The 60,948-nt window shown below is 47.5% G+C and overlaps 3 protein-coding genes across 3 annotated transcripts; 1 reads left to right on the top strand and 2 right to left on the bottom strand.

Moving 5' to 3' along the window:
• Window positions 1-4,623: 4,623 nt before the first annotated feature.
• Mtfmt (mitochondrial methionyl-tRNA formyltransferase) lies at window positions 4,624-19,798 on the bottom strand. Its single transcript, XM_051156691.1, has 9 exons — window positions 19,579-19,798; window positions 18,101-18,310; window positions 16,215-16,337; window positions 15,720-15,822; window positions 14,643-14,718; window positions 11,334-11,425; window positions 7,195-7,273; window positions 5,854-5,936; window positions 4,624-5,014 (listed from the first exon to the last, which is right to left on the bottom strand). Exons 1-9 carry the CDS (start codon window positions 19,782-19,784, stop codon window positions 4,814-4,816), a joined length of 1,173 nt encoding a protein of 390 aa, XP_051012648.1. The 5' UTR covers window positions 19,785-19,798; the 3' UTR covers window positions 4,624-4,813.
• A 19,800-nt stretch (window positions 19,799-39,598) lies between these two features.
• On the top strand, window positions 39,599-42,766 carry Slc51b (solute carrier family 51 subunit beta). The gene is made up of 3 exons (XM_051156679.1): window positions 39,599-39,754; window positions 41,203-41,293; window positions 42,297-42,766. Exons 1-3 carry the CDS (start codon window positions 39,664-39,666, stop codon window positions 42,499-42,501), a joined length of 387 nt encoding a protein of 128 aa, XP_051012636.1. The 5' UTR covers window positions 39,599-39,663; the 3' UTR covers window positions 42,502-42,766.
• Window positions 42,767-44,048: 1,282 nt separating this feature from the next.
• Rasl12 (RAS like family 12) lies at window positions 44,049-58,099 on the bottom strand. The gene is made up of 5 exons (XM_051156671.1): window positions 57,923-58,099; window positions 55,470-55,526; window positions 48,262-48,335; window positions 47,394-47,584; window positions 44,049-44,779 (listed from the first exon to the last, which is right to left on the bottom strand). Exons 1-5 carry the CDS (start codon window positions 58,023-58,025, stop codon window positions 44,401-44,403), a joined length of 804 nt encoding a protein of 267 aa, XP_051012628.1. The 5' UTR covers window positions 58,026-58,099; the 3' UTR covers window positions 44,049-44,400.
• Window positions 58,100-60,948: the final 2,849 nt, after the last annotated feature.

Raw genomic sequence — 60,948 nt, 5'->3', positions numbered from 1 at the left:
AGGGAACCTGCTGTTTTGTAAGCTAGTTAAAATGTTTTAAAGTAGCACACCCCCCCCCCGCCCGCCCCAAAACATCTCCATGGCATCAACTCCGCCTCCAGGTTACTGACCTGATGCCTTTGATCATAAACAGTGATGTGAAGGAGCAGGATCTTAAATGCTTTGCTTTCTGTGCTTAGGGACCAAATCCAGGGCCTCCCACACGCTAGGCAAAGTATTCTTCCACTGACTAGACCTCTACCCTGAAATAGTATCTTAACGTTATTTGTGTAACTTAAAAAAAAAAAAAAAAAAAAGTCTTGGGAATAAAGGCCAGATCTCACAGGTGAAAAATAGGTACTCTATGGAGTTACGTGCTGCTGCCCCAGGTTCTATTACTGTATGTTTGTGTGTGCATACACGTAGCTATATCCTGTGCATGCCAGCATGCATGTGGAGCAGAGGTCAAACCCAGGAGTCATTCCTCAGGAGCTATTCACCTTGGTTTGTTTTGCTCTTGTTCTGGTATGTGTGGTGTGTGTGTGTGTGTGTGTGTGTGTGTGTGTGTGTGTGTGTGTGTGTGTGTGTGTGTGTGTGTGTAAGGCCAGATGAAGATGTCAGATATTGTTAGTTTTACATTAAATGGATACAAGCTACAGTCAAGCGAGAGGAAGAAACTTCTGTTGAAAAATCAGTCCAAGCTGGGTGTGGTGGTGCACACCTTTAATCCCAGCACTCGGGAGGCAGAGGCAGGCGGGTCGCTGTGAGTTCGAGGCCAGCCTGGTCTATAAAGCCAGTCCAGGACAGCAAGGCTACACAGAGAAACCCTGTCTCGAAAAAACAAAAACAAAAACAAACAAAAAAAGTCAGCTATAGGTCAAGAGGGAGAGGCAAGCAACTAACTGACAGGAAGCAAACATAAGATTATTAAGAAAAAAACAGAGAAGGTAAGAGGGAGTGAGGAGGATGGACAGAGACACACAGGAAGGGACGTTCAGCTTGAGGAGTCTTGTTTGAGATGGCGTAGGAGGAGGCATTCCTTCTGGGAAGTCAGTTGAGGAAGGTCAGCAGGGCGCCTTCTCTGCCTCTCTGACCTGGCAAGCTCTCACTCTGGCAACTAGTTCCTGAGTCTTCATTGTAAAATTGAACAGTTGAGATTTTGTTAAAAAACAACAGGGTCTCTCACTGAAGCCAGGTTGGCCAGGTGTCCTGGAAGCTCAAGAATCTGGCTGTCTCAGCCACCACAGCACTGGGTCAGACACCCATAGCCCTGCCTGGCTTCTGTGTGGGTGCCAGAGATTAGAACTCAGAAGTCTTCACACATAACACTCTTTCTTATACTTTTTGGAGACAAGGGTTTCACTATGTACCCCTGGATGGCCTGGAACTCACGGAGATCCACCTGCCTTTGTCTCTTGGATGTTGGTTTTAAAGTTGTGCACCACCATACCTGGCTCATGGAAAACACCCTAACCCAAGAGGCCGTTTCTCCAGGCCTTACCTTGTAATTTAAAAGATTTTGTAAGTGTGTGTGTTTGTGTGTGGGTATGTGTATATGACTGCAAGTGCCCTCAGAGGCCTGACATGTCAGATCCCCCTTAAAGCTGGAGTTAAGCCGCCCAATGTGGGTTCTGGAAACAAATGCAGGTCCTTTCTAAGAGCAGGAAGTGCTCTTAACCACTAAGGCACCGCTCCAGTCCCCACTTCCATCCCCACCCTGCCACCCCTGGTCCACCCTACCACCACTTTGGTTTAGGACAGAATCTTTAGGTAGAACCAGGGCTTGCTGACTAGAGGAGGCTGACTCGACAGTGCCTAAGTGACCCACCAGTCTCTGCCTCCCAGCTCGGGGACTGCAGGTGTGCACCACCATGCCTGGCACTTTATAAGGTACAGGGATCACACTCAGATCCTCAGGCTTGTGGAACATGCACTCTACCAGTTGAACCCTCTCCAGCCCTAGCATTACCCTTTTAAAAGATTTATTTCTCTTTATTTTTTCATATAGGGGCTCACTATGTAGCTTACTATGTGGCTGACCTGGAATTTACTGTGTAAACCAGGCTTGTAACCTTTGTATCCTTGTGTTTTCCTCCCATACCCCAGTTCCCAAAATAATGGCTCTGAGACATTTTTATGAATAAATGCCTAGGCCATAAGCTTTGGGTCATTCCCCGACTAACTCATAACTTATTCCACAAGTGCCACACGGCTGGTTACCTCTCCTCAGTTTCAAGTGTCAGTCTTCCTCAGAGGCCAGGAAAATCTCCTGCCTCTGCCATCTCTCTCTGCTGGAACTCCCACCTCCTATTTTCTTCCTCAGCTGACAGGCCACCAGCTTTTTATTGACAGGTGATGCTTCCATACAGTACACAGGAGATCCTCTCTACACAGGCGGTCCTTGAACTCACAGAGGAGAGGGCCACCTCCTTAAAGTTGTCTTCTTGACCTCCGCATGTACAAAGTGACACACACAAACACAAAATAAGCGTGCAATTGTTTCTTGGTTACCTGACGTATGGAATGAAGAAAGCCCACAGAACGGAGCCAGATCACCAGAGCTACTTAACATTCTGGAGAAAAGACGGCTGTGCTTTGTAGGATTACTGAGATGGTAAAACAAAGACTTGAGGCCATTAGACAGTTGGCTGGCACTCAACAAACAGTAAGCTGTACTAAATATATTAAATCATGTAGAAGGCAGGCTCTGTGCTGGATGCATAGTATGTGTATTCTGTGCCTCGTGAGCATCTTTACAAAGTAGGCACAGTTGTCATGAGAAGCTTCTGTCACTCAAAATTATGTTTGCATATGGAAACTGACGTAGAGGAAGAAACACAATGAAAGCATGTTGTATTTTCCCATATACAAAGTACAGAGCAATATATAATCTCTCAACAGCTCTTCTCAAGAACTGGATTTTGTGCTCAGAAACACTGTCTCCCAAACCAAATAAAAAGTCCTTCCTTTAAGCCAGGTGTGATTGTGCATGCCTTTAATCCCAGCATTTGGGAGGCAGAGGCAGGCGGATCGCTGTGACTTTGAGGCCAGCCTGGTCTACAAAGTGAGTCTAGGACATCCAAGGCTACACAGAGAAACCCTGTCTCAAATAAAGAAAAAAAAAAGTCCTTTAAAAAGGACTGGCAAGATAGCTCAATGGATAGACACACCACAAAGCCTGGTAAGCAGGGCCGATAAGGTGAAGGAGAAAACTGACTACCATGTCTCTCCTCTCCCACATAGATAAAGCTCATAAATCCTGGGGTTCTGATTCTTCACAATGTAGTAGGGCCTGAACTCCCACCTTTTTTTTTTTGGTTTTTCAAGATAAGGTTTCTCTGTGTAGCCTTGGCTGTCCTGAACTCCCTTTATAGACCAGGCTGGCCTCGAACTCAGAGATCTGCCTGCCTCTGCCTCCTGAGTGTGGGGATTAAAGGCCTGCGCCACCACTGCCCAGCTCCAGCCTTTTGACTTTAACTACATTAGACAAGCAATTTGTTTTCCCGTTTACCCACTAGAATGTTGTAAATCTCATCCAGAGACACCTTCAGACATACCCAGAGTATTTGACCAAGACAAGGGCACTCTGTGGTCTAGTCAACTTGAGAGGTGACAGCCAAAATTACCAGTCATTAAGTATCCAGTACATGCCAGGTGCTTCCCTGGGCATTTCCTGTGTATGACACCATTCTGCAAGGCAGTTATTTATTTCCCATGTTATTAAACTGAGATATCAGAGCTTTAAATATTTAGGTGAGATGTCCCAAGTCACTCAACTAGAAGCTATAACAGAATTTTCTCCTTTGCTTTTGTGCTTAGGCAGGTTCTTATGCCTCAAACATGCTTTTAGAGATGGCCTTGAACTGATCCTCCTGCCTTCATCTCCCAAGCCCGGGATTACAGGCTTGGGACCCAGCGCTGTGTGCACGACAGGCAAACACTCTACCAACTGAGCTCCCAAGCCTGAGTGCAAGTTTAAGTGTGAGGTAAAGCAAACTTTTTTCCAGCAATGATAGAAATCCAAAGAGGAGTGTCTTGCAGAACTCGCTTATAGCTGAGGATGACCTTCCTGCGTCCACTTCCTGCATGCTGGGACTACAGGTATGCGCCACAGCCTGGATTATGGGGTGCTGAGGATCAAACTCAGAGCTTCACGAAGGCTAAGCAGGCACTCTACCTACTGAGCTAGACCCCCAAGGCCTCAGATGCCCTTTTTTTTTTTTTTTTTTTTTTTTTTTTTGGTTTTTCAAGACAGGCTGGCCACGAACTCACATCGATCCGCCTGCCTCTGCCTCCTGAGTGCTAGGATTAAAGGTGTGCACCACCACACCCAGCTCAGATGCACCATTTTAAAAACAACCTTTTAGAGGGCTGGAGAGGTGGCTCAGAGGTTAAGAGCACTTACTGGCTGCTCTTCCAAAGGTCCTGAGTTCAATTCCCAGCAACCACATGGAGGCTCACAACCATCTGTAATGAGATCTGGTGCCCTCTTCTGGCCTACATGCAGACAAAACATTGTATACATAAATAAAATTTAAAAAACCAACAACCTTTTAGAATATATACATACGACTTAATTGCCTCACTCTTCAAAAGGCACGATCCCCTTTAAGCTGAACATTATAAATACACATTTTATTTTAACTTCTTTTAGTAGTCAAGTAGAAAAGGCTGCTCTTAACTGTTGCACACAATGCAGAGTGTAAGACTTCCATCGTCTTGATAACCATTTTCTCTTTCTCCCACGGTGTCATCTTCTTTCACAGTCACGGCAGCTGCTTGTAAATAAAGCTTTTAATAAATTACAATGTGTAATAGGTCCTTGTCCATCTTCCTAGCTACTTAATGCACTGTTGCATAGCAACAATTTGGTTTTCTGCTGCATCTTTGTTGGAAGTCTGAGAGTCTGAAATCTGCACTGGCTTGGGTGAGCACGGGAATTTTTCTGGTACCACGTATGTAAATACCCATTGTAGAAATCAGTAGCCGTTAGTGTTTTCTTAAGCATTACTGATGGAACCCCAATCCAGCCATCCTAAAGGGCAAAGAACAGACAGTGACTAGACAGTGGGAACAAAACTTGAAAACAAAATAAAATGTACTTTATAAAATGTGTCCGGCATGGTGGTGTAGCACTGGGGAGGCAGGCCAGGCAGATCTCTGAGTTGGAGGTAAGCCAGGGTTACATGGTAAGACCCTGTCTTACAAAGGCAAAACAGGGTGGAGCGTGGTACTGCATGCCTTTAATCCCACCACTCAGGAGGCAGAGGCAGGGGGATCACTGTGAATTGGAGGCCAGCCTGGTCTACAAAGTGAGTCTAGGACAGCCAAGGCTACACAAAGAGACCTTGTCTCAAAGGAAAAAAAAAAAAAAAAAAAAAAAGCAAAACAAAAACCTCCTAAACTGTTATAGAAACAATTGCTGGTACTAAATGTCTAGCTGCGAAGAGCACTGCACTGAGCAAACGCCTGTCTCCAAGAGCCCCCACCCCCACCCAAGGAGGAACAGCAACTGTCCTGACACGGGGTAAAATAAAAAGTCTATCTGCAAAGTGCCTTAGTTTTCCAAAGGTCACATATCTTACTGTGAATCGTTATCCAACCATCACAACCCAAGGCCTGAGTTGCCTCAACAGTGACAAGCACACACTGCTCTTACAGAGGACCAACTCTGATTCTCAGCACCCACTGTCAGACAGCAGAACATACCTGCAATTCCAACACTTAGCAGAAGGGCTATACAGCGAGTTCAAGGCTGGCCTAGGCTATTTAAATGAGACCTCATCACAAAAGAAGGGAAAAGAAATGCAAACTACAAACCCAGGCCCCCCTCTCCCAAAAAATGACAGTAACTTGAAGCTATGGTCAGCATACCTTGCAGTGAACCAGCAGCATTTGCGACTGTCTGTGGTATACCACTGACCCTGGAGTCACAGTTTGTCCTGTTAATTTGGGGTCTAAAAAGGGGGGATGACACAAGAGAAATAATTAGACAACATCATGGCACTTCTTTTTTTGTTTTTTGAGACAGGGTTGCTCTGTGTAGCCTTGGCTGTCCTGGACTCACTTTGTAGACCAGGCTGGCCTCGAACTCACAGCGATCTGCTTGCCTCTGCCTCCCGAGTGCTGGGATTAAAGGCGTGCGCCACCATGCCCGGCTCATCATGGCACTTCTTAAAAATCAAAAACATTTTGGTGCTGGGATGTAGCATGGCATAGTACTTGCCCAGGATACACACACAAGAGCCTGGGCTCCACCATTAAAAAACAAAAAATTTAACAAGAACAAAAAAGAATCTTCAGAGGCAGAACTAATGACAGAAGGGGACACACTTGCTGAAGCCCCAACTCTGTCATCCAAAGCCTCTTGGAGAGCTATATGCTTTATATACGTTATAGGCCCAAAGGAAGTGTTCCTCACACATGAGAAGCTACAGTCCTTTGCTTCTTCCAGGGATCACCTTCAATGCTGCATCTATCAGTTCAGTACCATCATTCTGAGAGATTAATTGCCCAGTGTTGGAGCAACTCACACATGATTAAGACTTACTCTGGAAGGGTGGTGGTGGCGCATGCCTTTAATCCCAGTATCCAGGAGGCAGAGGCAGGTGCGTGTTTGTGAGTTCGAGGCCAACCTGGTGTATAAAACAAGTCCACGGCAGCCAGGGCTACACAGAGAAACCCTGCCTCAAAAAAAAAAAAAAAAAAAAAAAAAAAGACTTGCTCTGGCCCCTCTATTGCCCACTAATGGGTCCTGATTCCTGAGGCCCTCCCTCTGCCTCTGGAACAGAGGAGCCTCGCCTGTAGCTCGTCACATCCAGAGAATGCTGAGGGACCTCAGAAGGAACTGTAGCGTGAAACGGTGCGCTCTCCAGGCATTTTCATTACTATAGTCACCAGTGTAAAGTTAACTAAGCCATTCCACAGCTCCCAACCTTAATGCAAGAAGCCACAAAGTTTAAATGAGGCCAGCAACACTGCCAGCTTCCGGGGTCATATGATGCCTGCATGAGAAAATACACATGAATGGATACTGCGGAGGGTCAGGAGGGCAACTGTGAGGTGTTATCATTATTGGACTGAAAAATAACAAGACACGAATCCTTAAGCTTAGTAAATGAGAGGAAATTAGAAGTATGTGGAGGTAGGGGTCAGGACCCAATACATTTCAAACAGACTGTAGTTTGAACTTGTCAGCTATTCAAAAGTTAGCACCTGTGAGGATGGCATTGTTAACTTCTACGAGATCCAGAAGTTTAATGGTGTTCTCCATCCAGAGTGTCTGCAATGGAACCTGCAATTGGAATGGAAGGATTCATGAAGGAATGCACACGATGCCCAAAGCCCTGTGACACTGCCGTATACTAATCCACTCTGATGTTTCTTCCATGTCCAGAGGAAGTGGGCACTCAGTCACTAAATCTGCTGAAACATAGCCTGAATTTGACCTTCTGTATCATTTCTGCAGTGTAAGACCTTAAGTTTTATGTAAGAGTCAACTAGTAGGGACTGGAGAGGTGGCTCAGAGGTTAAGAGCACTGTCTGCTCTTCCAGAGGACCTGAGTTCAATTCCCAGGAACCACATGGTGGCTCACAACCATGTGTAATGTGATCTGGTGCCCTCTTCTGGCTTGCAGGTGTACATGCAAGTAGAGGGTCTCTCTGTGTAGCCTTGACTGTCCTGGACTTGCTTTGTAGACCAGGCTGGCCAGGAACTCAGTGATCCGCCTGTCTTTGCCTCCCAAGCGCTGGGATTAAAAGAGTGCGCCAGCTTAAATTTGCATACCCTTAATCTCAGCACTGGGTGGTAGAGGCAGGTGGATCCCTAAGAGTTTGAGGCTAGCCTAGTCTACATAGAGAATTATAGGCCAGCCAGGGCTACCATCTCAAATACAAACACACACATACAAAAAACAAAAAGAAAAGCCGAGTTGTATGACTGCTGGCAGAAAAATGTGACTGGCCTGTGCAAAGCCATGGGCTCCATCCATGTCCCTGAAAGGGACAAATCCAGTCACAAGGAGATTCCTCCCAGGTCTGCCAGCTAAGCAGGCATGGGGCTCACACCTAAATCCCATCACAGAAGGGTCTCCACAGGTTTAAGTCTACCCTGGCTACAGAGTAAGGTACTGCCATAAACAACAGCAACAACAAACAAAAACAAAACCCAGGGCTCTTTGTCTCTCATTACCCGTGTGCTGGGATTAAAGGCCTGTGCCACCACGCCTGGCCTGGTTGTGTGTGTGTGTGTGTGTGTGTGTGTGTGTGTGTAAATACTTGACCCATCTTTGGTTTTCTTTTCTTTTCTTTTTTTTAAAGGATTTATTTATTATGTATACAGTGTTTGCCTGCATGTAACACCTGCAGGCCACCTGCAGGCCAGACGAGGGCACCAGATCTCATTGTAGATGGTTGTGAGCCACCATGTAGTTGCTGGGAATTGAACTTAGGTCCTTTGGAAGAACAGTCAGTGCTCTTAACCTTTGAGACATCTCTCCAGCCCCATCTATGGTTTTCTTAAAATAAAAAGCAGATAACATGAATTTTACTTATTAACAAATTTCAGGCATATAATACTGCCAATCATATATTAACCATACGCGTACACATAAGTTTTATTTGTTGTTAGTTGTTTTTATCTTTTTAAGGTTTATTTATTGTTCATACAGTGCTCTGCCTGCATGTGTGCCTAAACGCCAGAAGAGGGCACCAAACCTCACTATAGATGGTTATGAGCCACCATGTGGTTGCTGGGAATTGAACTCAAGAGCACTGGCTGTTGTTCCAAAGGTTGTTGTTTGTTTGTTTGTGACAGGGTTTCTCTATGAAGCCCTCGCTGTCCTGGAACTCACTATGTAGTTCATCCGGCCTTGAACTCAGAGATCTGCCTGCCTCTGCCTCCCGAGTACTGGGATTAAAGCATGTGTCACTACAGGCTTAAGCAGTTTGATTTTTAAAATGTAGAATCAGGGCTGGAGAGATGGCTCAGTGGTTAAGAGCATAGGCTGCTCTTCCAGAGGTCCTGGGTTTGATTCCAGAGTCTACATGGCAACTCGTAACTGTCTGTAACTCCAGTCCCAGGGAGCATTAGAGACATCCATGCAGGCAAAATGCCCATGTACATAAAATGAAACAAAATAAAATAAAGGTAGAGTCTTGTGGCCTCCATCTGAGACTAGAGAGATGGCTCAGTGGTTAAGAGCTTACTGTGTAATCATAGGACAGGAATTCGTACCCCATCCCCCACATAACAAGTATGACATCCAGGAAACAGCTGTACCTACAGCTCTGAAGGATCAGATGGCCTCTCCTGGCCTGTGTGCATGCATGGGCATGTGCACCTGCACATACACGCTCACACACGCAGGCACACAAGCACACAAGCACACACATAAATAATTAAATAAATCTTAAAAAGAAAAAAAGAAAAAGTGGCGGTGGCTTTCACTGGCATTGTCCAGCCAGGTGCCCAGTAGTGCTTTTTACTAGATAATCCACTTCCCCCTGATGTGAAATTCCATCTTTGCTACTTTAACACATTTACAATATATAACAAACACAACAAAAGTTGATTGAAGGTCTAATAAAAATCAACATACCAGAAAGAATTCCTCTCAGTTTCTCTGAGCTTGTTATTTTTAGACTGTACTTTGATGTTGATTTTTCACAATATTTACTTATTTAATGTATATGAGTGCCCTATCTGCATGTACACCTGCACACTAGAAAAGGCATCAGATCCCATTATAGATGGTTGTGAGCCAACACATGGTTGCTGGGAATTGAAGTCAGGACCTCTGAAAGAGCAGACAGTGTTCTTAATCTCTGAGCCATCTCTCCAGCACCCCAACCCCTTTTTTGTTTTTCGAGACAGGGTTTCTCTGTGTAGCCTTGGCTGTCCTGGACTCACTTTGTAGACCAGGCTGGCCTCAAACTCACAGCGATCCACCTGCCTCTGCCTCCAAGGTGCTGGGATTAAAAGCGTGCCTGGCCCCAATGTTGAATTTTTAAGACATGACCTGTGTATGCGTGGAAACAGGGGGATGTAGACGTCAAAACCAGTTTGGGTTACACACTGAGTACCTCAAAAAGACAGAAAGAAGGCAGGTACTGGTATCACCCCAGTTCTTAGAAGGTTGATACAAGAGACCACCTGAATGTGAGCGACAGACAAGCAGCTGAGATGCCTATTAACACATCAGAGCGACCTTGTCTCTAGGTTCTCCGGGCATCCCTTAGTGACACCTGTGACACTTCCCTCGACCCTCAACTTTGCAGCCCAGGGACTGGTATTCCCCTCTCCCAGAGGCCCTTCCCTACCTATATAATCCAGGCATTTTGTTCTCTCCCCCCCCACCCCACATTTTTCTCTTCCTGTGTACATATTCTCTCTCTCCTCCCCTGTCGTCTCCCAGTCTACATGGTGATTTCTCTGGCTCCGTTCCTTGAGACTGGTGTACCTGCCTGAGGACTGCCCCCAATAAACATGCTTTCTACTTTTATTTGGGCTTGAATTGCTTATTTCATCTGCAAAGAAAACCTATTTGTGAGGACAGTATGGGCCACATGGCGGGTTCCAGACTAGCCTGGACCAAAAACTGAGACTTGATCTCCAAACAAACTGAGGGCTGGAGATGACTTAGCAGCTAAGAGCAAGTGCTGTTCTTACAGAAGATACAGGTTCGGCTCCCAGCACCCACACCAAGCGGCTCACGATCGCCTCTAACCCCAGCTTTAGAGGGATGTGATGCCCTTTTCTGGCTTCCATAGGTACAGGGTGGGCACACACACCTTGAACACACACACACACACACACACACACACACTGAACACACATATATACACATAATTAAAAATATAATCTTTTTATAAAGCATAACTGTAAAATACTGACCAGAGACAGAAAGATATATGAGACAGAGTGAGAGGACGCAGACATTGCGTCGTGACTGGCCATATCTCAGCTACTTATCTCCTTTTCATTTTCCTTGTCTATGACACGGGATAATCAAACCTGCTTAGGAGATACTGTAGAGTGTACACTTGAAAGCACTTTGTGAATTCCAAGACCACTATCAAAACTTTAAAGTTTAAGAAAACTTCCAGCTGGCTGTAGTGGCCCATGTCTGTAATCCCAGCAGCCAGGGAGGCAGGGATCTCTGTGAGTTCGAGGCCAGCCTGGTCTACAATGTAAATGTCTCCAAAAAACAAACAAACAAACAAACCAAAACAAAACAAAACAAAAAAGGAAAGAAAAAAAAGAAAAGAAAATTTCCTAGACTTAGTTTATAAGGTTCATTTCTAAACAAATATATCCAGAAAGGAAACCACACGGTGAAAACTTTTCAACTCACTATATCCCCAATGGCGAGGTGAAGTCTGAGCACTTGCTCTGAGGTTTGCTCCTCCCAGTTAACACAGCTGGTGCCAGCAGAAACCTTAGGGGCTGCAAGATGAGACATGAGTAAGAATGAAGAGAGTTACAGACGTAAGGCCTTTAGATGAGCACGCTCAGCTTTTCCACGCGTGTGACCCTGAGTTCAATCCCTGGGACTTCCGCAGCGGGAGAAGCAGCTACTGAAAACCATTCTCTGGCCACTCAGGGCCATGGCTCACACACTTGCCTCTGCATAAATGAAGAAAACAATTTATCAGCCCAGAAAGGATAAGATGATTCTGTTAGACTATATAAAAACATGCTTTTTAGGGCCAGGTGTGGTGGCGCACGCCTTTGATCCCAGCACTCGGGAGGCAGAGGCAGGCGGTTCACTGTGGTTTAAGCCCAGCCTGGTCTACAAAGCGAGTCCAGGACAGCCAAGGCTACACAGGAAACCCTGTCTAGAAAAAAACAAAAACCATGCTTTTTAGCTATTGTGGTGGTGCACACCTTTGAGCCCAGCACTCTGGAGGCAGAGGGAGGCAGGTCTCTGTGAGTTTAAGGCCAGCCTGGTCTACAGAGTGAGTCTCAGGACAGCCAAGGGGTGCATAGCGAGACTCTGTCTCAAAAAATAAACAAACAAATAAAGCAAACATTTTAAAAATGACAAATAAATGACATAAGTTAAAGTTAATAAATGTCAAACTGGCTGGGCCTGGTGGACATGCCTGTAATCTCAGCACTCTGGGAGGCAGAGGCAGGTGAATCTCTGTGAGTTCAAGGCCAGCCTGGTCTACAAAGCGAGTCCAGGACAGCTGGGGCTACACAGAGAAACCCTGTCTCTAAAAACCAAGCCAAACTGAAAGACCATGTAGTTCAATTAGAGGCTGAAGTTCAGTATTATAGAAAATGCTCTAATAAGTAAAAAGGAAAAACCAAAATCCTGATAGAGAAAAACGGACCAACAGTAAGACACCTCCCAGAATGAAGAAACGCAAAGCATAAGAGCACTCCTTAAACACATAAAAACGTTAATGCCACTCACAGGAATAACACACATTAAAACTACTCCAATATTTATTTACTCTTTTTTTTTTTTTTTTTAAACAAAGGGGTTTATTATATAGCCCAGGTTGGCCTTGCACGAGACATCTGTCTGCCTTGCTGTGAGTCAGCTGGGATTACAGGGATGAGCCTCGATGCTCGACTCAGCCTCATCTACTGGGTTAGGAAGCATCAAGTGATAACAGAATTCAGGATTCAGCCTACATGCCTCAGCCAGGCATCCGTTGAATAAACGGGACAGATACACACAAGCGGGAATTCTGCTGATGAAACAAAAGCAAGAAGCAGGGTCTACACAGACAGCTCATGGTTTACAGCATTTGCTCCTTAGTTCCCAGCACCCACAAGGTGCCTCACAGCTGTTTGCAACCCCAGTTCCAGAACACTCTCTTTTGACCCTGTCCACACATGTTGTACAGACACACATGCAGCAAAAAACCCACATACACATAAAATAATTTTTAAAGGGAAAAATATGGGAGCTGGATGACTCAGAGGTTAAGAGCACTGACTGTTCTCCCAAATGTCCTGAGTTCAATTTCCAGCAACCCCATGGTGGCTCATAACCATCTATAAGGAGACATGGTGCCCTCTTCTGGTGGGCAGGTGTACATGCAGATAGACCATTGTATATATAATAAATCTCAGGGAGGCAGAGGCAGGCAGATCTCTGTGAGTTTGACGCCAGCCTAGTCTACAAAGTGAGTCCACGATAGCCAGGGCTAACACAGGGAAACCCTGTCTTGAAAAAAAATTAAAGAAGCAGTGTCAAAGATGTTCTGTTAATTGCAAAAATCAATAGAAACCATATAAATAAATAACAAAGAAAGATAGTAAATATTTTTAATAAAATAAACAAAAGAGGCCAAGTGTGGTGTCACACATCTGTAATCCAGGACTGAGGGGTTGAAGGCAAGATGATCAGGAGTCCAAGGCCATCCTCCACCACATAGCAAGTTTAAGGCTAGCCTGGGCTATATGAGACCATATCTCAAAAAGCCAAAATTCAAAAATCAACAAAGAGCAAGAAGAGAAACAGTAACTGGGCTCTAGCGCAGTCTTTTCTGACTTGAAGGCATTTCTGTTCTGATTTGGTGGGACTGGCACCATGCAAGCAGTCTACTAAAGCTCTGCTATGCTCCAGATATCTTTATGGTTAATTTTTCCCTCCAAACTACATTCCGAGGTGTGCTAGCACATGCCTATAATTCAAGTACTTGGGAAGCTGAGACAGGAGGATTGATGTGATTTCTAGGCTATGGCTGGTCTATTTAGCAAGACCCTGTCTCAAACAAAAAGGAAACTCAAAACATACCAGGACATTTTACATTTTGGGGTGACTAGTATTATACTAGCAAAAACAAAGATTCAAGCACTCTTGAAAATGTGTTCCTTGGATCCTAGCTTTTTTTTGTTTCGTTTTGTTTGTTGTTTGTTTCTCAAGGCAAGGTTTTTCTGTGTAGCCTTGGCTGTCCTGGACTCTCTTTGTAGACCAGGCTGGCCTGCAACACACAGAGATCTGCCTGCCCCTGCCTCCTGAGTGCACCACCACACCTGGCTTTTTTCTTTTCTTTTTTTTAATGGATATAAAATAAAACTTTGGACATTTAGGAAAACCTATATGGACTGGATATCGGATGCTATCACGACATGTTCAATGCCTTTGTGTTTTTTTTGTTTTTGTTTTTTGTTTTTTTTGGTGTGTGTGTGTGTTTTGTTTTTATTGTTTTAGGATTTAAAAAGTGTTACCTTTCATTTTATGTGTATGTTCTGCCTGCATGAATTCTCTGTGTGTATCACATTCATGGATACCCACACAGGACAGAAGAAAGTGTTGGATCTCTTGGGACTAGAGTTACAGATGGTTGTGAGCAACCATGTGGGTGCTGGGAGTCTAATCTCGAGTTGCCAGTGCTCTTAACCACTGAGCTGTCTCTCTAAGAAGTGTGTGCTAATGAAATTGGACATGAACTTTGTCATTTATACTAGCGGATGAGCAATCTGAATTTAAAATATATACACTAAATATACATACAGAAAGATTTGAGGCAAATAGAAGTGATAAATGCTTCTCAAGATAAGCAGCCGAGGGAAACGTTGAGAATGAAGTTGGGAAATTACGGCATATGCACAGATGGCCACGATCAAGTCAGAGCTTCAGCCACCACCACGACAAACAGAACCTTCCCCAGAGGTGAGAGCACCTATGGCCTTCACTCACCATACGTCGCTCCCTCGGCTGGCTGCGGCCTTCCATTGTTCAGGCTTTCGGGCAAATTTCTCAAAACTGAGATAAGCTACAAATACAAAAAAAAAAAAAAAAAAAGGAGAGCACAGAGTATGTCCAGCAGCGATAGTACAGTAAAGTACCCTGTCCCAGCCAAGAGTCATGGTAAACTGGCTTTGCCTGTAAGAATGCACTGATGGGCGGCAGCGGGGCCTCACAGCAGCACGTGCCAATCCTCCTGTAACTGACTAGGGCTCTCATTTTGGAAAAGTTCTTTGACTTGTCTGTAGCCCCCAGTGTTGTGAAATGAGTGGTGGCGGCAGCAATTACCTCAGAGGTTGTTGGGAGGATGCAAAAGAAAATTCATAGAGTATCTAGAAAGGTCTAGACAAATGGCAGCCCCACTGAAAGTCACTGCCAACGGAATGCCGAGAACAGGAAGTGCTGACCACACAGCCGGGAAATGTGTGGGTTCCTAGTGGCTGCTCGCCGAGTGAGAGAAGCAGGGAGGGACGTAGGAGAGATGGGAGGGGGCACCTGAGAAGAATAAACTAAACGCCTCGCTCTGAAATGGAGGGGCCACCGAAGATCGCCTATTTTATTTGAGAGCGTTTATTAAGCACCCACTCTGCACTCCTCAATGGTCACAAATTCTGGGCTAATTTTTAGAAAGCCAGCGACAGGAAGTGCTCTGCTTGGTTGTTAAGGCAGGGTCTCACTAACCCAGGCTGACACGGAGCTCATGATCCTCCTGCCTCAGCCTCCTGAGTGTTGAGATTACAGGCGAATATGACCACGTTTGGTCGCAATCTGTCTTGCTCTCTCTCTCTCATGTTATTATTTTTTAATTATTGTTTATAGTGTGTACATGAACTGATGTGGAGGTCAGAGAACTTGCAGGACTCGGTTCTCTTCTTCCATCGTGCGGGTTCGAGCCTTCTCACCGCCACCTCCAACCCCACCAATGAAGCTTAGAAATTACAAGTCGTAACATTTGTATTGCATTGCTTAAGAAGCCTCCTCAGTAAAGGAAAAGGGGGCGGGGACACGATGAGGACACACACACTGTACCATGTTGGCACCGAGTTTTGACAACACCGCTTCCAATTCCTTTGATGTGCTCCTGGGAGGCACAGGCATGGTTTCCTGCTTGATAATTGGACCTATATCAAATCTAGCAAGGAAAAAAAAGGAGCCAACATTATTATTTGTTAAGACAAATGCATTTGTCTACACAGCAAAAAGACAGTTTTGTAGGCTATTAAAAAATCCAAAACCAACACACAGAAACAAAAAGCCATGCCCCAAATCCATCTGTCATTTATTTTTTTTTATAGATACCCAGGTGTTAATAATCCAGTGACCAATTTACAAGGATTTGAAGACTGTATAACCTCAGAAGACACACGACTTGTGTTAGGAACTAGGGGTACTTAAAGCAACTACAAAAGCAAAGGGCAACACTGGGGAGTTACCCAAGTCAGCACACCCTGCCCGTTCCCCCAACCGCTAAGACCTCAGACAGACAGACAGACGGACACCACAGTTTAAATTAACAAGCTCTACCTTTTGGGTCTGATTTGCATAATCGTTACGCCAGTGACTGTGTCCCCATGGAGCACTGTGTGGATTATTGGAGCAGGACCACGCCACCTCGGGAGGCAACTGGGGTGCACGTTCAATATGCCACTGTGTTAGGAAAGGCAGAAATCAGTACTGCTACCAACTAACATGCACTTTCACCATTAGACTTTCTAAGAGCTGCGTGTGGTGGCGTGTAATAACAGTAACACTGGGAAATCTGTGGCAGGAGAGTAGCTGTGAGTCTCAAAACACTCAATACCCCCCCCCCCCAAACACCTGACAGCTTGTATCACCTAAAATATATGACTTGTAGGGTAGAAAGTACATGACCGTCAGGTTTGTATCACCTAAAACATAAAGTCAGAGGTAAGTCCGCTCTCTTACCATAAGCAACCAATGAAATTTAATTAAAAGCAGAACAAGTAAGTAGAGGCTGGCGAGATGGCTAAGTGGTTAAGAGCACCTGTTAAGAGGACCAGGGTTCAGGCTCCCACCCGTAACTCCAGTTCCAGGGAATCCGACACCCTCTTCCGACCTCCCTGGACACCAGGCACGCAGGTGCTGCGCATACACATTACGCAAGCAACACACTCATACACATAAAATACACAGATCTACACAAAAAACCTTAGTAAAAAAAAATACTAGAAACACTTTATAAGATCCATGTCATTGGGTGATATCTCTAGCCCACCACTGGGCAACACAGTCTGACGGAGCGGCATCAGGCATACCAGCTGCCGTTGATTGAAATGCCATCAAATACATGAAGAGTTTTTCAGATAAAGGGAATAGTGTGGAGATTTTCTTTTTACTGACAGGGCCAGCGACAACAGAGGCCAGCAGGGAGGTGACTGCAGTAACGGGGGTCGGAGGAACCAACGCAGGTGATGGAGCCACCAGAATCTTTTACTTTTGAAGCCATTGGGATTTCATAATGGACTGGACGTGAAACACCAGATAACCAAAGAATGACTTTAGGCCCAAACATCCAACAGGCTGGGGTTGCTATTTCTTGAGATAAAGATCTGCAAAGGTGTTCAAGTCTCTTCAGTGAGAGAAGCCTCTGGGACAGAAGCAGAACTGTGGACAAGGAGGGTGCCTGGAGTTCAGGCAGGGGGCTGGGGTAGTGAGCAGATACATGAAATTTAAATGAGGGCAGGTTTGGGCCAAGGAGTAATAAACAGCTTAACAACACATTTGACATTTTGTGCCTAAAATAAATCTTATTTTAAAAGAAGAAATATTTTAACCTAGGCCTGGTGGCACTTGGGGCAGATGCAGGCAGACCTCTGTGAGGTTGAGGCCAGCTGGATATACATGTTGAATTCCAGGGCAGCCAGAGCTACATCTACTGGGACCCTGTCTGGAAAAATGAAGTAATTAAAATTTAAGAAAAAAGAAAAAGAAAATACAGTTTGCCGGGTGGTGGTAGTGCACATCCTTAATCCCAGCACTTGGGAGGCAGAGGCAGGTGGATCTCTGTGGGTTCCAGGTCAGTCTGGTCTACAAAGCAAGTCCAGGACAGTCAGGGCTGTTACACAGAGAAACCCTGTCTTAAACAAAACAAAACAAAACAAAAACAAGAAAATACAGTTTAAGCCAGGCATGGTGGCACACGCCTTTAATCCCAGTACTCCGGAGGCAGAGGCAGGTGGATCGTTGTGAGTTCGAGGCCAGCCTGGTCTACAGAGTGAGTCCAGGACAGCTAAGGCTACACAGAGAAACCCTATCTCGAAAAAACAAAAAACAAACAAACACCCACAAATGAACAGAAAATACAGTTTAAACAATGGCATTTTAGATACTAGACCCACTCATAAAAGACATGATCTCTATACTGTATTTTTTTTATAAATAAAACTTACTAGGGAAACTTAAGAATAAGAGCCTCACTCAAAAGTCGTCCAAAGGAAACCACTACTCCAACGTCATACTCCCCGGGTCCCACGTCGGGCCACTCGTACACCGGGAGCTGGGACTGTAGAGCATACTGCTTCACGGGGAGTCCTTTGGGGGATGGCGAAGGTAATGTGACCACCTCCAATTTTTCAATTAACTTTTCCTCTTTGTTGTCTCTGCATTAGAAAGATTGGAGAAAAATTTGACAGTGTCCGGGCAACAACTCAAAGCTAAACTACTTCACATACAACAAGTAGATTCTATGATTAAACTCACTGCACACTTAAGGATAAAATAATTAAAATCAGTGCAACCAAAAAATTGGCTTTTTCATTTAATTAAAAAATTTAATTTTTGCTGGGCATGGTGGCACACGCCTGTAATCCCAGCACTAGGGGAGGCAGAGGCAGGTATGAGTTCGAGGCCAGCCTGGTCCACAAAAGCAAGTCCAGGACAGCCAAGGCTAGACAGAGAAACCCTGTGTAGGTTTTTCCTGTCTCGAAAAACCAAAATAAATAAATAAGTGAATAAATAAGCAAATTTTATTTATTATTATATTGTGTTATGTGTTATATTTGTGTGTTAGTGCGGCATGGGCTACAGCATGTGTGGGAGTGAGATGCTAACTTTCAGGAGTCTGTCACAGCACCCACAACGTGTAGTTCAAAACTGCCTGTAACTCCAGCTCCAGGGAATCTGACGCTCTCTCCCGGCCTCCACGGGCACCAGCACGCACATGCTTACAGAGACACACACGTACAAACAAAATTAAAAACTAAATCTTAAAAAAAAAAAATCTTATTTTAAAAGAAAAATAAGGGGCCGGGCAAGGTGGCGCACACCTTTAATTCCAGCAGAGGCAGGCGAATCACTGAGCCTGGTCTAAAAAGCGAGTCCAGAACACAGAGAAACCCTGTCTCAAAAAACCAAACAAAACAAAAACAAAAAGTATATACATATATATGTGTGTGTGTGTATATTATGCCAGGAGATAAGAGAACGATAAATAACTAAATAACCTTAAGCTGGGAGCAAAGTGGGGCGGTAAACAGATGAGACTTTCAGGAAACACTGAATTACAAATAACTTTCTCCCTAGTAGACAAGGTCTGTTAAGAAATCTCACGAATATTACACGTATACGGACTGTTCTTGGAAATGTATTCCCGCCCTAGGAAACACGGGTGTACAGGAGAGCAAGGAACTGGAGGCCACCAACCGGATGGCTGGCCAGCCGCAGCGGTACCGGGAAGGGACCTCTGGAGTGGCAGTCCACTTCAGCCAACCGGCTCTGCGCACGGCCTTGGGCACTGGCGGGGCCTCTCCTGCTCTCGGTGCTGCAGGAGCCACAGTAGCCTCGCAGGTCCGCACCCCACGGCCTTCCCGGGACCCCGGGACCCGCTCGCCGCCCGGCTCGGCGTTGGGCCCCCACCCCAGCCTGGTACCTGGCGGCGTGCAGCGCCCGCAGCGCCTCCCGGGAAAAGAGGTCGGTGCCGAAGAACAGCACCCGCCAGGGCGGCTTCTCCCGGACTCGGGGTCCTCGGCTGTCCTTCTCGTCAGAGGAGCCGCGGAGTCCGGCCGACAACCGACAGGAGCAGCGAGGCCTCTTTCCCGCCAGCCACGGACCCCAACAGCGTCGCACGCAGAGCATCACCTCGGCCCGGAGCGGCCCACCATACGCATGCGCGCCTAGGGGGCGGGGCATATGGCTGAAGGGCCCCAGACGCAAGCAGAGAACGGGGCGGGGCCTGCGCATTGGAGGCGTGGCCCAACTGAGCAAGTGCTCAGGAAGAAATTTGAGGGATTTTTGTTTGTTTGTTTCTTTTGTTTTTCCAGACAAGGTTTCTGTGTGTGGCCTTGGCTGTCCTGGACTCATTTTGTAGACCAGGCTGGTCTAGAGCTAACAGCGATCCGCCTGCCTCAGTCTCCCCGAGTGCTAGAATTACTGGCGTGAGCCACCAGGTCCAAAATTCGAAGGTTCTAGGGAGTTTGATGCCTAACGATTTAGCCAAGTCCCTCAAAGAACACTGCCTACACATACACATAAACAAGATGTTTGCTCGTACACATAAAACAAACTTTAAAAAAAATTTTTTTATTTTGTTTTTCGAGACAGGGTTTCTCTGTGTAGCCTTGGTTGTCCTGGACTCGCTTTGTAGACCAGGCTAGCCTCGAACTCAGTGATCCACCTGCCTCTGCCTCCCGAGTGCTGGGATTAAAGGTGTGCGCCACCACGCCCAGCTACCTAAAACAAACTTTTAAAAGAAATTCTTTGAAAGACTTCACAATTTTTAAATTTTTATTTATTTTTGTTTCATGTACATTGGTGTTTTGCCTGCATGTATGTCTGTGTAAAGGTGTCAGATCACCAAAAACTGGAGTTAGAGACAGTTGTGAGCTGCCATGTGGTCTGGGTCCTCTGAAAGAGAAAAGAGAAATTAGTGGTCTTCACCACTGAGTCATCTCTTCAACCTCACATTTTATTTTTAATCGTGTGTGTGTGTGTGTGTGTGTGTGTGTGTGTGTGTGTGTGTACACTTATCTGATCAGTCCCAGAATCCTAACTTAGGAGAGTGGGATATGATTGTAACACTGAAGCTACTGTCTTTTGAATACTGACGAAAGTGTGATCTATTGGGCCTGGAGAGCTGGCTCAGTGGTTAAGACACTTGTTGCTTGGGCAGAGGACCTGAGTTTGTTACCCAGTACTGTCATCTCCAGCTCCAGGAGGTCCACTGCCCTCTTCTGGCCCCTGCAGGCACTGCATTCATATACACATATACGCATATTATTAAAAACAAATCTTTCAAGTATGGGGCTGGAGAGATAGGTCAGTAGCAAAGAGCTCTTACAAAGGTTCAATTCCTTGCACCCACCTGTAGCTCCAGTCCCAGGGCACCCCCTTCTGGCCTCTGGGGGTACTGCAAGCACATGGTGCACAGACATAGGTACAAGCCTGAGTTATGGTGCTGAAATTCTCCCATGTAGTTGTGCCTCTAATGCTGCCCTCCTGCCATTCACAGCACCCTCTGCCCATCACACACTAGCGTTTGGAGCAAGAGGCTGGTACTAATCTTTTCCCACTGAGCAGCCTCCTGCTACCGATATCTTCCTATCCCCTGTTTGCCTGCTTGTTTGAGGCAGGGCCTGGTCATGCTATGTCTTCCATTCTGGCCAAGACTTTGTGATCCTCCCATAGTAAACTTCTTTTTTAAAAAAACTGAATATGGTTAAGTGTGAAGGCTGGGAGTTTCCCCCAAATATAAAAAATGGAAAAGCTGGGGCACACACTGTTATCCCAGCACTTGGGGAGGCAGAGGCAGGTGGACCTCTGTGAGTTTGAGGCCAGCCTGGTCTACAAAGTGAGTCCAGGTCAGCCAAGGCTACATAGAGAAACCCTGTCTCAAAACAAAACAAAAAATGTTGTTTTATTTTTCAAGACAAGAGTTTTTCTATGCAGCCCTGGCTGTCCTGGAACTCACTCTGTAGACCAGGCTGGCCTTGAACCAAGAGATCCACCCGCCTCTGCCTCCTGAGTGCTGGGATGAAAGGTGTGCTCCACCACTGCCTGGCTCAAAAATGAAAATTTTTATGAAGTTCCTCATGGTGAGCTAGAAGCATGAGGGCACAGCACTTCCAAGTGCAGATAAGTCCTCCATTGGACTTGCCCTAGGCACAGAGATGAGGAGTCTAGCTGTGATGGGCAAGGAGGTTTGCGTAATAAATTGGCATGCAGCTGTGTCTTCCAGGTACTGCAGAGAGCCTTGCTGCCTGAGATCAGAGCGGCTACGATCACCCACTAGAGACCAGGCCCACCAACATTCCATTGTGGAGTCAGGGGAGCACCCACTCCCATCTGAGGATACAGTGGTGAGCAGTGGTTGCTGGGGTGACTCTTCCTCAGTATATAACTGTTGTCTATGTTCCTGCAAGTGACCTAATTAAATTGCTGGTTCGCCAGGACGAAGTGATTTTTTGTCTGTGGTTGGTGCCCTATCTGGGGTAAATAGATATTTGTCTTCCCCAGAAAAAAAAAATTGCACAGCACTGAAACATCCATAAAGCATATCTAAAGTACGGGAGGTCAGACTCAGTGCTTGAGTTTTCAGAAAGTTCTTCTGGAAACTTCTTCAGCTTAGGGCAGAACACTAGAATGTGACTGTGGCCACACGCATTCTTTCTTGTCTCAACCATCTTACACTGCTGCCATGTGTCTGATTTCTGAGGGACAAGGTGACCAGCCACAGGATAAATGTATACGTTTGTGCTGGTGTTGTGTCACAGAGAGGAGCAGCCAAAGCCCTGGGGCAGAAAGTAAGAACACGATCTTTTGCCTCCATCATGGGAAGCAATGCCCCAGGACCAGGGGAAAGACCTGTGCACAGACACCAGCCCAGCATCAGGGACACAAACTGAACCCCAGTGCCCACTTTTGGGATTCCCTTTTAGCTACTACCACGGCCCCTAGATTTGTTGTTGCATGAGAAGTCCACAAGGGGGCGATGTCACCAACCTTTCCCGTTGTTGAGATGATCAATTCCCTGGCTGTCAGCACTGACTGTGGTTCTGCCTGGCTGCTCGCTTTCCTAGTAAGTGGCTCACAGAGGTCACAAATATAAAGGACACTTAACAAAACCCTGTCTCAAGACCAAACAAAAATAATGTCTTGGGAAAACAAAGTGAAGCAAAAAAAGGAAAAGTATGTTCAAATAAAACACCAAAGAATCAGATGGAGTTTGATGGAGCACACCTTTAATCCCAGCACTTGGGAGGCAGAGGCAGGTGGATCTCTGTCAGTTCAAAGCCAGCCTGGGCTACACCGTGAGTTCCAGATTAGCCAGGGCCACCTAGTGAAACCCCATTTAAAAAACAAACCCAAACCACCACCACAATGCTCTTAACCACTGAGCCACCTCTCTGGCCCTCATTCACAACTTTTTAAAGCTAGGGCTGGTAGGATGGTTCAGTAGGAAAAGCATATGTCCAGAAGTGTGAGGGGCTGAGTCCAGGCCCCAGGACGCCTGTGGGTGCCTGGATCCCAGAGACGCCACATGGGATCCCTGGGAGCTTGATGACCAGTCGGCCTGGCCTATATGGTCAAGACAAAAGTGCCTGTGGCCCAGCACCGGAGCATGTCCTTTGCCGTTCATCAGCACCCGCACACGGAAAGCACATACATGCACACTTTAAACCAACACATTAAAAGTTACATTGTTGGGGGCTGGAGAGATGGCTCGCGAAGGCAGGGGTCCTGAGTTCAATTCCTGGCAACCATATGGTGTCTCACAGCCATCTATAATGAGATCTGGCGCCCTCCTCTGGCAGGCAGGCACACATAGAACATTGTATGCATAAAAAATAAATCTTTTGTTTTGTTTTGTTTTTTGTTTTTCGAGGCAGGGTTTCTCTGTGTAGCGTTGTCTGTCCTGGACTCATTTTTTAGACTAGACTGGCCTTGAGCTCACAGAGATCTGCCTGCCTCTGCCTCCCGAGTGCTGGGATTAAAGGTGTATGCCACCACCACCTGGCAAAAAATAAATCTAAAAAGAAAAAGTTACATTGTTGTGTTTGATCAACAAATAGAACTCCATGAAATTGAAGTTAGTTCACTCCTGCTCACGGTGAGGTAACTGGACAATTTGTGTGTGTCTGTCAAGATGAAGTGAGAACCAGCCAGCACTGTGCTCATCTCAGGCACTTCTATTTATCATCTTATGACTTGAGGCTTCAGCGTGGAGTTGTACACTTTGATTAAAAAGAAAAATGGTTAAAAGTTGGATATGGCGACTCAGGTCTGCAACCCTAGCACTTGGAAGCCGAGGCAGAGGTTTGCAGAGAATTCAAGGCCAGCCTGGGCTACATATAGGGTTGTTTGGGGTCAAGCTGAACTAGAGAGTAAGACTCTGTCTCAGATAGATAGAGGGACAGATGGACCAATAGATAGATAGATAGATAGATAGATAGATAGACAGACAGACAGATAGACAGACAGACAGGGGAGGGGTCAAATGTTTGATTTTATCAAATGTAAGACTCAGTTTTATATTCTGATGACTATTATCAACTAGAGTTAAAAATTCCTTATGCTTATCTCATAGGTCACATTCCCAGTTATTACAGCAATAACAGACGTGTGGCTAATACTTCTTAGAACATTTGTGTACAAGTATTAGTGTGGAAATGTTTTCAGTTCTTGTGGATGGATTCTCAAAAGTGGAACTGCAATCAGGTGTGTCCAACCTACGGCCCACAGGCCCCAGAACAGCTGAGTGTGGTACAAGATATGGCTAGATGACGCCATGTAGCAATGTCAAAAAGTCTAGGGCCAGTGAGATGGTTCAGTAGGTAAAGGTGCTTGTCACCAAGCTTGAGGGCCTGAGTTCAATCCCCAGAATCCATGAGGTAGAACCGACTACCGCAGGTTGGTCTCTGGCTTCCCATGCGTGTGCCATGACATAGGCGTACATGTAGTCAAATACATAATGGAAACTTTAAAAAGAAAAGCCTTCTGACTTAAAAGCTCTAAGAAATAAAATGTAAGGAAAAACACTTGGCCGCTATGGTAGCTGTTTTCCAGCAGGGGGCACCATGTGCCCTCCTCTTGGCTGTACCCTGGGGAATCTTAACTACTGATACTGCAAGAAAAGCAAAAGCCTCAGGCCTCTCAGTGGAACTGACGTCATTACACATGTCCGCCTGAGCATTTTGGACTCGGGATTCCCTGCTTCCTTTTCTAGCAGCACATACTCCTGAAAGGTGAACTGCTGGCTGAGGCGCCATATACAGACAACCTAAGGCCTTGACAAAACGCATAGGCAACAGCTGGCTTCTCTGGGTCACATCTTGTACCCAGCAGACCTTTGTCCATTACAGACGTCTCTGTGTGCTTCTGAGTTAAACAGATGACCACTTGCAACTCAGACTCACAAACTGCATGAAATAGTGACACCCCCGCCCCTCCCCCCAGGTCCAGTCACCTGTATTTATTAGGAAAACTTTCTAAAATGGAAGCAAAGCTGAAGGAATAATGTCCCTGTGGGAGGCAGGGCTCTCACCGGCATCCTTGTCTGTACTTTGATGGCTTACTGGCTTCCCTTTGCTTTTGTTTTGTTTTGTTGTGTTATGTTTTTTGTTTGTTTTTGTTTTTGTTTGGTTTGGTTTTGGTTTTTCAAGACAGGGTGTCTCTATTTTAGCCTTGGCTGTCCTGGACTCACTGTGTAGACCAGGCTGGCCTCCGACTCACAGAGATCCGCCTGCCTCTGCCTCCAGAGTGCTGGGATTAAAGGCGTGCGCCACCACTGCTCAGCTTCTTGTTTTTGTTATTGTTTTGTTTTTTTAATGTAAAAAGTGGTCAACTAGGGGGTTGTAGAGATGGCTCAGTGGTTAAGAGCACTGACTGCTCTTCCAAAGGTCCTGAGTTCAATTCCCAGCAACCACATGGTGGCTCACAACCATCTATAATGAGATCTGGCGCCCTCTTCTGGCCTGCAGGTGTGCATGCAGGCAGAGAACTGTATACATAATAGATAAATAAATAAACAAATGTGATCAACTACAAAATACATAGAGATATATAAAAAGATAATCTTTTTTTCCCTTTTTGACCAAGCCAGATCTTTGGTATGTGTGTGTGAAGGCCAGAGGTCATGGCTGCATGGTGTTCACCTTGCTTTCTGACACAGTCTCTCCATGTCCTGGAGTTCTGCAAGTATCCTATGGTGGCCAGCAAAGCAGGGTGCCTGTCTTCACATCCATAGTCCTGGTATTAAAGGTGTGTGCCACCATGCCCAGATCTTTCCAGGCCTGGCGTTTTACATGCGTTCTGAGGACTGTGCTTGTGTCCGAGCACTTTACCAACTGAGCAATTTCCCCAAACTACAGGACAGATCATGTGCCAAGTTCAACCTAGGGACAGAACTTACTTGCTTTTTTTTTTTTTGCATAATTTAGTTGACAACATCCTTCTGGAAAGAAATTATGATGCCTGATTAAAACTACTTCCCTATATTTCTGATAACCTTTGAGGGGCTCGAACTCCGGATCTTTCTGACTCCATCTCCTGAGGGCTTGGATTATAGGCACATATCACTGATCTTGGCATCACGTGTTCCTGAACGCTGAGACCAACTGCATACTACATGGGACCCCTTGTGTGTGTGGCTTAAAACACAGTGCCTACCTTACAGATGTTTGGCATTCTTTTGTTTGTTTGTTTGTTTGTTTTTGAAACAGGGCTTCTCTATGTAGTGCTGGCTGTCCTGGAACTCGCTCTGTAGACCAGGGTGACCTCGAACTGACAGAGATCCACCTGCCTCTGCCTCCCGGGTGCTGGGATTAAAGGGATGATCCTGTTTGGCTTTCTTTCTTTCTTTCTTTCTTTAAGATTTATTATTTATATAATATTCTGCCTGCCTGTGGACCTGCATACCAGAAGAGGGCCCATTGTGAGCCACCATGTAGTTGCTGGGAATTGAACTCGGGATATTTGGAAGAACAGACAGTGCTCTTAACCTCTGAGCCATCTCTCCAGCCCTTTGTTTGGCTTTCTTAAGTATGGCTTTGTGCACACAATTTTAAAATTAAACTAGTCAAAGAATACTGTATCTGCAATAATTAAGCTTCCAGCACACCGTAGGGCTAAACTGAAGGCTGTTAGACTTTGAGTTTATTTTTACTTTTGGACTCTAATTCAGCTAGGGGATGATGAAGAAGATATTTAGTTACATTGTAACCAGCATCAAGGAGCCACAGTAATAGAAAGAAATGAGGATGATAAATTGAGGTCAATGACATAGAAAGTCCCCAGCAGTACAGATAAAGCCAACAAGAGGAAGGCAGCAGGAGCAGAAGGTCCTCTGTTGGAGAAAGTGCTTAACGTTGTTGCATTGTTTCACACTGAAGACAGTCTCCAGTGTGTCCTAGTAATGTCCTCAGTGAAATATGCACCTCAGTAGCATCTCCTGGATAAGCATCCGCTCACCAAGATCATTTATTCTGCACAAAGATGGCTTGCCTTGGCACATATGCCAGCCCTCCACCACCCTTCATGTGTAGAGATCAAGACAGAGCCTACAACCAATTGATTATGAGTTTAGTTACTAACCGATCCCCTCCCCCAACTTTTACTAAATCGCACAAATTCCAGTGTTTGCATACCCCTTCACCCCCACTCTGGCTTTAACATGGAGATTAGTCCTTAAAGAAATGGTGAGGTGTAATTTTTGTTGTTGTTGTTGACTGTTTGTTTGTTTAAGACAGGGTCTCCTTATGTGGTCCTGGCTGTCCCAGACCTGGCTATGTAGATCAGGCTGGCCTTAAACTCACAGAGATCCTCCTGCTTCTACCTCCCAAGTGCTGGGACTAATGGCATGCCCTGACCATGCCCCGATTTTGTTATTGTTCAGACAAAGTCTCATTAGGTAACCTCAGCTGTCCTAGAAATTTCTATATAGACCATACACACACACACACACACACACACACACACACACACACACACACATATATATATGTATGTGTGTGTGTGTGTGTATATATCTTCTATATATAAAACTCGTGAGGAGCCTCTGTCATTTGCCTCCTGAGGACTGGGCTTACAGGTGCGTGCTGCCACAGCGGCAGTAGTTTGTGGATTTTTTTTCCCCAGTGCTAGATATTGAATCCAGGGTCTCAAACACACTAGGTAAGTGGACGACTATTGAGATGTACCCCAGCCCTCACCCTTTTAAGATCTTCCTATGTTGGTCCTGACTGGCTGTACAGCCCAGGCTGGCCTTGAACTCACAGCAGTTCTCCTGTCTCCGCCTCCAGATGCTGGGATGACAGGAGTGCTTTACATCTGGCTCCAGCGAACAACTTGTGCATACATCTCTGCTGCTATCTGGTCGACCCCTTATAATATCCTTCATAGTTCATTTTATTTCTAATAAAGTTTTCTCTACTGAGACGATAACATGCTGCTCCTGGGGACTTTGAAAAACTTATTTGAAAGGAAGTGTTAAATTGGCTTCTAGGGGCTGGCAAGGAGGTTCAGTGTTAAAAGGCACTTACCACTAAGGCTGATGACCTGGAGCCAGGCATGATGGTGTACGCCTTTAATCCCAGCACTCAGGAGGCAGAGGCTGGTGGCTTGCTGTGAGTTCAAGGCCAGCCTGGTCTACAAAGTGAGTCCAGCACAGCCAAGGCTACACAGAAAAACCCTGTCTCAAAAAAACAAAAAAACAAAAACAAAAAAACCCACAAGACTGATAACCTGAGTTCAACTCCAGGAACCCACATGACAGAAGGAGAGAACAGGCTCCAGGTTGTCCTCTGGTCTATATGTGTGTAAAACAATACATATATACCCATAGACACACATACAAGCACATATACTTACCCATAAATAAATAAATAAATGCAAAAAAAAAACTTATTAAAAAGCTGGGGCTGGAGAGTTGACTCAGCAGTTAAGAGCAATTGTTGCTTTTGCAGAGGACCTGGGTTTGGTTCCCAGCCCCCCCATGGTGACTGACAACCATCTAATTCTAGTCCCAGGGGAGCCAAGGCCCTCTCTGACTTCCTCAGGCACCAGGCACACAAATGATGCACAGACATACATGCAGGCAAAACTCCCATACACAAAATAATAAAGTGAATAAATGAAAACAAAACAAAACAACCCTGATTACTGTTCTGGGAGGTAGAGACAGGGAGGTCTCTGTGAGTTCAAGGCCAGCCCAGTCTACATACCGAGGCCCCATTTCCAAATAAAAGCCGACTGCTACCAATGCTCAGTTATGGTAGCCTAGCCTGAGGCAGACAGACATTACATAATCAAGTAAGTGTTGCATGTTCCAAGAAAACTTCACATACAGGGCTGGAGAGATGGCTCAGCTGTTAAGGGCACTGCCTGCTCTTCCACGGGTCCTATCCCTCCTAGCAACCACATGGTGGCTCACAACCATCTGTAATGAGATGTGAAACTCTCTACTGGTGTGTGTGTGAAGACAGAGCACTCATATACATAAATAAAGCAAATAAATATTTTTTAAAAAACCAGAAAACAAAAAAGCTTTACATATAAAACAATCTGAAGCATCAAGTCAGACTTGACTTATGGATTGCTATTTAGTGGCCCCCCATCCTAAATCATCCTTTTGACTATTATAATATATATTCTAGAAAGAGGCAAGAAGTAGAGGTGGCTCCGTGGGTGAGCGCCGGCTGCCTAGCCTAACGACCATGGTCCTCTATTGTGGAAGGAGAGAACCAACTTCTGAGCAGTCTCCTCTAACCTCCATGAAAGTCTTCTGACCTACGTGTGGACACTCCAGCGTGCATGGGCCCACATACATACACACATGCACACAATAAATAAATGTGTTTTTGGCATGCAGAGCCCGAGGTTCACTCTGCAGCACCACTTTACCTGGGCATGGTAGCCATGTCAGTAATCTTGGCATGGGGCCAGCCTCAGCCTGGACTGCATGAGACCTTGCTTTTTTGTTTGTCTGTTTTTGTGGGGGGGGGCGGGTTGTTTTTTGTTTTTGTTTATTTGTTTGTTTGTTTGTTTGTTTGAGACAGGGTTTCTCTGTGTAGTCTTGGCTGTCCTGGACTCGCTTTGTAGACTGGGCTGGCCTCGAACTCACAGTGACCCCCGAGTGCTGGGATTAAAAGAGTGCACCACCACGCTCTGCGAGACCTTGCTTTTTTTTTTTTTTTTTAAAACAACAACCAAAATAACAAGTACCCAACCCCTTCACACAAAACAAAACACATTCCTATTTTTGAGGTCTATAAATAAAGATACTGTGAGGGAATCACGAAACGCCGTGCAAGCAGAACATGGGATGACAGTCACTGGATTGGGCACAGCAGGGAAAACTAGGTAGAGGAGGAGGAAAAGGAATCCAGCAGAGGAGGGAAATCCGAGGCAGGGTAAGCAGGCTCTGCTTCAAGGGGCACGCCCGCCAGAGCGTTGCAGCACCGTGGTCAGGAGGAGATGCTACAAGGATCACGTGAGAGCATCCGGCCAGCACACAGCCTCTCACCTCTGGAGACTTGACGGGTTTGACACTTGGACTGGCCATCTGAAGAACCTAACCTCACACGCGTCAGCTGAAACAGTCCGTCCAAGACACACAGAAGACACAGACCACAGGCCAGGACAATGACAGCGTTTCCCCAGTTACATTCATCACACCAGAACTAAGCAAATGGACCCCTTGTGAGTGTCAGAGTAGCCGGGTGTGGTGGCGCACACCTTTAATCCCAGCACTTGGGAGGCAGAGGCTGGCGGATTGCTGTGAGTTCGAGGCCAGCCTGGTCTATAGCAGTGAGTCTAGGACAGCCAGGGCTACACAGAGAAATTCTGCCTAGAAAAAACCCTGAGTGTCAGAGTGTGGGCTTGCGTTTCCTATCCTGGTAACGGCCAACCTGAGGTAATGATCCTACGTGAAGAGAAGCAGGAAAGGAGGCAGAGAAGGAAATGGCTAAGGATCTTTGAGCCTTGCCTCCAGCCATCCCCGAGGTCAGCTCCACCCTGCCTTTCCTAGTATTATGAGCCAACAAATTCCTTGTTTGCATGTGTCGGCTCCCCCTTTTCTCAGAGCTCTGATCGGAGATGTTCTTTCTGAAACACACCCTGAGTCCTCCCTGCTCCTCACGCCTTCCCTGCCGCCAGCCTGAAGGGCAGAGGTTACCCAGCATCCCGGTCCCTCTTCTGCTCCCTGGAGTCTGCTGTCTACTCACCAGGACAAGCTATCCTAAACCCGGGGCCAACGGGATCTCATCACTGAATTCACCGCCTGAAATGTCCACGGGATCCTCTGACTACGCTTCTCGCTGTCTCTCCCAATCCTGGGCTCCTTCCTCTCTGCCCACCTTCCTGTTTCTCAAACTCCTTCCTTAAGTTCCTGGTTTCCTCACTGGCTTTGAATCCACTGTCTTGGGAGCTTGCATGGCTAGCTCAGTCTTTTTAGTACAGTGATATTACTGTGGCTCCCCTATCTCTTTATTCTTATTTATTATTTTACTTTCTATGCTGTGTGTGTGTGTGTGTGTGTGTGTGTGTGTGTGTGTGTGTGTGTGGACACTTCTTTATTGGTGAGAGGACAGCTTGCAAGAGTTGGTTCTTGCTTTCTATCATGACCCTCTTAGCAGCCAACCTCAGGTTGTCAGGCTTGGCAACAAGCCCCTTTACCCGCTGAGCCATCTCACCACCCCATCTCCATATTTGGTTTTAATTATCATGTGCATTTGCCTATGATATTTGTGAGTGTGGGAGCACAGGTGACACAAAGCCCATGTGGGGTCAGAGGGCAATTCTCAGGAGTTGGTGCTCCCCTTCCTCCACATACATTCTGGAGACAGAACTCGGGTCACCATGGTTGGGCTCACTCTGTTGCCTGTCTGTCACCCTGGAGTTTGTGCTCTCGGCTCGTGCCATCTCCACCTGCCTTGTCCATGCTCTGGCCACACAACAGCTCGTCAGCAGCTGTCGAATGGATGCACCACAGAATGCAGGGTGCGGCCTCCGGTGCTACTCCAAGATCCGCTTCTCGGGTCTCTTCCTCTTACCACACTGCCATCCACGTGCTTTCTATTACTCCAGTCAGAGAGGGTCACAGACTTGACATGCACCTGTAGACAGCCTGTTTCCACATGTGTGCACTGGCGACTGTCAGAACTGACTAGGTCTGGCCTGATTTCGGGGTGTGGGTGGGAGTATTTCACTCCTGGGCCTGTTTCCTCCTCTGAGGATCCCTAATCACACAATCTTCCAAAGCCCCAGCTTCCAAGGTCCGACTTTATGGTCCCTTTCAGTTCATATGGTGACCTTCGCTATGAGAAAGCGCTGGCCATAAAAGGAAGGAGCCTTGACTCCCTCCTTCCTCTGTGGTTAACGATTGATAATAATTAAGAGACAGAGGACTGGAGTGGGCACCCCGCAATGACAGACCATAGCAGGTTCCTGGCACTTTCAGATTGTGAGTCAAGCAGAGTCAGTTTGTCACTGCAGGTCATGTGTTCAAGAGGTCGTTCACCCTGGAATGGTAGCAAAGGCACCAGGCCTGGGCGTGTGCTAAGGGCAGAGCTACCAAATGGGCCTCTACGGCTGTGAGCCCTGTAGGTGGATTACCAGGCTGCAACTGTGTATTCCTGGGGAGAGTTCTCTGGAGGAAGAACAGGAAAACACAGAAGCGAGGACCATAGCACCCAGCCTACGGTGCCAGGAAGCCGGGATCTAGGGTGAGTGCTCTCAGTCGGTTGTGGGCATGGGTGGCTCAGAGTCTGTGGCAGGAATCACACCAATGGTTAAGCTCCGTTTAAAATGACGGCATCTGACAGAAGGGCCAAGAAGAACTGAGTGCAATGTGGTGTCCACTAAGTAGCATCCAAAGAAAGCATGGAGTTTGATTTAATAATGACATTTTAAAAATGAAAGCACGTGCCAGGTACCATAAGAGTAACTGAACTTTGATATTTCTGGAGATATGATTTTCACTTTTTTTTTTTTGGTTTTTCGAGACAGGGTTTCTCTGTGTAGCCTTGGCCATCCTGGACTCACTTTGTAGACCAGGCTGGCCTCGAACTCACAGCGATCCGCCTGCTTCTGCCTCCCGAGTGCTGGGATTAAAGGCATGCGCCACCACGCCCGGCTGATTTTCACTTTTTAATAAATTATTTTATATGCATGAATGTTTTACCTGCACATATGTCTGGGAACCATGCATGTGCAGTGTCCTCAGAAGCCAGAAGCCAGGGTTGGAACTTGTGGAATTGGAGTTATATAGACAAGTGTAAGCTGCTATGTAGGTGCTAGAAATCGAACCCAGGTTCTCTGCGGGAGCAGCAAGTGCTCTTAACTGCTAAGCAATTTTTACTTTTTTGTTCGTTTGTTTGTTTAATGGAGTATGTTGAATGTGTCTACAAGTTTGCTCAGATGACTGCAGAACCTGGAAAAGCTGTTGCTGCTACTGTAGTCTCCCTCTCTCTCTCTCTCTCTCTCTCTCTCTCTCTCTCTCTCTCTCTCTCTCTCCCCCTCTCTCTCTCTCCCTCCCTCCCACACAAGTGCACAGTTTGCAGTTTTTGAAACTTTAGTTGTGCTGTCAACTGGAAGAAAAAGGACCTTGATTTACTATGCTGAGTTGACAGTATACAGAGAATACAGCCACAAAGGTCTACAAACCTTAAACTTAACCCCTCTACTCAGGGAGGCAGAGGCAGGTGGATCACTGTGAGTTCAAGGCCTGCCTGGTCTATAAAGTCAGTCCAGGACAGCCAAGGTTACACAGAGAAACCCTGTCTTGAAAAACCAAAAAAATAAAAAAATTAAAAAAAAAATAAAACAAACAAACAAAAACCTTAACCCCTCCCACTTAGCCAGGAGCAACACACTATATTAAATATGTACAGCCTTCATACATGGATTTGATTGTAGAAACTAATAGACACACCTTTTAAATGTGACACATGTGAACAGGGTCAGTGCATGACAAAGTCTCTTGCTGCTGTGATAGCTCAGACTGGTACCCATCCCACCACTTCCTGGGATTTTCTTTTGGTCTTTCTTACATTATTATATGTATTTAAAATACACATCCCGTTTAGACACCAGCCTTCATGCGCCTCTTCTCCTCCATCCCTTTGACCTTTCCTGCTCTCCCTCCCACCCCCATCTCCATCTCTTGCCCCCTCTTCCTCCACTTCTGTCCCTAACCCTGTCTCTGTCTCTTCTGGGAATTTGGCCCAGGGAACTCATATATACTAGACCAGCATTCAACCCCTGAGTGGCAGTCTGAGCATACATGCATCTCCACACATGTAGTCCTATGAATTAAATAGCTTAAGTCAGAATTGCTCTTTCAAAAAAAAAAAGTATAGTAAGCATCAGGGAGCCGGGCGTGGTGGCGCATGCTTGTAATCCCAGCACTCAGGAGGCAGAGGCAGGTGGATCTCTGTGAGTTCGAGGCCAGCCTGGTCTACAAAGTGAGTCCAGGACAGCCAAGGCTACACAGAGAAACCCTGTCTCAAAACACAAAAACAACAACAAAAAGCATCACATTGAAACATGCATGTACGTGTACCGAATATACTCACATAAAAATGCAGGGGTAGATCTGGACAGATGATGGCTCCATGGTTAAGAGCACTGGCTGCCCTTCCGGAGGACTGGGGATTGATTCCCAGCACCTCCACGTGGTGGCTCCCAACTGCCTGAAACTCCAGTTTCAGGGGGTCTGACACTCTTCATCTGGCCTCTATGGGTACCAGGCATTCAAGTTGTATACAGACATACTTGCAGGCAAAGCACCCAGATACATGCAATTTTAAAAAGTAGGTGTGGTAGGTCAGTTGTGGAGGACTTACTTGCCTACCATGTGTGCAGCCTTGCCTTGCTCTCCAGCAATATCCGCACATGAACACAGAGGAAGTGCACACACTGCTTTTACACATGACTGGCATAGTCAAAAGAAATATATGCACAAAGTTTCAAAGTTACTGTCACATGCAGGTCTCCAGGCTCTGTCACACTCCTCAGGAGGAGACAGTGCCTGCTACCTAGCCCAGCAGGGTCTTCTTATCCACAACTACAGGGAGCAGGGTTAATCTGACGTTGTCACCCCAGACACAGGGCAGACTGCCTCATTCTCAGTGTGAACAGTCACCTGGGGCTAAAACACAGGTCTCATTGGCTAGCCATTCTCATAGCATCTGAGACCTCAAAGGTCTTTTTTTTTTTTTCCCAGAGAAGATTTCTCTGTGTAATAGCCCTGGCTGTCCTGGACTCACTTTCTAGACCAGGCTGGCCTTGAACTCACAGAGATCCACCTGCCTCTGCCTCCCAGAGTGCTGGGATGAAAGACATGCGCCACCACCGCCCAGCCCAAGGTCTTTATTACTTTTTTAATGATGTATTTTAATTTTAATTCTATGTATGTGTGTGTCAGTGTGTGGGTATGGGCATGTGCATCAGCTCCTTGTCGAGGTCAGGAGGGAGTGCTAGGTCCTCTGGAATTACAGCACCAGGTGACTGTGAATCACCCCACGTAAGTGCTGGGAAGTGAACTCAGTTCCTTTGCAGCACTGGTTCTCAACTTCCTCAATGCTGCCACCCTTTAATATATTTCCTCATTGTGGGGTGACCCACAGGCACAAAATTATTTCAATGCTACTTCATAATTGCAATTTTGCTGCTGTTATGAACTACAACATAAATACCGGATATACAAGATATCTGATATTTGACCCCCCCCAACGGGGTCATGACCCACAGGTTGAGAACCACTGCTTTACAAGACTACTACTCGCCTTTAACCCTTGAGCCATCTGTCCAGCCCCAAAAGGTCTTTCCTTCTCCCCAGAGTTCATAGCCACGTAGACACAGGAGCGAGTATTCATACCTGAAAAGCTTAACTCTTATATTCATGTCAAAATATTTTCTTCCAGTCTACCAGTATTGTTATTGTTGTTTGTTTTTTCTTTTCTTTCTTTCATTCGTTGTTTTTTTTTGGGGGGGTGGTTTCAAGACAGGGTTTCTCTGTGTAGCCTTGGCTGTCCTGGACTCGCTTTGTAGACCAGGCTGGCCTTGAATTCACATCAATTCACCTGCTTCTGCCTCCTCAGTGCTGGGATTACAGGAGTGCCCCACCACGCCCAGCGTTTGCTTTTTTCAAGAGGATTTGGTCCTTCTGTTTCCCTTTGGCTGTCTGCCATTCAGTTGTTTGAGAAAGTTCCAGGCTGTGAGTACCAAGGCTGCCTCAGGCAGGGCTCTGGACTCCCCCCCCCCTGCCCCCCCCGCATTCATTTGACACCTTGTGGTCTCTTTGCCTTTGGTGGCTCTCACCAGTGTCCGGGACTTGTTTTCATGGTGAACTTATTTCACAGCTCTCACGAGGGCCCAGGACTTGTTTTCATGGCGGACCTATTTCACACCCTTCTCTTGTCTTATGTCTTTAATTATTTATTCTTAATTTTCTTTGATTTCTGTTTGCACACTCTTCTCTCTTGAGGCAAATCCTAATGTGCTTAACAGTGTCCCTTAAAAGTTGTTCTAGTAGCCAGGTGTGGTGGTGCATGCCTGTAACCCCAGCACTTGGGAGGCAGAGGCAGGGGTTCTCTGTGAGTTCGAGGACAGCCTGGTCTATAATGCAAGTCCAGGACAGCCAAGGCTACACAGAGAAACCCTGTCTCAAAACAAACAAACAAAACAACCCCCCCCAAACAAAAACAAAAAAGTTGTCTTAGTAAAATATTTGTTTTGTGTATCGTCTTCAGTTTTGAAAAGTGGTATGGCATGTCCCCCTTGAGGACAGTTAAGGCCTTTATTACGTTTATTTGGGGTAGAGAGATACATACATGCCATGGCACACATGTAGAGATCAAAGGACAACTTGTAAGAACTGGTTCTTGTCTTCCGCTGTGCAGGGGCCTGGGAATCGAACTTAGTTTAGCTGTCAGGCTTCCTGGCAAGCACCTTGACCAGCTGAGCCAGTTCACTCTACGTGAATTTTCATCACACGTGTTTTGTATCTTGATTAGGTCAATCTACCAAGATGTTCAGCTTATAGCCTACAGGCCACACGCGGTTGAGAGTGGCTACGAATGGGGTCTCACACCAAATTGTAAACTTATTTAAAGCGTAAGGCTTTTAAATATTTTTATTACATAGTAAAGTTCTTGTAGGTGACAAGAACCCGCAGAGCAGTCAGGAGGACCAGCTGCTGGCCAAGGCCTGATCTGCCCAATACAGCATCCACCAGCTGCTTGTGATTAAGCACATGCTACGTGGCTAGTGGGCATGTAAGCCGGGCAGTGGTGGCACACACCTTTCATCCCAGCACTTGGGAGGCAGAGGCAGGTGGATCTCTGTTTGTTCAAGGCCAGCCTGGTCTACACAGGGAGTTCTAGGACAGCCAGAGTTGGTACACAGAGAAACCCTATCTCGCAAAAAAAAAAAAAAAAAAAAAAAAAAGAAAGAAAAGAAAAAAGAAAAAGAAAAAGAAAGATAAGCATGCTATAAGCATAAGTTTATGCCAGTTTCAAAGATGTAAAACACCTCAACAATTTTAAATCAATCACATTAAAATTATACTTTATGTGTACCTTCTTTGATGAAATATGCTGTCAAGATTAACCCCACTGTTTCTTTAAATATTGGTCTAAAAAATCTTAGGTGAAGAAGTAAGGCAGCTCACGGGTGTGAACATGTATAACTGTTTAGGAACATCTAAGGTTTGGTCGATTACAACTTCATCTGCTTTTTTCCCCAGGGACAGAACAGACTCAAGCTAAGGGACTGGGTTAGGGAGTATGGTTCATACTCTTGCCAGCAACAGAAACCAGTTCTGCTCATTATCCCCATCCTACCCCCCCCGCCCCCGCCACTTACTCCCCAAAAGAAAAAGAAGAAACAGTTCTCTGAGCAGCGAGTCCCTGGTAGTGCTTACCAACGCAGCCTGATTGGCCTGCAGCCGGCCTTTCTGGGGCTCTTGCAGCTTCTCGCCCAGTGGCAGGCAGCAGGTGTGCCAATCCCCAGAGGGAGACTAAGATAGGCCGGGCTTGTCATGTGGAGAGACACAGGCCTGTGGTTGGTTACCGCGGAAGGCTCGAGGTGGGTTGAGTGGGATAATTAGGTTAAAAGTGGGGCGGAGTTGCAGGATGGACACAAGCAAGGATGTCAACTGCAAGGGCCCTCCCTGCCCCTCCACCCCCACCCCCGGCACAGCCTGTCCTTGGCACAGCCTCCCGCCCCTTTCCCTGCACGCTATAAATTGTAATAGATTTGAGTTACTCCCTTCTCTGTGGTTCGTTCCTGACTTCCTACTTCTGAGATCACATTCTTATTTTATCTATCTATCTATCTATCTATCTATCTATCTATCTATCTATCTATCTATCTAGGTAGGTAGCTATCATGGTCAAAAGCCCCACAAATCTCACCTCAGAGGGAATAAGAAATGGTTTATCCGGCTAGAGAGATGGTTCAGTGGTTAAGAGCACACTGATTGTTCTTCCAGAGGCTTGGAGTTCAGCTCCCAGCAACCATATCTCACTACATCTATAATATGATCTGATGCCCTCTTCTGGCCTGCAAGTGTAAATGCAGATGGAGCACTTGTATACAGATATTTAAAAAAAAAAAAAAAAAAAAGGCCAGGTGCAGTGATGCATGCCTGTAATCCCAGCACTTGGAAGGCAGAGGCAGATGAATCTCTTTGAGGTCAAGGCCAGCCTGGTCTACAGAGTGAGTCCAAGACAGCCAAGGCTACACTGAGAAGCCCTGTCTCGAAAAACCAAAATAAATAAGTAAATTAATTAATTAAATTAAAGAAAGAAAGAAATGGTTTATCCTGGTGCCAAAAGTGACCATGACCCCTGCAACACAGATTTCAGTTACTCTAAATTCCACTTTCCAAGTGGTAGCAGTTTCATGAAGGGTTACTGTTTTAAGACAGGTTCTCAGCATGGACCCCTGGCTGTCCTGGGCCTTGCTGTGGAGACTGAGCTGGCCTTGAACTCACAGAGATCCTCATGCCTCTGTCTCCCAAGCATCTCATGAACTTTTATAGTAATAGAACAATGAAAATCACAAGTTATAGCCAGGTGTGGTGGCACACGCCTTTAATCCCAGAACTCGGAAGGCAGAGGAGGTCGGATAACTGTGAGTTTGAGGCCAGCCTGGTCTACAAAGTGAGTCTAAGACAGCCAAGACTACATAGAGTAAAAAAAAGAAGAGAGAGAGAGACTCACAAGTCAAGACAATTTTGGGGGGGTGGTTTGAGACAGGGTTTCTCTGTGTAGCCTTGGCTGTCCTGGACTCACTTTGTAGACCAGGCTGGCCTTGAACTCACAGCGATCCGCCTGCCTCCCGAGTACTGGGATTAAAGGCGTGCACCACCACATCCGGGCAAGTCCAGACACTTTTTAAGTATATCTCAGGTAGGCAGGAAAATCTCTTCTGTAGCTCCAGATGCCCTAGGACCACATGCTTAGCCTTCCGGGTGGTAGAAGCTCGGAGTCTGTTTGCACATCCCGAAGGACATAATTGATAGCCACAAAAAAGCTGGGTCATACCTGGAGACGGGTAATGAATGCCTATCAAGGAGGCTAAACACGGCTCAAGACAACTTGGCTCTGTACTTTACCATTCCAACCCTTCCCCTTAGGGGTTCTAGTCAGCCATCAGCTTTGTAAGGTACACTTCTTTCAAGGAACTTTCCTTCTACCTACCTACCAACCGTTTATCATGACAGGGTGACTCCATGTGGCTCATGCTGGCCCTCCATGTTACGCAGGCCTCAAACTAGCCTAGAGATCCTCCTGACTCGATCTCTTGAATACTGTCATTGTGTTCACTGCCACAGTCAGCCTCAGCTCAGGCTCTTTCAGCCCTAAAACTGTGGGCTTTGTGCCTGCTGGTTTGGAGGAGGAGGAAAGGTGTACCAGGGCTGAGACACGCTGCCTGCTGGGAGGCCAGGTGGGCAGCCTGGGCCTCAAGACTTGTCTGTTCGCAGGCCACAGACATCTCGAGTGGGAGCATAGACATGGCCCACAGTGCAGAGGGAGATGCAGCCAGCCCCGAGGTGTCCCAGGAACTGCTGGAAGAAATGATTTCGCTTTTTCGTGCAGAAGATGGTAGGTGATGGTGGGTGGGTGGAGCCGTTCAGTGCTGTCTCTACCCCACCAAGTGACACATTTACTTCAAAAGGGAGTGAGACTGGACATCTCAGGCGGGTTGAGCCAAGCCCAATGACGCACCTTTTTTTCCCTCAGGGTATGGGCCACTCACTCAGCGGTCACTCACCTTTACTACTTATTAAGCTGTACTGTGTGCCAGGAACTGTCCCTAGCACTGTAGTTATAACAGTGAGCAAACACTGTCTCTGCCCACACAGTGTCCATCCTCATAGAGGAGATAGAAAAGAAACCAACAGCTAAGAGTGTAACATGTTCCTGGTGCATAGTATAAAATAAGCAAGCCGGGCCTGGTGGCAACAGGCCCACAGCCCTAGCTGCTCAAGAGGCTCAGCCACAAAGATCACAAGTTCAAGGCCTGTCTGAGCTACACAGCGAGCTGAAGTCCAGCCTGGGCAACTTAGTGAATGAAGCCCCATCTCAGAATTTAACCAGGTTTTTGGCATTTAGCGGTGGAGTGCCTGCCGTGAGCAGAATCCAAACTTGAACCTCAATATGGTGGGGGGTCGGGGTGGGCGTGGGGCTACAAAGCAAGGTAGATAATGTAACTAAGGAAAGACTCACTAATGTGACATCCCAGTGAAGGCTTACAGTGGGGAAATCCTTGCAGGAAGGGAAGGAATTCGCTGCCAGATCATTTGGTGATGAATCGTTGCTGCTGGGGAGGGGGGACGGCTAACAGCTGTGGGCCTGGGCTGGAGAGATGGCTCAGAGGTTAAGAACACTGCCTGTTCTTCCAAGGGCCCTGAGTTCAATTCCCAGCAACCACATGGTGACTCACAACCATCTATCATGAGATCTGATGCCCTCCTCTGACCTGCAGGTGTACATGCAGGCAGAACACTGTATACAAAATAAATAAATAAATCTTAAAAAAAAAAAAAAAAAAAAAAAAGCTATGGGCCCGAGGCCTGCTTCACTTCAAGACAGTTTGCCATGTCCTGAGCGCCCACACCCCAAACTGCCACTTTTGCCTGCTACCTGGGGTATGCAGTCACTGAATCCTGTTAGACTACCACAACCCCCTCCCCCTCTCTTCTCTTCTCCCTCTTTTCCTAAAGGCAGTAGAATTGAAGACTGAAGTTCAAGGTGGCCCGGCCCCTCCTTACCAATCACACCTCCTTCGCCCAGCTATTATCCAAACACGGCTCAGTCTCCCATAGGATCAGGGCTGGTCCAAGGCAGAGACCCTGCCTCCCCTCATCCATCCACCCACTGGTCAGGGAGGTGGCGGGGGGGGAGGGTGTTCGGGGAGTCCCTCCAGAGCAAAGGGTCTTGATGAGAGTCTCCATAGCAGGGGACAAATGACGCTCTGAGACGGGCCTGTGAGTGGGCCGAGTGTCCTGGCCTCTGCCTGAGGGTCTGTCCCTCTGTGTGTCCCTGCTCAGCGGCTCCTTGGAATTATTCCATGCTGGTGCTGGCGGTCCTGGTGGTGGTGGTGAGCATGACCCTCCTGAGGAGGAGCATCCTGGCAAACAGGTGAGGCACTGGTTTGGAATGGGTTTCCCGAGGGAGAAGTGGGGCTTCCTTCTCTAGACAGCAAACGAAGAAGGGGGTCACTTAGTGACATTAGCTCGTCACCTTTCAGTGGCAGTCATGAGAGGACCAAAGCTATAACCAAACAACCCAGGAGCCGAGTCCCCCACTCCCACCCCCTCACTGTCCCCCACCCCGTTACTAGCCCCTAGCCCTGGCCAGCAAGATGGAATGACTCAGAAGGGTGTCACCTTCTAAGTGATCCTGGGCCCTATTACCCTGTCAGAAGGCACCCCTCTCGGCAAACTCAACCAAGAGACAGGGCGGCTGTCCACAGAAGCAGCAGATACAGGTCTGCTAGCCCCCACGCCCCACCCCGTGGGTGAGGCAGATTACCTGGCACTCGGTTCCTTCTACCATGACCAGGGAGTCTAGGAGTCCCTTGAGCAAGCCAGCTTGGAGAAAGGAGATTACTAGAAAGGAATTACTGGAAAGACTGTCAGGTTGAGGACAGAGGCAGTGGGAGGCATGTGCAGGGTTGGGTCTTACACACATGACCAGTGGTGTGGGTAAACATGTTTGGAGAAACAACTGGAGCTTCTAGAACGGGAGATCGAGGGTTAGTTAGGGACTTCTGGCAGCGTCTTCAGGGATAGAGCATGGCAGGTGAGCACCTGAGCTAAGCACGATGACAGCCCTGGGGTCAGGATAGCGTGGGCTGGTGAAATGTCACAGGGCTCAGAATGGGTAGACTTCGACGTATGATGCAGACACGTGCTCCTTTGGCATCCTATGTGGCACGGGCTCGTCTCTAAGAAGAAGGGCATCAGGCAATCAAAGCTTAGGTCCCTGGTGGCCTGGCATTGAGGTAGTAGACGGAAGAGTGGGGGCCACTAGGAACCACTGTCGCTTCTGCACAGAGGATCTCCCCGCAAGTTAACCTTTGGGTCCTGACCCAACCATTCCTGTTCCCCCCGTCGACTGTTTCCTCTCTCTCTCCTCCCAGAAATCGAAAGAAGCAGCCACAAGACAAAGAAGCGCCAGAAGACCTGTGTCCAGACGATCCCCAAACAAAAGAAAACAGCAGCCTGAGCAACCTAAGAGAGACACTGATCTCAGAGAAGCCAGACTTGGCCCCGGGGGACCCTGAGTTGAACGGGAAAGACACAGCACTGGTCTTTCTACCAAACCCTCAGGAATCCGAGAGCTAGGGAGCACTGAGAGGATGCGCTACCCCAGACTGTGATCTGAGCCCAGCTCTGAGGCCTCAAACCCTCAAGTTAGACATTGCCCACTCCCAAGCAGCATAACTTATTTTTAGGAGACACAATAAACAAACTGCAATTAGACGAAAATTCGTTATTTAAAAAAAATTTTTTTTATTAAAATGCTTCTCCAGGTGGGTAGTGGGATTGTGTAGTTGGTTCAAACAGTAGTGTTGTACTAAGCACACACAAGTGGCTTTGCATCAAAAGTGCAAAGTTTAGCCACGTGAGGTGGAAGCCTTTAATTTCAGCACCCAGGAAGGCTGAGGCAGGTGGATCTCTGTGAATTCAACTCCAGCCTGGGTTGCATAGCGAGCTCCAGGAGAGCCAGAGCTACATAATAGAGAGAACTTGTTAAAAAAAAAAAAAGGAGGTATAAAGTTCAGCTGTCTTGTTGGCCAGGGTTTGTTTGCACAAGCTCTTGAGTAGTTCATAGCCACCCTCTGACCTCAGCTTCCCCAGCTATAGAACTGACCAGAAGACCGTGTTAACGATATTTTCAGTCCAAACTGCTGGCTGGGAGCCAAAAGAGCTGGCCTCCTAGACTAGGGTGCCCAGCCAGCCCTTCTAATGCCCCTCTCCTGAGCCTGCTCACCCAAAGTTTGTGGTAAACAGTAAGAAACAGCTAGCCGGGTGTGGTAGCACACACCTTTAATCCCAGTACTCTGGAGGCAACGGCAGGCGGATAGCTGTGAGTTCAAGGCCAGCCTGGTCTACAAAGCAAGTCCAGGACAGCCAAGGTTACACAGAGAAACCATGTCTCAAAAAAACTAGAAAAAACAAAAAACAAAACAAAACAACAACAAAAAAAAGGAAAGAAACAGCTGTAACCCCTGCCTGCGACAGCCCTCTCACATCTGAGCCTTGGTAAAACACCAAATAGTTCATGTAAAAGTCTGCATTATCAGCCCCAAATGCTTTGGGATCCATCTTATCAGTGTGGGCTTTGAACAATCCCATTGCTGAGGGCCCTAGGTCCAACCAAACCAGATCACACCTACCTAAGTGGGCAGGCCAACGGTGGCCACCAGAGCGTGTCTGATCCCCCCAGCTGAGGACTCCCTGACGACTGTCCCTGGGTAGAATGACTTTCTGCAGCCTTAGTCCTTATGGTCAGGAGGAGTGATCCTGGGGGGGTGTCTACTAACAAAGTGGTCACAGAGTCCCCCAAATGCTGTTGGAAAAACAGCTCCCTAGCCTGGACAACCCACAGCCCCTCTCTGCACCCTTCACTGAGAGTGATGAGATGCTCCCATCCAGATTTCTTTGTCCTATCCAAGCTTTCACATAGGAATTTTTAAGCTACCTTTTTCTTTGATAAACTGTAGGGTTTGTAGCCCTAGGCTTTGGAGAGGTTAGAAGACATAGGAGGCACCAGCTTTGGGCCTCTGAACAGCTGCCCTACCTCTTCCCACCACCAGGTGACAGTAAGACCTCAGGGCCAACCACCCTGTAGCCCCTCACAAGCCTTCACAAAGACAAAGCTTCTTTGAACATCGCCTGTGGCTGGCCTGGCACTGGCTGGAGCAGGGGAGAGTCATGACACAGGATATGCACAGCAGTTCCCTTCTGCTTGCAGCTCACTCCGGGTCTCCTGTCTGTAACAGGGGCAGCTTCCTTCCCTTCAGGGTGGTGACTACAGAGGTTACCTTGAAGGGACCAGGAGCAGCATCCCTACCTGTGCCCCTGGCTCGCTCACACAGTGAGCACGTGGATGCTGGGGGTGACCCCGCTAGGTGCTGTCTTCCAGAGGTTAAGGGCCACTGGGTTCATCAGAGGGCAAACCAGGCCCTGCCCTGCAGCACCCAAGCATCGGCCACACCTAAGGTTCCCGCAGAAGGGTCATCAGAAGATCTTGAAGCCCTTCAGCAGGGTCAAGGTGGGTGCCTTGCGCTTGCTTTGGGCGCGGGAGGATTTCACAGTGACCAACTTGGCCTGGGCCACAGTGGGCATCTCCTTCAGGCTGATAGTGGAAAGAGTGTTGAAAGTACAGCTGGCCAGCCCATGCCGGGCTGTGAGCGGGGCCTGGTGGGCCAGGGCTTTCTCTTCAGAGATGAACAGCGGCCGGGACAAGGGGTTCTTCTCCAGCTCCCGCCGTCGTACCTCACGCACCGCCTCGTGGAAGACGTGCTGCACATGCTCAAAGTCCAGGCAGGCAGAGACTTCAAAAAACAGGCATCCGAACCTGCCTGCCAAAGCTGCACCCTCAGCCTTGGTGACCTGCCTGGTGAAGAAGCAGGGCGAGGCAGTCAGGAGAAAGTCCTTCCAAATCAGGCAGGGAAGGTCCCATACCATCTCCCCACCCAGTGGTCTGGACCCATCTTCACCCTCTGAAACTGTTTGCTCATCAGTACTACAGGATAATGACTCGGGCCTCTGATAGGGCCTGTTAGGACTAGTTAAAACAATTTGCATGGAGTGCTTAGCTTAGTACCCGGCACAGACTCAGCCCTTGATTACCAAAGCTGGAATTTAGGAATGACTATGAGGAAAAGAGAAAAGCTGAGCCAAATTCTCCCATGCTAGACCCTGTCTCTGACCAGATGAAGAAGACTATTACCCGCCTCCTCAGGAAATGGCTACCCTCGGCCCTGACATGAGGGACTAATACTCCTGAAGAGCAATAGTTTGCAGTGAAGAGGTGGTACCCCTTAGATTACTTAGGAAGCATGTGACAGGCAGACTCTCGGGGCTCATAGGTGATTTGTCTGCGTGTCCAGGCTGAGGGCCAGCAGAGAACGGTGATGAAGGTACCATGTCACAGAGTTCAGAGGGACGGAACAGTGGGCGCACTCGCTCCTGTTTGGCTCCATCTGCCTCCTGTGGTGACTGGATAGATATTTGCAAGTGGAAGGTCCAAAGGGGCTTCTGATGGGAAGCCATGACAATGGAGGTGGGGAAAAGTGACTCTTGTTCTGAAGAGATGAGGGCCTGGGACTCCCCGGGTCTTGAGGTCAAGGCTGCACGCTGAATCCTGGTCGCCACCACTCATTGGCAAGCTGCCCCAGGCCACCATACCTTAGGACCATGGCACAGCCCAAGATGGGAGGAGACACTGAGGTAAGAAGTAGTGGTGAGGAAGTTTCTGGGCCAAGGCCGATTTGGCAGGAGCAAGGGGATGGGAGGCCTAGTGTGCTGCTGAACCCTAATCTATTAGTGAAAAGGAAGCTGGTAAGTCGTCATGGGAACAGGGCTGGCTGCTTCATCCAGGCCCTGGGTTCCTGGCCACTCGCTTGCACACCATTTTTTTAAACAATCTCTTTGGTAAACCCTGGGGTCAAAACAATATTCTGAGCCGGGCATGGTGGCGCACGCCTTTAATTTCAGCACTTGGGAGGCAGAGACAGGCAGATTGCTGTGAGTTCGAGGCCAGCTTGGTCAACATAGGGAGTCCAGGACAGCCAAGGCTTGTCTCAAAAAAGCAAGCCAAACCAAAAACCAAAAACCAATCAACAACCAACCAAAAAAAAAAAACAAAACAAAAAACCCAAAAAACAAACAAACAAACAAAAAACAATATTCTATAGTCCCCCAGGTTTTGAGGCAGTTCAAAAACCACCTCCGGTGACTTACCCAGTGTACAACTTCCCTTACCCCCGCCCCAGGATGCAATTTTTCTTGGGCTGAAGCTTGGACCACCCATGAAGAAGGCCCCATACCACCAAGGTTACTTTTAGGGAAACCACACCTCTCTTCTGCCTCTGCCTGTGTAGCTCCGTTATTAAAAAAAAAAAAAAAAAAAAAAAAAAAAAAAAAAAACCACATCAGTGACCCGGCCTCTGGGGCCTGGGAGAGTTGAGAACAGAAAGGGACAAGTGGAAGGTGCCACACCTAGCAGGTGTGCTGGCCACATGGGACAGTGTCCACACTGGAGAGTTTCAGTGGGATTGCTCAAGTGTTCGCCTCCGTGTCAAGGGCCTTAGGGCCAGGCGGGTGACTGGCATGTATGGAGAGGGTGGGGGTAGAAACCACAGGGAGTGCCAGGGCCTGTGGTCAGCTGCAAAGAACAAGCCCCACCTCAAAGCATTCCACGCCTAAGTCCTCTAAAACTTTGTGCCAGCCAAGCAAAATACGGCTGCAGTGTTCTGTGGTGATCTGCCCTCTGGCCCCGTCTGTGACCTCTGGTTCAAATCCAGCCCTTCCTAAGAGAGGCCTGCCTTCAGCAGCCATCTGTGGCAACAAGCCTGGGGGGGCTATGCCTGAACAAGGGAGGGGCTGGTTGGACCACAGCAGACACCTGATCCAAGGAGCAAATTAGACCCTCTTCTTGGGCCTGGAGTTCTACGGGCACTGACTGACTTCAGCTGCTGGGAGGGTGACACAGCCTCAGGCAAGGCTGATATAAGGGACCATGGAGACATCTGAAAGGAGGGGGTGCCTCATTTTTGCCTCATGAGGGCCCAGCCCATGTCCTAAGTGGTGTGGATATCTTTCTTTTCCTGTTATTGGCTGCCTAGAAGACAGACTCCCAGTGCACTCTCCCAGCACAGTCCCTTTACCCAAAGTTGAGGGCACTGGGTACCAGGCACCAGGCACCAGACACTGGGCATTGCTGCTGTTCTTTCTTTTCTTTTCTTTTTTTTTTTTAAAGATTTATTTATTTACTATACAGTGCTCTGCCTACTTGTACCCCTGCAGGCCAGAAGAGGGCATCATATCACATTTTAAATAGTTGTGAGCCACCATGTGGTTGCTGGGAATTGAACTCAGGACCTCTGGAAGAGCAGTCAGTGTTCTTAACCGCTGAGCCATCTCTCCAACCTCAACTGCTGCTCTTCTCAGCAGCAGTAATCCCCAGGGATGTCACTCTGCATCCAGATGCAGATGCCTGCACTCACCTATACTGGGCCATGTCCAGCTTGTTGCCCAGCAGCAGGGCAGGGTAGCCACGTTGTGTCTCCTTGGCATGCAAGGCCAGCAGCTCCAGGTAGCTGTTGCTGCCCTCGAAACTCTGGCGACTGTCGATACTATATACCACCAGGAAGGCGTGGGCCCAGTTCAGGTAGCGCTCGCAGTTCTTGGGGGTGTCCTGGAGTGACAGAGAGGAAGCTAACTCAGAGGCAGAAGAACTTGTGGGGGGGGGGGGGAGGCAGGGGGGGGGGAAGGCCTTCACCTGGGCTGCCCTTCCCATTTCCCGAGTCTTTGTATACTGTTCCCCAGCAGATCTGTTTTCAAAGGAGTGCTTCAGTGTCGATTTGGCTTGGTGTGAAAGAGACATTGTCTCATGAACTCCCTCCCACCACCCAGTCAGAGACTTGGGAGACCTTGGCCCCTTGGGCACCGAGTCAAAGATTCTGGCATGGCCCTCCAAGGACCTGCAGTCCCTGGGTTCTGCTGCCTTCAGGTCAGGTGCATACTGCCCCCTTGGCCTCTGAGGCTTGACTCCAGCAGTGAGTAGAGAGGACACGAAGAGGTATGTTGAGGAGGCTTGAGCTGACAGGCTCCCAGCAGGGGTGTTTGTATACATAGCCTTGCCCCCACTTCTTCTCAGAAAGCCTGACAGCTTAGGATATCTGATGTCAGCATCAAACCTTCTCACTGAGCAAATGAAAGACTCAGGCTCAGGAGAGTCAGAGCCCCATTTGGGGCCACACAGCAAACTGGAGCTTAAGGGGGTCCGGAGTCACTTGCGAGATCAGGACTTGGGGGGCCTGCACTGATTGTCTGACCTCTCTGGGAGACTGAGGGAGTAGGGGATGATGTTACCAGGTCTGCAGTGTCCATAACCCTCAGGTGGACAGGCTGGTGATCAACAGTCTCCTCGGAGCTGTAGGTGTCCTCTGCAATACAGATCGTCAGCTAGGTCAGAGGCATAGCAGGCCAACTCAATAAATTACAAGGTCAATGTCTCAGCTTCCTCCTGCGTTGGACTTCAGTGTAGCCTTGACTGTCCCTTGGGAGCTGCCACTAAGCCACTGCCCTCTTCGTTTGTCAGGCTTGAAGCATCAGAGGTCACTAAGTACCATGGCCCCGGGAAGCAAGCTGTTTCTGAACCCATGTGCAAAGTCTGTGATGTGAAGCGTGTGGCCCAGCAGCTGAAACTTGGTGCTTCCCCCAGGAGCCCCAATTTTCCCCACTCTTGTTTCCTCCCACAGGGAATCCCCAAAGATGACTTCTTCCCCCAGTAGAAGACATGGGAAAAGAGAAACTTACGGTGTGATGGAGAGAGGGCGGCCAGACCTCACTAAGACATTCCAAAGTTTTACAAGTCATCCTTATCAAACAGACAAGGTGATGGAGGTTGCAAGCTAACCTCAGGGAATCGGGGAGAAAGCTCAATAGGGAGGACTGATTGCTATAAAAGTACAAAGACCTGAGTTCAAATCCCCAGCACCCACATAAAAAGCCAGTCATAGGTGCTTACATGCCTGTAACCCCAGCCTATGGGGCTGAGACAGGAGGATCACTGCTGTCTGTCAGCTTCTGCCTGGAGACCGTGTCTCCAAGAAGTAAAGTAGAAAGTGACAGAACAAGATGCCTGATGGCTCTCCTGGCCTCTGTGCGTGAGCACACCACACACACACACACACACACACACACACACACACATATTGCACCCTTGCCCAAAAGCCAACTTCAGCTACATTTCAACTACCTGATTTAGCCAGGTCACTTCAACCCTCAGGGGGTGATTCTTCCTTTTAAAATGGAAATAATATGATAACTTGAGCTAACAGCTTTCGTTTCTTTTCTTTTTTTCTTCAGACATCATTTCTCTATGGAGCCCTGGCTATCCTGGAACTTGCTCTGTAGACCAGGCTGGCCTCGAACTCACAGCGATCCGCCTGCCTCTGCCTCCTGAGTGCTGGAATTAAAGGTGTCCGCCACCTCTTCCCAGCAGAGCCAAGAAGAGTTTTCAAGCCTTCACTCTGCTTGGCTTGCCCCTGAGATAGAACATTTAACAGCCCTGCCAGGACTGTGGAAAGACTACTTAGGACACCAGGCTTGGGGCCTGACCCATAACAAATATCTAGAAATGGCAGTGAGGAATGCGAAGGACCTCCGAAGCTAACAGGACAGGCCCACACTCCCAGGTAATTTTTTTCCTCCTTTTGTTTTTATTTATTTGAGTATGTGTTGTATGTATGAATACATGTTCATGTGTGCATGTACGTGTGGAGGTCAGCGTTTGACAGCCAATGTCTTCTTCAGCCTATTTCCACTTTACTAATTTTTTTGTTTTGCTTTGTTTTTGTTTTTCAAGACAGGACTTTTCTGTGTAGCCCTGGCTGGCCTCGAACTCACAGAGATCCACCCACCTCTGCCTCCCTAAGTACTGGGATTAGAGGTGTGTGCCACCATGTCTGGCACCACTGTAAAGAGGTTTTTATATTAATTTTTATTTATGTGTATGTGTGTATCTGTGTGTGCGCACGCGTGCACGTGCCCATGTGCCATATGTGTCTTGGTGCCCACGGAGGCCAGAGAGAGCATTGAATTCTCTGGAACTAGAGTTTATAGGCAGTAGTGAGCATCCGATATGGATGCTAGAAACAGGACTTGGGGCCTCTGAAGGAACAGCAAGCACTCTCAACCACTGAGTCCCCTCTCTAGCTCCACCCCTCCACCTCACTTTTTGAGGCACTGTCTTTCACTGAACACGAAGCTCATCAATTCTGACCGGCTGGCCAACCATTAAGCGTTAGGCATCCACCTGCCTCAGCTTCCCCAGAGGCACATGCCACCAAACCTAGCCCTTTACATGGATGCTGGGGTTCTGAACGCAGGCCCCCATGCTTGTATGACAGCGGCTTTACCGGCTGGGTTATACCTGTAGCCCTCACACCCACTTCTTTTATCAAGAACTAATTTCAAACTCCAATACACGTTACAAACTAACACAGTTCCTCCGTGCTCCCCACCCAGTTTCCCTCCATGTTAACACCTTGTACAACCCACAGTTCAATCGCCAAACCAGGAAACTGATGTTGGCTCTGTACTATGCACTAAATTATTGACCTTATTTGGATTTCACCAGTTTGTTTTTGGGTTTTTTTTTTTTTTTTTTTTTTTTTTTTCTTTTTTTAGTTCTTATGACTTTAAGCCCAAGAAATCTGAACGTGGCCAGGCATAGAGAAACCATCACTGGCATGTTGACGGTTGCTTCTCTCACTCCCTGCCTTCTCTGTGCTGCTGGCACATGCATGGGAGTACACTCAGTCCCCACCTTTCCCTGAGTGACCCCTGTAAGCAGAACTGAGGTGTTCTCTGCCTTCCTGGCTGTGGCCATGGTGAGAACAGCACCCCTCGCCTCCTTGAATGTAGTCACACACTTCTCTCTGAGGGCTGCTGGCAGCCAAGCAGGCCTGGACACCTGCCAGATCCACTAACATCCAACATGAGTCACAGACAGCTCTTCGTCCCCAGCCTGCTTTGGGGACTTGGATAAATGGCTGCTCTTATCCAAAGAAGAAGAAGAAGAAGGAGGGGGAAAAAAAAGAATGGAAAATATGCCCCAAACGTTTAACTATATTTGGCCCAAGAGGAGCTGTTGCTGGATGCCTGCATTATGTTCATACTTTGTGTTTTTCTGCCCAAGTTGTCTTTTGGGCACTCCCTCCAAGCAGGCTGAGTCCTGCCCAGCCTAGTGGCAAGCGTTATTCTAACCCAAGTCTTCCTGGGACTCTCTTTACCCAAGATCCTCTGCCAGATTCTCTGATGGCTCCACTGTAGACCGATGACAAGGCCGATCTTGGAGGCTTGCAGGAGGATTGCAGGGTCAAGTCCTGTCTGGGCTACAGAATGAGTTCAAGGCGAGCCTTTGAAATGTTTCGAAGCCTTAAAACGGGGAGGCGGGTGTGGGGATGTGGGGTGTATGAGAGGATGGTGGTGGAGAGATGGCGCAGAGGTTAGGAGCACTGACTGCTCCTCCAGAGGTCCTGAGTTCAGTTCACAGCAACCACATGGTGGCTCACGACCATCTATAAGGTGATCTGGTGCCCTCTTCTGGCTGCTTCCCCACTCTGACTCCTTTGCCCCTTGACTAATGATAGATCTGCTCATCCTCCAACTATGTCTACCCTGAAGCATCCTAGTCAGTTGGAATTCTAGCACAGACATGCAAGTTGGATGAAGCCTCAGGTCATCAGGTGATGGCCTCAGGAGCTAGAGTGTCAGCTTCTCACCCAGGCATCAGTGGCATAGAGCCTACTTTTTGATGCCCTTAAAATATTAATTATAGCCGGGCGGCGGCATACGCCTTTAATCCCAGCACTTGGGAGGCAGAGGCAGGTGGATCATTGTGAGTTCAAGGCCAGCCTGGTCTACAAAGCAAGTCCAGGACAGTCAAGGCTAACACAGAGAAACCCTGTCTTGAAAAAGAAAACAAAATAAAAATAGTAATTTGATAAAAGGCACCAAAGGAAAAAAAAAAAAAAAAAAAAAAAAAAAAAGGCACCAAGGAAGTTCTGTAAGATTGCACAACAGGGCCGGGCATGGTGGCACATGTCTTTAATCCCAGTGCTTGGGAGGCAGAGGCAGGTAGATCTCTGTGATTTCGAGGCCAGCCTGGTCTACAGGGTGAGTCCAGGACAGCCAGGGCTCCACAGAGAAACCCTGTCTCGAAAAACCAAAAACCAAAAAAAAAAAAAAAAAAAAAAGAAAAAAAAAAAAAAAAAAAAAAAAGAAAAAGAAAAGTTTGCATATTAGGTGGCATTTCAGAGGCTTGGAGTATCCATGTCCTTGCGGGAACAGGATGGAGGCAAATGAGGGAAGAAGCTGACATTGTCCCCTGGAGGAGCTGGGCAAGAATACATCCTGGAGCCCCTTGCCCACCCTGGCAGAGGTCAGGCAAGGTCCTTCTATCCAGAGTCTCTAGCTCCTAGCAGCTCCAGTCACAGCCCACAATAAGACATAACTCCCACACAGACTACCCAGTCCCATTGTCCACATGGGGAAACTGAGGTGCAGAGAGTCCAGTGCCCCCCACCCTCCCCTTCTGGACCCATAAACTGCAGCTCACAAGAAGTGAATGGACTTTTCCTTCCTTTTTTTTTTTAAATTTATTTTTTGGTTTTTCGAGACAAGGTTTCTCTGTGGAGCCTTGGCTGACCTGGACTCGCTTTGTAGACCAGGCTGGCCTCCAACTCACAGTGATCCTCCTGCGTCTGCCTCCCGAGCGCTGGGATTAAAGGTGTGTGCCAGCAGCTCCCGGTTGACTTTTCCTTCCTTTGAACCTGAGGACTCTCTGCGATTTTAGGAGAGTCACTGAGTCCTCTCTGCCTCAGGTTCTTTCTTAGAAAGTGAAGGTGGGAGGCTGGAGAGACGGCTCAAAGGCTAAGAGCACTGGCTGCTCTTTCAAAGGTCATGAATTCAATTCCCAGCAACCACATGGTGGCTCACAACTATCTATAATGAGATCTGGCGCCCTCTTCTGGCATGCAGGTGTTACATGCAGGCAGAACACTGTATATATAACATAAATAAATAAATCTTAAAAAAAGAAAGAAAGAAAATGAAGATGATTTTATATATTTTTTTTCCCCCAAGACAGGGTTTCTCTGTGTAAACCTGGAACTCACTCTGATAACAGTTCTTTGAAAAAGAATAAAAAAAAAAAAATCCAATCCCACAGGCCAGACCATCTAAGTTACAGCTAATATCACACAGCAAACTGAAAATGGGGAGGTCAACCCACCTCAAAGCGCCCTAACACGTGCTCAGGCCCCTGGGACACCCTGGAAAAGGCCCAAGAGCTGTTTTAGCCACTTATGCCTGAGGCATCCCTCCCCCACTTCTATGTCCAGACTCCCCTCCACAGGAGAGGCTTGGGCCTTACAGTCTAGCCTAGCAGGGTGTCTGAACTAGGGGCAGCTACCTTCCAGCTAACAGGGTCTCGGGAGAATGAGAGGCCAATATGTTTAGCCAATGTGGTTAAACATTATAGGCTGCTGCCCCCCTACCTCAGACAGTCTGACACATATTCCATCATCAGATCAGAATTCCAAAAATTGGTCAGTCAGGAAGCTCAAACCACTACTGTACTGGAACCATCTGGTGGGATCCTGTGGAATGGTGTGGATGGAAAGCAGGAAAGAAGAGATGATAGAAGTAGATGGCCAGAAAAGAAAATACAGGGGCTGGTGCTGTGGAGTATTTGCCTAGAAAGCACAAAGCCCTGAGTTCCAACCTCAACATAGAGTAAAGCAGGCACGGTGGCAGACACCTATAATTCCAGCACGAAAGAGGTGGGTGCAGGAGGATCAGAAGTTCGAGGTCATCCTTGGCCACATGAACAGTTTAAAGGCTAGCTTGGGCTACATGATAACCAGTCTCAGACTAAACAAACATAGTAGCTGTAGTTCTGAGCACTCTCTTCCTCCTCGATATTCCAATCTAGACGAACTGCCAGCCTGCTGTGGGCAGTGCTGCACAACAGGGTCATCCTGTGCCCCAGAGTCCTGTGCATCCTTTGGGGAGCTCTCGGGGTCCCACCAACACTTTATTTGATTTTATGGGTTTGGTTTTGTTTGGGGGGGGTTTGGACAGGGTCTCTCTGTGTAGTCCTGGCTGTCCTGGAACTCACTCTGTAGACCAGGCTGGCCTTGAACTCACAGAGATCCACCTGCCTCTGCCTCCCGAGTGCTGGGATTAAAGGCGTGCGCCACCACCACTACTAGGATTTATTTTATTTTAACGAATGGGAAAACAACTCAACATCGCTTTCAAAAAGCTAAGCTCATCCAGGCGCCTTGCTGCTCTCAATGGACAGTTTATAAATAAAAATGTTGTAAACATGAGCTAGAAATGACGTTGATATTAATCAGATTCTAATTTTGCTTGTCTTGGGTAGTAGAGTCCCACGTAAGAGTTTATTTTAGGGGACAATCCTTCCGTTAAAAATAAGTTTCACGGGCTGGGGTTGGGGTGGGGGGCGGTGGCGCAAGCCTTTAATCCCAGCACTTGGGAGGCAGAGGAAGGTGGATCTCCGTGAGTTCGAGGCCAGCATGGACTACAGAGGGAGTTCCAGGACAGCCAGAGCTGTTATACACAGAAACCATGTCTCGAAAAACAAAAACAATAATAAGCTTCACAACACATATCTGATCCATGCAAGGGACTCTTGGCAGCATGCATGGAGAAGCCACCGAACACAGGCCTCACATGCATCATGCCTCAATCCTCCCAGAAGGTCCCTGATAGAACTATGCCTAATGCTCCTTTGGCCAAGGAAGAAATGGTGGCTCAGAGAGGTTAAGTAACTGTCTCAAAGTTACCCAGGCAATAAATGTCAGAGCCAGCTTTCAAACTTAGCTTTACACAGCTAAGGTTAGCGGGGGAAGGACAAATGGCTCAGTCCTGAGCACTCTCTTGCAGAGGACCCAGGTTCCATTCCCAGCACCCACATGGTGGTTCACAATCATCTGTCACTCTAGTTCCAGGGGATCAAATGCCTTCTTCTGAACTCCACACGCATCAGGCACACACATGGTGCAAAAAAATATATATGCAGCAAAACACTCACACACATAAAACAAGATAAATGAAAAAAATTTAAAACAAAACAAATGTTTCCTGGTTCAAAGAATGTTGGGCACCAATGGACAATCCCTTAAATAGCACGTCTGGTTGTCCCAGGGAGAACACTTAGTGAACATTCTGAATAACTGTGCCTATTTGGATGTGGACATTTTTCTATTTAAGAAAAAAGAAAGAAAGAAAGAAAGAAAAAAACATTCTTCTAAAGTCTCATTGCACCGTATATTTTAGGGCAAACAGTCTCAGGTCTTTAAGCTGGACCCCCCCCCCCCCACCCTACCTCCAGTTGTTTGGTGTGTACCGAGTCAGCCTGGTGATTTCTCCCTTTTACCCGAAGATCTAAAGTGCTCAGGGCCCACCCATGGTCAGGTTCTGGGGGTGGAGGGAGGAGATCCAGGTGGAGCCCTGGCAGCAGGAAGGGAGCAGTGGCTTCTTACCTAAATTGGGGTCATATTCGCTGATAAACCTCTTGGTGAGAAACTTCACAGTCAGGGCTGCAAGAAAAAAGAGGTAGGCTCAGGCCCCTGCTGGCTGCGCAGCCAGCCCCCAAGCCACTGTCCCTCTCACTTTAAGGAGTCCTAACTGTCCTCTGCAGCCAGCCCCCAAGCCACTGTCCCTCTCACTTTAAGGAGGCCTAACTGACCTCTGTGGTCTCTGGCTGACTCCAAGCTTGGCTCTCCAAGGGCCCCAGGCTATAGAGGAATTGGCTCAGAAGGCGCAGGAATGGGGTGCCAAGCCCCACTAATTGCATGCACTCTGGGCTTATTTTCTAAAAATTACTATGAGCAAGAAAGGCAGCATGAGGCGTGTCTAAGGGGAGTCTGTGAACAACCAAATGCAGGATTAGCAGCCTACATCGAGTTATCCTGAGGCCTGGTGAGACCTCAACTCAAGGGACATGTCTCCCACCGAGGACAAGTGACACTGATTTTTAGCATGGGGCATTTATTCCAGCTTTGGCTACAGGCCAGAGACAGGAAGCCAGTGATTCTCAACCTGTAAGTTCTCAAGCTGTTTGACTTTTGTGGAAGTCAAACAACCCTTTCCCAGGGGTCCCCCTGAGACCGTCAGAAAACCCAGATATTTACATTACAATGCATAGCAATAGCAACATTACAGTTATGAAGTAGCAACAAATAACACTTTATGGTTGGAGGTCACCACAATGTGAGGGACTGTATTCAAGTGTCGAAACATTAGGAAGGTTGAGAACCACTACAGTAAGTGAAGAATGGACTGACTACTGCTGAGGAGGTCTGAGCCCCCCACCTTAGCCCCCCACCTCCACCTCCCACCACCTTGAGAGCACGAGCTTTCCAGGCAATGTCCAGGACAGATTGTGTCCCAAGAAAACACACTCTAGTTTGAATCCTCTACACCTTGGGCTTTGGCTCTCCGTGGGATTTCCACACCCCTCTGCAGGGGTAGCTCTTAAGAACGTAAGACTTGGAAAAAGTAGTTCTTTCTCCCTTGTAGAGTGCACTAACAGGATTGCTTCTGTTCGGAGCTCAGCCACATAAAGGCAAGGATCAGGCAAACGTATTATGCTGGGTGCTTGATGGGATTAAAAATAAACGTAGGATTCTTCTTGAAGGATTCCTAACACAGCCAATTTGCAAACTACTAGCCCAGAAATATGTATTTCGAACTTTCTGGTGCTGAGGATGTAGCCTAGTTGGTAGACTGCTTGCCGACCATGTGTGACAGACAGCCTGGGTCCCATCCCTGGCATTACAGGAGCCAGGGATAGTGGTACACATTTGTACGACCAGCACTTAGAAGGTGGAGGCAGGAGAATCAGGAATACAAGGTCACCCTTGGCTTCATTGCAAGGTCCAGGCCAGCCTGGGCTACATGAGACTGCATCAAAAATATTTATTTCTTCACCTAGGTAGTAACTAGCTAATGTATGGTAGGGACTAAATCACTGGAAACAGGCTGGTTTTCAGAGGAAAACCATGTCCTGGGTCCCCCTTCTGAGCTAGGGCTGCTGGCTTCAAACCCAAAACACTTTCTCCGGGGATCTCAGAGAACCAAGGAGAAGGAAAGCCACAGTTCACAGGCCACAGTGGCCATTTACTGCCAGCTGTAACTGGGCAGCCAGAGGAGCCCCTCTGGCCACCAATCTTCAGCTGTCTGGGTCTTTGAGTGTCAGATGGCAGGACAAATATCCCTTTTGGGGTCTCTGTGATGGCTTTTGGAAGTGATGAAGGTTCAGGGTCGACAGAAATTATCTCAGTGGTAGTCCAAGATCCAAGGACAAGTCCCTGGCACCTGGGACCATAGTCTCACCTTTCCAGAAAGTCAAGAGGGGTCTGGCTTGAAACAAATACATTTGATAAAAGAAAATAGTCTGTTTCAGAGTTCCATGGGTTGGCAGTGGGGGAGCGGACCAAGCCTGAGAAATTCTAATCTCTCCTGACTTCTAACAAGTCTCTTGGAGGAGGTGGTGAGGGGGAGGAGAGGCCAGAGCAAGGAGTAGCAAGGACATCACTAAATTCAAAGGGGACCCAGGGCTGGAGACCAGTGCCAAACAGGTCTCTTTAGTGTCAGTTGATAAAACTTGGCTCCTGGTCCCAGGGATGAAGATGAGTGGAGGACCTAAGAGAAATACAAAGAGAGAAAGTTTTGTAGGGGGAAGGCAGGAGTCACAGGCGCAGAGAACAGAGGCAGAGAAAAGCCAGACAAACTGCTGAGGATAGATGTAAGCGACGGAGAAGCTGAGAACAAAGCAGCAAGACTAGAGTGGGGGCTTGCAACAGAGAAACTGAGGTAAAAAACAAAGTCAAAGGGACTCACCCAACCTCGGGGGTGGGGTGGGGTGAGCAAGTAAGTCTCTGGTAGCTGGTGGGTGAAGCTGCCCCCATCCTTCGCGCCCCGCGCCACTCACCCGACTTGCCCGCTCCGCGGCGCCCCAGGATGGCTAAGTTGACTTCGAGGGGCACGCTGTGCGGCCCACTGCCAGCTCGGGGTTTGCCGAACACCGATGACATGGCGAAGCTGCAGAAGGCCACGCCGGTCTCCCGGTTGATGGGCTGCAAGCTGCACGCCCTCAGTCACCCTCGGTCCAACCCATCGGTGTCCGCCCCGCTGGAGGAGAGGCGTGGACGGGGCGTGGCCTCCGCGCTCCAAACACCTTTTTTAAACAGCAGCTGAGCCCTGGCTAGAGCATCCTGCAACTAGGATTACCCTCCCGGCCTCCCTGCTGGTCTCTTTGCCGCTTTTGCTTTAGACTATAGCCAGCTCAACCTCAGCACTCTACTTCTGTCTTTTGCGTGGGCAACTCCAAGTAGCATCACTGCAGAACTCTGACTCCTGGGACAAAGGATTTGTGCCCCTTGCCAAGACTCATGGTCCAGTCAGATGTAGGAAGCTGCGGGAGTGTTGTGGTACATTGGAGGCCAGCCTGGCCTACAAAGAGAATTCCAGGATAGCTTCAGTTAATGTGACACCGGCTCAAAAGCAAACATAAAACACTTCACCCATGCTCCTGTAATTAATCTTAATTGAATTCATTGGGTCAAGAAAAAAAATTAACTTAAAAAGGCATGTCAATTGAAAGGAGGCTAATTGGGAAGAGAGGGGGGGTAAGTGTGTGGTAGGAGCCGGAGAGGGGGATGGGGCAGTGACTATGATCAAGATATATTATATGCGTGTGAACATGTCACAGCAAAGCTCATTATTATCTATAATTGATATAAATGCCACTAAAACTTAACTACTTCATATGGGGTTGGCTTCTACAAACCTAATCCATTCTGGATTACTTCTCCTTCTTTTTAAAATTTATTTATTATTTACACAGTGTTCTGTCTGGTGACCAGAAGAGGGCATCAGATCTCATTCTAGATAGTTGTGAGCCACCATGTGGTTGCTGGGAATTGAACTCAGGACCTTTGGAAGAGCAGCCAGTGCTCTTAACTTCTGAGCCACCTCTCCAGCCCCTTCTTTTTTAAGATTTATTTATTTATTATTCTGCCTACATGTACACCTACAGGCCAGAAGAGGGCACCAGATCACATCATAGATGATTGTGAGCCACCATATGGTTGCTGGGAATTGAACTCAAGACCTTTGGAAGAGCAGCTAGTGCTCTTAACCTCTGAGCCGTCTCTCCTGTCCTCCTCCTCTTCCTCCTCCTCCTCCTCCTCCTCCTCCTCCTCCTCCTCCTCCTCCTCCTCCTCCTCCTCCTCCTCCTCTTCAGATTTATTTATTTTTATTATGTATACAGTGTTCTGCCTGCATGAGCACCAGAAGAGGGCACCAGATCTCGTTATAAATGGTTGTGAGCCACCATGTGGTTGCTGGGAATTGAACTCAGGACCTCTGGAAGAGCAGACAGTGCTCTTAACCACTGAGCCATCTCTCCAGCCCCTACTTTTTTTTCTTGATGGGAGTAAAGAGTTGGATATATCTGTCTGTGCCTCATCCTCACTCCCAGTTCTGGAGTAGCACTGCAGTTGGGAGCTTGGAGGAGCTGGATGAAGTAGGGTCAGTCCCCGGGGTCTTAGGGTAGATCTGGTCATGTTGGAGATAAGATACAAGAACCTAGTTCTTTAGGTAACTTTGGGCAAAACAGTCACTTCTTTGGGTTTATATATATGTTTTAGAGACAGGGTTTCTCTGTGTAGCCTTGGCTGTCCTGGATTCACTTTGTAGACCAGGCAGGCGTCAAACTCACAGATATCTGCCTGCCTCCGCCTCCCAGAGTGTTGAGATTACAGGCGTGTCCCACTGCATCTGGCTCCCATCTATAAATATTAATGGGAAAATAAATACAAACTTTTCTGATGTAATTTTGGCAGGCCTGAGTACATTCTAGAACCCTGAAGGGCCTGCATTCTGGGATACACTTATGGTGGAGTGGGGAAGGGCTTACCAGCTCCTTCCCATACCTGCCCCCAGATGGTGAGGGGCCTACTCACTCACCCACTGTTGTGGGGAATCCACCAGAGAAGACTGCTCAGACATACTTTGTTTAAATCAATAGAAAGTCCTCACTAGCTGGCCAGTAACTACACTGGGTGTTTGGGAGCCCAGTGTAGTCCTGGGCCTTTCTCAGGATGAGCTTTTAAACACAGAACCGTGTCCTGCGTTGACAAACTTCAGCTAGCAACAACAGTTAGCCAGAATCAGAACTGCAGAAGCCAAAAAAGCATTTAGAGACTATGGACTGTGATGGTTTAGGTCTTTGCTTGTGTTTTGGCAGATGATGCTGTTGGCGTGCTGGGTCTTATGGCCTGAATGGTGCTTCTATCATGGCATCAGCTGTGTTAAAGTCTGGGGGCCTATTAAGTTCTGGGGTCCTGTTATACCTACCAAAAAGAAAGAAAGAAAGAAAACAACAACAACAACAAACAAACATGGAAACCTGGCCAGCAGGCAGAGGGTCCAGGGCCCAAGCAGGATGGCAGTATCCTGCCTAACCAAGAAGAAAAAGGATATGAATTCTGACTTTGTCTAGCTGTTGAGTGGCTCACAGTAAAGCAGCTGTTATATAGATTGTGAGGTACCAGAGGGATTTGTTTAGATTATACCTTCAAACCAGACTTGCTTGCACAGTTAATGGGTAAGGGCTTTCCTCTGAGTTGTAGGAGTTGAGAAAGTGGGAGCCAAGTTGTAGCCACATCCTTGAGCTGGCTACAGTCCTGTGCAGACATTCCAGATGGGGTCCGATGGGAGAAAGCTTGTCTCACTAAGGAGTGCTGGGGAGTAGCTCAGCTCTCCTTGTCCAGGCTCCTCAATCAAAGTTCTTATAGAGGACTTCAGTTTCCCAAAATGTGGGGGCTGTGTTGCTGGGCCCAGCAATGGGCATGTAATCGGTGCTTAATAGACACGCAAAGTAGGTGGGAGTGAACAAGCAAGACATGTAGGACTTTCCTGATGCCAAGATACCCATGAGCAATTGCACATAAA

This window comes from Acomys russatus, chromosome 14 (assembly GCF_903995435.1).
Source record: "Acomys russatus chromosome 14, mAcoRus1.1, whole genome shotgun sequence".
NCBI classification, from domain to species: domain Eukaryota; kingdom Metazoa; phylum Chordata; class Mammalia; order Rodentia; family Muridae; genus Acomys; species Acomys russatus.
Note: the sequence above shows the minus strand (reverse complement) of the source record. Positions and strands in the feature narration are given on the sequence as shown.

Excerpts from the sequence above, each read along its gene's own strand:
- Rasl12 (XM_051156671.1), bottom strand. The coding sequence starts at position 58,025 with ATGTCATCGGTGTTCGGCAAACCCCGAGCTGGCAGTGGGCCGCACAGC. Across the intron at positions 55,527-57,922 it reads CCGCGGAGCGGGCAAGTCGG|CCCTGACTGTGAAGTTTCTC; the intron begins GTGAGTGGCGCG and ends TTTTTCTTGCAG. Across the intron at positions 47,585-48,261 it reads TTATGGACACTGCAGACCTG|GACACCCCCAAGAACTGCGA; the intron begins GTAACATCATCC and ends CTGTCACTCCAG.
- Slc51b (XM_051156679.1), top strand. The coding sequence starts at position 39,664 with ATGGCCCACAGTGCAGAGGGAGATGCAGCCAGCCCCGAGGTGTCCCAG. Across the intron at positions 39,755-41,202 it reads GCTTTTTCGTGCAGAAGATG|CGGCTCCTTGGAATTATTCC; the intron begins GTAGGTGATGGT and ends GTCCCTGCTCAG. Across the intron at positions 41,294-42,296 it reads AGGAGCATCCTGGCAAACAG|AAATCGAAAGAAGCAGCCAC; the intron begins GTGAGGCACTGG and ends CTCTCCTCCCAG.
- Mtfmt (XM_051156691.1), bottom strand. The coding sequence starts at position 19,784 with ATGCTCTGCGTGCGACGCTGTTGGGGTCCGTGGCTGGCGGGAAAGAGG. Across the intron at positions 14,719-15,719 it reads CAAAACTCGGTGCCAACATG|CTTATCTCAGTTTTGAGAAA; the intron begins GTACAGTGTGTG and ends TTGTATTTGTAG. Across the intron at positions 5,937-7,194 it reads TAACAATGCCATCCTCACAG|ACCCCAAATTAACAGGACAA; the intron begins GTGCTAACTTTT and ends CCCCCTTTTTAG.